At 53.6% G+C, this 61,603-nt stretch overlaps 1 protein-coding gene across 1 annotated transcript; it reads left to right on the top strand.

The window, feature by feature from the left end:
* The first annotated feature begins 20,214 nt into the window (after nt 1-20,214).
* LOC142701481 (polyhomeotic-like protein 2) lies at nt 20,215-55,790 on the top strand. The gene is made up of 8 exons (XM_075848143.1): nt 20,215-20,398; nt 31,503-31,637; nt 31,719-31,784; nt 32,134-32,271; nt 34,351-34,440; nt 34,532-34,724; nt 54,211-54,491; nt 55,449-55,790. Exons 1-8 carry the CDS (start codon nt 20,297-20,299, stop codon nt 55,611-55,613), a joined length of 1,170 nt encoding a protein of 389 aa, XP_075704258.1. The 5' UTR covers nt 20,215-20,296; the 3' UTR covers nt 55,614-55,790.
* Nucleotides 55,791-61,603: the final 5,813 nt, after the last annotated feature.

Below are 61,603 nucleotides of genomic sequence, written 5' to 3'. Positions count from 1 at the left end.
CAGGAGAGACACTGCTGATCATAAGAGCTTACACTCTACAGGAGAGACACTGCTGACCATAAGAGCTTACACTCTACAGGAGAGAGGACACTGCTGACCATAAGAGCTTACACTCTACAGGAGAGACACTGCTGACCATAAGAGCTTACACTCTACAGGAGAGACACTGCTGACCATAAGAGCTTACACTCTACAGGAGAGAGGACCCCGCTGACCATAAGAGCTTACACTCTACAGGAGAGAGGACCCCGCTGACCATAAGAGCTTACACTCTACAGGAGAGACACTGCTGACCATAAGAGCTTACACTCTACAGGAGAGACACTGCTGACCATAAGAGCTTACACTCTACAGGAGAGAGGACACTGCTGACCATAAGAGCTTACACTCTACAGGAGAGAGGAAACTGCTGACCATAAGAGCTTACACTCTACAGGAGAGACACTGCTGATCATAAGAGCTTACACTCTATAGGAGAGAGGACCCTGCTGACCATAAGAGCTTACACTCTACAGGAGAGAAGACACTGCTGACCATAAGAGCTTACACTCTACAGGAGAGAGGACACTGCTGATCATAGGAGCTTACACTCTACAGGAGAGAGGACACTGCTGACCATAAGAGCTTACACTCTACAGGAGAGACACTGCTGACCATAAGAGCTTACACTCTACAGGAGAGAGGACACTGCTGATCATAAGAGCTTACACTCTACAGGAGAGAGGACACCGCTGACCATAAGAGCTTACACTCTACAGGAGAGAGACACTGCTGACCATAAGAGCTTACACTCTACAGGAGAGACACTGCTGATCATAAGAGCTTACACTCTACAGGAGAGACACTGCTGACCATAAGAGCTTACACTCTACAGGAGAGACACTGCTGAGCATAAGAGCTTACACTCTACAGGAGAGACACTGCTGACCATAAGAGCTTACACTCTACAGGAGAGACACTGCTGACCATAAGAGCTTACACTCTACAGGAGAGACACTGCTGACCATAAGAGCTTACACTCTACAGGAGAGACACTGCTGACCATAAGAGCTTACACTCTACAGGAGAGACACTGCTGACCATAAGAGCTTACACTCTACAGGAGAGACACTGCTGATCATAAGAGCTTACACTCTACAGGAGAGACACTGCTGACCATAAGAGCTTACACTCTACAGGAGAGACACTGCTGACCATAAGAGCTTACACTCTACAGGAGAGACACTGCTGACCATAAGAGCTTACACTCTACAGGAGAGAGGACACTGCTGACCATAAGAGCTTACACTCTACAGGAGAGACACTGCTGACCATGCTTACACTCTACAGGAGAGACACTGCTGACCATAAGAGCTTACACTCTACAGGAGAGACACTGCTGAGCATAAGAGCTTACACTCTACAGGAGAGAGGACACTGCTGACCATAAGAGCTTACACTCTACAGGAGAGACACTGCTGACCATAAGAGCTTACACTCTACAGGAGAGACACTGCTGAGCATAAGAGCTTACACTCTACAGGAGAGAGGACACCGCTGACCATAAGAGCTTACACTCTACAGGAGAGAGGACACCGCTGACCATAAGAGCTTACACTCTACAGGAGAGAGGACCCTGCTGACCATAAGAGCTTACACTCTACAGGAGAGACACTGCTGACCATAAGAGCTTACACTCTACAGGAGAGAGACACTGCTGACCATAAGAGCTTACACTCTACAGGAGAGAGGACCCCGCTGACCATAAGAGCTTACACTCTACAGGAGAGAGACACTGCTGACCATAAGAGCTTACACTCTACAGGAGACAGGACCCTGCTGATCATAAGAGCTTACACTCTACAGGAGAGACACTGCTGACCATAAGAGCTTACACTCTACAGGAGAGAGGACACTGCTGACCATAAGAGCTTACACTCTACAGGAGAGACACTGCTGACCATAAGAGCTTACACTCTACAGGAGAGAGGACACTGCTGACCATAAGAGCTTACACTCTACAGGAGACAGGACCCTGCTGATCATAAGAGCTTACACTCTACGGGAGAGAGGACCCTGCTGATCATAAGAGCTTACACTCTACAGGAGAGACACTGCTGACCATAAGAGCTTACACTCTACAGGAGAGACACCGCTGACCATAAGAGCTTACACTCTACAGGAGAGACACTGCTGACCATAAGAGCTTACACTCTACAGGAGAGACACTGCTGACCATAAGAGCTTACACTCTACAGGAGAGACACTGCTGATCATAAGAGCTTACACTCTACAGGAGAGAGGACCCTGCTGACCATAAGAGCTTACACTCTACAGGAGAGAGGAAACTGCTGACCATAAGAGCTTACACTCTACAGGAGAGACACTGCTGACCATAAGAGCTTACACTCTACAGGAGAGACACTGCTGACCATAAGAGCTTACACTCTACAGGAGAGACACTGCTGACCATAAGAGCTTACACTCTACAGGAGACAGGACCCTGCTGATCATAAGAGCTTACACTCTACAGGAGAGACACTGCTGACCATAAGAGCTTACACTCTACAGGAGAGAGGACACTGCTGACCATAAGAGCTTACACTCTACAGGAGAGACACTGCTGACCATAAGAGCTTACACTCTACAGGAGAGAGGACACTGCTGACCATAAGAGCTTACACTCTACAGGAGAGAGGACACTGCTGACCATAAGAGCTTACACTCTACAGGAGAGACACTGCTGACCATAAGAGCTTACACTCTACAGGAGAGACACTGCTGACCATAAGAGCTTACACTCTACAGGAGAGAGGACACCGCTGACCATAAGAGCTTACACTCTACAGGAGAGAGGACACTGCTGACCATAAGAGCTTACACTCTACAGGAGAGACACTGCTGACCATAAGAGCTTACACTCTACAGGAGAGACACTGCTGACCATAAGAGCTTACACTCTACAGGAGAGAGGACCCTGCTGACCATAAGAGCTTACACTCTACAGGAGAGACACCGCTGACCATAAGAGCTTACACTCTACAGGAGAGACACTGCTGACCATAAGAGCTTACACTCTACAGGAGAGACACTGCTGACCATAAGAGCTTACACTCTACAGGAGAGACCCTGCTGACCATAAGAGCTTACACTCTACAGGAGAGACCCTGCTGACCATAAGAGCTTACACTCTACAGGAGAGAGGACACTGCTGACCATAAGAGCTTACACTCTACAGGAGAGAGGACACTGCTGACCATAGGAGCTTACACTCTACAGGAGAGACACTGCTGATCATAAGAGCTTACACTCTACAGGAGAGAGGACCCCGCTGACCATAAGAGCTTACACTCTACAGGAGAGACACTGCTGATCATAAGAGCTTACACTCTACAGGAGAGACACTGCTGACCATAAGAGCTTACACTCTACAGGAGAGAGGACACTGCTGATCATAAGAGCTTACACTCTATAGGAGAGAGGACCCTGCTGACCATAAGAGCTTACACTCTACAGGAGAGAGGACACTGCTGACCATAAGAGCTTACACTCTACAGGAGAGACACTGCTGATCATAAGAGCTTACACTCTACAGGAGATACACTGCTGACCATAAGAGCTTATACTCTACAGGAGAGAGGACCCTGCTGACCATAAGAGCTTACACTCTACAGGAGAGAGGACCCTGCTGACCATAAGAGCTTACACTCTACAGGAGAGACACTGCTGACCATAAGAGCTTACACTCTACAGGAGAGACACTGCTGACCATAAGAGCTTACACTCTACAGGAGAGAGGAAACTGCTGACCATAAGAGCTTACACTCTACAGGAGAGACACTGCTGAGCATAAGAGCTTACACTCTACAGGAGAGAGGACACCGCTGACCATAAGAGCTTACACTCTACAGGAGAGAGGACCCTGCTGACCATAAGAGCTTACACTCTACAGGAGAGAGACACTGCTGACCATAAGAGCTTACACTCTACAGGAGAGAGGACACCGCTGACCATAAGAGCTTACACTCTACAGGAGAGAGACACTGCTGACCATAAGAGCTTACACTCTACAGGAGACAGGACCCTGCTGATCATAAGAGCTTACACTCTACAGGAGAGACACTGCTGACCATAAGAGCTTACACTCTACAGGAGAGAGGACACTGCTGACCATAAGAGCTTACACTCTACAGGAGAGACACTGCTGACCATAAGAGCTTACACTCTACAGGAGAGAGGACACTGCTGACCATAAGAGCTTACACTCTACAGGAGACAGGACCCTGCTGATCATAAGAGCTTACACTCTACAGGAGAGACACTGCTGACCATAAGAGCTTACACTATACAGGAGAGACACTGCTGACCATAAGAGCTTACACTCTACAGGAGAGAGGACACTGCTGACCATAAGAGCTTACACTCTACAGGAGAGAGGACACTGCTGACCATAAGAGCTTACACTCTACAGGAGAGAGACACTGCTGACCATAAGAGCTTACACTCTACAGGAGAGACACTGCTGACCATAAGAGCTTACACTCTACAGGAGAGAGGACACTGCTGACCATAAGAGCTTACACTCTACAGGAGAGAGGACCCTGCTGATCATAAGAGCTTACACTCTACAGGAGAGACACTGCTAACCATAAGAGCTTACACTCTACAGGAGAGAGGACACTGCTGACCATAAGAGCTTACACTCTACAGGAGAGACACTGCTGACCATAAGAGCTTACACTCTACAGGAGAGACACTGCTGACCATAAGAGCTTACACTCTACAGGAGAGAGGACCCTGCTGACCATAAGAGCTTACACTCTACAGGAGAGACACCGCTGACCATAAGAGCTTACACTCTACAGGAGAGACACTGCTGACCATAAGAGCTTACACTCTACAGGAGAGACACTGCTGACCATAAGAGCTTACACTCTACAGGAGAGACCCTGCTGACCATAAGAGCTTACACTCTACAGGAGAGACCCTGCTGACCATAAGAGCTTACACTCTACAGGAGAGAGGACACTGCTGACCATAAGAGCTTACACTCTACAGGAGAGAGGACACTGCTGACCATAAGAGCTTACACTCTACAGGAGAGAGGACCCCGCTGACCATAAGAGCTTACACTCTACAGGAGAGAGGACCCCGCTGATCATAAGAGCTTACACTCTACAGGAGAGAGGACACTGCTGACCATAAGAGCTTACACTCTACAGGAGAGAGGACCCCGCTGACCATAAGAGCTTACACTCTACAGGAGAGACACTGCTGACCATAAGAGCTTACACTCTACAGGAGAGAGGACACTGCTGACCATAAGAGCTTACACTCTACAGGAGAGACACTGCTGACCATAAGAGCTTACACTCTACAGGAGAGACACTGCTGATCATAAGAGCTTACACTCTACAGGAGAGAGGACCCCGCTGACCATAAGAGCTTACACTCTACAGGAGAGACACTGCTGATCATAAGAGCTTACACTCTACAGGAGAGACACTGCTGACCATAAGAGCTTACACTCTACAGGAGAGAGGAAACTGCTGACCATAAGAGCTTACACTCTACAGGAGAGACACTGCTGACCATAAGAGCTTACACTCTACAGGAGAGACACTGCTGACCATAAGAGCTTACACTCTACAGGAGAGAGGACACTGCTGACCATAAGAGCTTACACTCTACAGGAGAGACACTGCTGATCATAAGAGCTTACACTCTACAGGAGAGACACTGCTGACCATAAGAGCTTACACTCTACAGGAGAGAGGAAACTGCTGACCATAAGAGCTTACACTCTACAGGAGAGACACTGCTGACCATAAGAGCTTACACTCTACAGGAGAGACACCGCTGATCATAAGAGCTTACACTCTACAGGAGAGAGGACACTGCTGACCATAAGAGCTTACACTCTACAGGAGAGACACTGCTGACCATAAGAGCTTACACTCTACAGGAGAGACACTGCTGACCATAAGAGCTTACACTCTACAGGAGAGAGGACACTGCTGATCATAAGAGCTTACACTCTACAGGAGAGAGGACACTGCTGACCATAAGAGCTTACACTCTACAGGAGAGACACTGCTGATCATAAGAGCTTACACTCTACAGGAGAGACACCGCTGACCATAAGAGCTTACACTCTACAGGAGAGACACTGCTGACCATAAGAGCTTACACTCTACAGGAGAGACACCGCTGACCATAAGAGCTTACACTCTACAGGAGAGACACTGCTGACCATAAGAGCTTACACTCTACAGGAGAGAGGACACTGCTGACCATAAGAGCTTACACTCTACAGGAGAGAGGACACCGCTGACCATAAGAGCTTACACTCTACAGGAGAGAGGACACTGCTGACCATAAGAGCTTACACTCTACAGGAGAGACACTGCTGACCATAAGAGCTTACACTCTACAGGAGAGAGGACACTGACCATAAGAGCTTACACTCTACAGGAGAGAGGACACTGCTGACCATAAGAGCTTACACTCTACAGGAGAGAGGACACTGCTGACCATAAGAGCTTACACTCTACAGGAGAGAGGACACTGCTGACCATAAGAGCTTACACTCTACAGGAGAGACACTGCTGACCATAAGAGCTTACACTCTACAGGAGAGAGGACACTGCTGACCATAAGAGCTTACACTCTACAGGAGAGAGGACACTGCTGACCATAAGAGCTTACACTCTACAGGAGAGACACTGCTGACCATAAGAGCTTACACTCTACAGGAGAGAGGACCCTGCTGACCATAAGAGCTTACACTCTACAGGAGAGAGGACCCTGCTGACCATAAGAGCTTACACTCTACAGGAGAGACCCTGCTGACCATAAGAGCTTACACTCTACAGGAGAGACACTGCTGACCATAAGAGCTTACACTCTACAGGAGAGACACTGCTGACCATAAGAGCTTACACTCTACAGGAGAGAGGACACTGCTGATCATAGGAGCTTACACTCTACAGGAGAGAGGACACTGCTGACCATAAGAGCTTACACTCTACAGGAGAGACACTGCTGACCATAAGAGCTTACACTCTACAGGAGAGAGGACACCGCTGACCATAAGAGCTTACACTCTACAGGAGAGACACTGCTGATCATAAGAGCTTACACTCTACAGGAGAGACACTGCTGACCATAAGAGCTTACACTCTACAGGAGAGAGGACACTGCTGATCATAGGAGCTTACACTCTACAGGAGAGAGGACACTGCTGACCATAAGAGCTTACACTCTACAGGAGAGACACTGCTGACCATAAGAGCTTACACTCTACAGGAGAGAGGACACTGCTGACCATAAGAGCTTACACTCTACAGGAGAGACACTGCTGATCATAAGAGCTTACACTCTACAGGAGAGACACTGCTGATCATAAGAGCTTACACTCTACAGGAGAGAGGACACTGCTGACCATAAGAGCTTACACTCTACAGGAGAGACACTGCTGATCATAAGAGCTTACACTCTACAGGAGAGAGGACACTGCTGACCATAAGAGCTTACACTCTACAGGAGAGAGGACACTGCTGACCATAAGAGCTTACACTCTACAGGAGAGAGGACACTGCTAACCATAAGAGCTTACACTCTACAGGAGAGACACTGCTAACCATAAGAGCTTACACTCTACAGGAGAGACACCGCTGACCATAAGAGCTTACACTCTACAGGAGAGACACTGCTGACCATAAGAGCTTACACTCTACAGGAGAGAGGACACTGCTGACCATAAGAGCTTACACTCTACAGGAGAGACACTGCTGACCATAAGAGCTTACACTCTACAGGAGAGAGGACACCGCTGACCATAAGAGCTTACACTCTACAGGAGAGAGGACACTGCTGACCATAAGAGCTTACACTCTACAGGAGAGACACTGCTGACCATAAGAGCTTACACTCTACAGGAGAGAGGACACTGACCATAAGAGCTTACACTCTACAGGAGAGAGGACACTGCTGACCATAAGAGCTTACACTCTACAGGAGAGAGGACACTGCTGACCATAAGAGCTTACACTCTACAGGAGAGAGGACACTGCTGACCATAAGAGCTTACACTCTACAGGAGAGACACTGCTGACCATAAGAGCTTACACTCTACAGGAGAGAGGACACTGCTGACCATAAGAGCTTACACTCTACAGGAGAGAGGACACTGCTGACCATAAGAGCTTACACTCTACAGGAGAGACACTGCTGACCATAAGAGCTTACACTCTACAGGAGAGACACTGCTGACCATAAGAGCTTACACTCTACAGGAGAGAGGACACTGCTGATCATAGGAGCTTACACTCTACAGGAGAGAGGACACTGCTGACCATAAGAGCTTACACTCTACAGGAGAGACACTGCTGACCATAAGAGCTTACACTCTACAGGAGAGAGGACACTGCTGACCATAAGAGCTTACACTCTACAGGAGAGAGGACACTGCTGACCATAAGAGCTTACACTCTACAGGAGAGACACTGCTGATCATAAGAGCTTACACTCTACAGGAGAGACACTGCTGATCATAAGAGCTTACACTCTACAGGAGAGAGGACACTGCTGACCATAAGAGCTTACACTCTACAGGAGAGAGGACACTGCTGACCATAAGAGCTTACACTCTACAGGAGAGACACTGCTGATCATAAGAGCTTACACTCTACAGGAGAGACACTGCTGACCATAAGAGCTTACACTCTACAGGAGAGACACTGCTGACCATAAGAGCTTACACTCTACAGGAGAGACACTGCTGACCATAAGAGCTTACACTCTACAGGAGAGACACTGCTGACCATAAGAGCTTACACTCTACAGGAGAGACACTGCTGACCATAAGAGCTTACACTCTACAGGAGAGACACTGCTGACCATAAGAGCTTACACTCTACAGGAGAGACACTGCTGACCATAAGAGCTTACACTCTACAGGAGAGACACTGCTGACCATAAGAGCTTACACTCTACAGGAGAGAGGACACCGCTGACCATAAGAGCTTACACTCTACAGGAGAGAGGACCCCGCTGACCATAAGAGCTTACACTCTACAGGAGAGAGGACCCCGCTGACCATAAGAGCTTACACTCTACAGGAGAGACACTGCTGATCATAAGAGCTTACACTCTACAGGAGAGACACTGCTGACCATAAGAGCTTACACTCTACAGGAGAGAGGACCCTGCTGACCATAAGAGCTTACACTCTACAGGAGAGACACCGCTGACCATAAGAGCTTACACTCTACAGGAGAGACACTGCTGACCATAAGAGCTTACACTCTACAGGAGAGAGGACACTGCTGACCATAAGAGCTTACACTCTACAGGAGAGAGACACTGCTGACCATAAGAGCTTACACTCTACAGGAGAGAGGACACTGCTGACCATAAGAGCTTACACTCTACAGGAGAGACACTGCTGACCATAAGAGCTTACACTCTACAGGAGAGACACTGCTGACCATAAGAGCTTACACTCTACAGGAGAGACACTGCTGACCATAAGAGCTTACACTCTACAGGAGAGACACTGCTGACCATAAGAGCTTACACTCTACAGGAGAGACACTGCTGACCATAAGAGCTTACACTCTACAGGAGAGAGGACACTGCTGACCATAAGAGCTTACACTCTACAGGAGAGACACTGCTGATCATAAGAGCTTACACTCTACAGGAGAGACACTGCTGACCATAAGAGCTTACACTCTACAGGAGAGACACTGCTGATCATAAGAGTTACACTCTACAGGAGAGAGGACACTGCTGACCATAAGAGCTTACACTCTACAGGAGAGAGGACCCCGCTGACCATAAGAGCTTACACTCTACAGGAGAGACACTGCTGACCATAAGAGCTTACACTCTACAGGAGAGACTCTGCTGATCATAAGAGCTTACACTCTACAGGAGAGACACTGCTGACCATAAGAGCTTACACTCTACAGGAGAGACACTGCTGACCATAAGAGCTTACACTCTACAGGAGAGAGGACACTGCTGACCATAAGAGCTTACACTCTACAGGAGAGAGGACACTGCTGACCATAAGAGCTTACACTCTACAGGAGAGAGGACCCTGCTGACCATAAGAGCTTACACTCTACAGGAGAGACACTGCTGACCATAAGAGCTTACACTCTACAGGAGAGAGGACACTGCTGACCATAAGAGCTTACACTCTACAGGAGAGACACTGCTGACCATAAGAGCTTACACTCTACAGGAGAGAGGACACTGCTGACCATAAGAGCTTACACTCTACAGGAGAGACACTGCTGACCATAAGAGCTTACACTCTACAGGAGAGAGACACTGCTGACCATAAGAGCTTACACTCTACAGGAGAGAGGACACTGCTGACCATAAGAGCTTACACTCTACAGGAGAGACACTGCTGACCATAAGAGCTTACACTCTACAGGAGAGACACTGCTGACCATAAGAGCTAACACTCTACAGGAGAGAGGACACTGCTGACCATAAGAGCTTACACTCTACAGGAGAGACACTGCTGACCATAAGAGCTTACACTCTACAGGAGAGAGGACACTGCTGACCATAAGAGCTTACACTCTATAGGAGAGACACTGCTGATCATAAGAGATTACACTCTACAGGAGAGAGGACACTGCTGACCATAAGAGCTTACACTCTACAGGAGAGACACTGCTGATCATAAGAGCTTACACTCTACAGGAGAGACACTGCTGACCATAAGAGCTTACACTCTACAGGAGAGACACTGCTGACCATAAGAGCTTACACTCTACAGGAGAGGACCCCGCTGACCATAAGAGCTTACACTCTACAGGAGAGACACTGCTGACCATAAGAGCTTACACTCTACAGGAGAGACACTGCTGACCATAAGAGCTTACACTCTACAGGAGAGACACTGCTGACCATAAGAGCTTACACTCTACAGGAGAGAGACACTGCTGACCATAAGAGCTTACACTCTACAGGAGAGAGACACTGCTGACCATAAGAGCTTACACTCTACAGAAGAGAGGACACTGCTGACCATAAGAGCTTACACTCTACAGGAGAGAGGACACTGCTGATCATAAGAGCTTACACTCTACAGGAGAGAGGACCCTGCTGACCATAAGAGCTTACACTCTACAGAAGAGAGGACACTGCTGACCATAAGAGCTTACACTCTACAGGAGAGACACTGCTGACCATAAGAGCTTACACTCTACAGGAGAGACACTGCTGACCATAAGAGCTTACACTCTACAGGAGAGACACTGCTGACCATAAGAGCTTACACTCTACAGGAGAGACACTGCTGACCATAAGAGCTTACACTCTACAGGAGAGACACTGCTGACCATAAGAGCTTACACTCTACAGGAGAGACACTGCTGACCATAAGAGCTTACACTCTACAGGAGAGAAGACCCTGCTGACCATAAGAGCTTACACTCTACAGGAGAGAGGACACCGCTGACCATAAGAGCTTACACTCTACAGGAGAGAGGACACTGCTGACCATAAGAGCTTACACTCTACAGGAGAGACACTGCTGACCATAAGAGCTTACACTCTACAGGAGAGACACTGCTGACCATAAGAGCTTACACTCTACAGGAGAGACACTGCTGACCATAAGAGCTTACACTCTACAGGAGAGACACTGCTGACCATAAGAGCTTACACTCTACAGGAGAGACACTGCTGACCATAAGAGCTTACACTCTACAGGAGAGACACTGCTGACCATAAGAGCTTACACTCTACAGGAGAGAAGACCCTGCTGACCATAAGAGCTTACACTCTACAGGAGAGAGGACACTGCTGATCATAAGAGCTTACACTCTACAGGAGAGACACTGCTGACCATAAGAGCTTACACTCTACAGGAGAGAGGAAACTGCTGACCATAAGAGCTTACACTCTACAGGAGAGAGGACACTGCTGACCATAAGAGCCTACACTCTACAGGAGAGACCCTGCTGACCATAAGAGCTTACACTCTACAGGAGAGAGGACACTGCTGACCATAAGAGCTTACACTCTACAGGAGAGACACTGCTGACCATAAGAGCTTACACTCTACAGGAGAGAGGACACTGCTGACCATAAGAGCTTACACTCTACAGGAGAGACACTGCTGACCACAAGAGCTTACACTCTACAGGAGAGAGGACCCTGCTGACCATAAGAGCTTACACTCTACAGAAGAGACACTGCTGATCATAAGAGCTTACACTCTACAGGAGAGACACTGCTGACCATAAGAGCTTACACTCTACAGGAGAGAGGACCCCGCTGACCATAAGAGCTTACACTCTACAGGAGAGACACTGCTGACCATAAGAGCTTACACTCTACAGGAGAGACACTGCTGACCATAAGAGCTTACACTCTACAGGAGAGACACTGCTGACCATAAGAGCTTACACTCTACAGGAGAGACACTGCTGATCATAAGAGCTTACACTCTACAGGAGAGGACACTGCTGACCATAAGAGCTTACACTCTACAGGAGAGACACTGCTGATCATAAGAGCTTACACTCTACAGGAGAGACACTGCTGATCATAAGAGCTTACACTCTACAGGAGAGACACTGCTGACCATAAGAGCTTACACTCTACAGGAGAGACACTGCTGATCATAAGAGCTTACACTCTACAGGAGAGACACTGCTGACCATAAGAGCTTACACTCTACAGGAGAGAGGACCCCGCTGACCATAAGAGCTTACACTCTACAGGAGAGAGGACCCTGCTGACCATAAGAGCTTACACTCTACAGGAGAGAGGACCCTGCTGACCATAAGAGCTTACACTCTACAGGAGAGACACTGCTGACCATAAGAGCTTACACTCTACAGGAGAGACACTGCTGACCATAAGAGCTTACACTCTACAGGAGAGACACTGCTGATCATAAGAGCTTACACTCTACAGGAGAGAGGACACTGCTGACCATAAGAGCTTACACTCTACAGGAGAGACACTGCTGACCATAAGAGCTTACACTCTACAGGAGAGAGGACCCTGCTGACCATAAGAGCTTACACTCTACAGGAGAGAGACACTGCTGACCATAAGAGCTTACACTCTACAGGAGAGACACTGCTGACCATAAGAGCTTACACTCTACAGGAGAGAGGACCCTGCTGACCATAAGAGCTTACACTCTACAGGAGAGACACTGCTGACCATAAGAGCTTACACTCTACAGGAGAGAGGACACTGCTGACCATAAGAGCTTACACTCTACAGGAGAGAGGACACCGCTGACCATAAGAGCTTACACTCTACAGGAGAGACACTGCTGACCATAAGAGCTTACACTCTACAGGAGAGACACTGCTGACCATAAGAGCTTACACTCTACAGGAGAGACACTGCTGATCATAAGAGCTTACACTCTACAGGAGAGAGGACACTGCTGACCATAAGAGCTTACACTCTACAGGAGAGAGGACACTGCTGACCATAAGAGCTTACACTCTACAGGAGAGACACTGCTGACCATAAGAGCTTACACTCTACAGGAGAGAGGACCCTGCTGATCATAAGAGCTTACACTCTACAGGAGAGACACCGCTGACCATAAGAGCTTACACTCTACAGGAGAGAGGACACTGCTGATCATAAGAGCTTACACTCTACAGGAGAGACACTGCTGACCATAAGAGCTTACACTCTACAGGAGAGACACTGCTGACCATAAGAGCTTACACTCTACAGGAGAGACACTGCTGACCATAAGAGCTTACACTCTACAGGAGAGAGGACACTGCTGACCATAAGAGCTTACACTCTACAGGAGAGAGGACACTGCTGACCATAAGAGCCTACACTCTACAGGAGAGACACTGCTGACCATAAGAGCTTACACTCTACAGGAGAGAGGACACTGCTGATCATAAGAGCTTACATTCTACAGGAGAGACACTGCTGACCATAAGAGCTTACACTCTACAGGAGAGAGGACACTGCTAACCATAAGAGCTTACACTCTACAGGAGAGAGGACACTGCTGACCATAAGAGCTTACACTCTACAGGAGAGACACTGCTGATCATAAGAGCTTACACTCTACAGGAGAGAGGACACTGCTAACCATAAGAGCTTACACTCTACAGGAGAGACACTGCTAACCATAAGAGCTTACACTCTACAGGAGAGACACTGCTGACCATAAGAGCTTACACTCTACAGGAGAGACACTGCTGACCATAAGAGCTTACACTCTACAGGAGAGAGGACACTGCTGACCATAAGAGCTTACACTCTACAGGAGAGACACTGCTGACCATAAGAGCTTACACTCTACAGGAGAGAGGACACTGCTGACCATAAGAGCTTACACTCTACAGGAGAGAGGACACTGCTGATCATAAGAGCTTACACTCTACAGGAGAGACACTGCTGACCATAAGAGCTTACACTCTACAGGAGAGACACTGCTGACCATAAGAGCTTACACTCTACAGGAGAGAGGACACTGCTGACCATAAGAGCTTACACTCTACAGGAGAGAGGACACCGCTGACCATAAGAGCTTACACTCTACAGGAGAGACACTGCTGACCATAAGAGCTTACATTCTACAGGAGAGACACTGCTGACCATAAGAGCTTACACTCTACAGGAGAGAGGACACTGCTAACCATAAGAGCTTACACTCTACAGGAGAGAGGACACTGCTGACCATAAGAGCTTACACTCTACAGGAGAGACACTGCTGATCATAAGAGCTTACACTCTACAGGAGAGAGGACACTGCTAACCATAAGAGCTTACACTCTACAGGAGAGACACTGCTAACCATAAGAGCTTACACTCTACAGGAGAGACACTGCTGACCATAAGAGCTTACACTCTACAGGAGAGAGGACACTGCTGACCATAAGAGCTTACACTCTACAGGAGAGAGGACACTGCTGACCATAAGAGCTTACACTCTACAGGAGAGAGGACACTGCTGACCATAAGAGCTTACACTCTACAGGAGAGACACTGCTGACCATAAGAGCTTACACTCTACAGGAGAGAGGACACTGCTGACCATAAGAGCTTACACTCTACAGGAGAGACACTGCTGACCATAAGAGCTTACACTCTACAGGAGAGAGGACACTGCTGACCATAAGAGCTTACACTCTACAGGAGAGAGGACCCTGCTGATCATAAGAGCTTACACTCTACAGGAGAGAGGACACTGCTGATCATAAGAGCTTACACTCTACAGGAGAGACACCGCTGACCATAAGAGCTTACACTCTACAGGAGAGACACTGCTGACCATAAGAGCTTACACTCTACAGGAGAGACACTGCTGACCATAAGAGCTTACACTCTACAGGAGAGACACTGCTGACCATAAGAGCTTACACTCTACAGGAGAGAGGACACTGCTGACCATAAGAGCTTACACTCTACAGGAGAGAGGACACTGCTGACCATAAGAGCTTACACTCTACAGGAGAGACACTGCTGACCATAAGAGCTTACACTCTACAGGAGAGAGGACACTGCTGACCATAAGAGCTTACACTCTACAGGAGAGAGGACACTGCTGACCATAAGAGCTTACACTCTACAGGAGAGAGGACACTGCTGACCATAAGAGCTTACACTCTACAGGAGAGAGGACACTGCTGATCATAAGAGCTTACACTCTACAGGAGAGAGGACACTGCTGATCATAAGAGCTTACACTCTACAGGAGAGACACTGCTGACCATAAGAGCTTACACTCTACAGGAGAGACACTGCTGACCATAAGAGCTTACACTCTACAGGAGAGACACTGCTGATCATAAGAGCTTACACTCTACAGGAGAGACACTGCTGACCATAAGAGCTTACACTCTACAGGAGAGGACACTGCTGACCATAAGAGCTTACACTCTACAGGAGAGGACACTGCTGACCATAAGAGCTTACACTCTACAGGAGAGACACTGCTGACCATAAGAGCTTACACTCTACAGGAGAGAGGACACTGCTGACCATAAGAGCTTACACTCTACAGGAGAGAGGACACTGCTGACCATAAGAGCTTACACTCTACAGGAGAGACACCGCTGATCATAAGAGCTTACACTCTATAGGAGAGAGGACACTGCTGACCATAAGAGCTTACACTCTACAGGAGAGACACCGCTGATCATAAGAGCTTACACTCTATAGGAGAGAGGACACTGCTGACCATAAGAGCTTACACTCTACAGGAGAGAGGACACTGCTGACCATAAGAGCTTACACTCTACAGGAGAGAGGACGCTGCTGACCATAAGAGCTTACACTCTACAGGAGAGAGGACACTGCTGACCATAAGAGCTTACACTCTACAGGAGAGACACTGCTGATCATAAGAGCTTACACTCTACAGGAGAGACACTGCTGATCATAAGAGCTTACACTCTACAGGAGAGACACTGCTGACCATAAGAGCTTACACTCTACAGGAGAGACACCGCTGATCATAAGAGCTTACACTCTACAGGAGAGACACTGCTGACCATAAGAGCTTACACTCTACAGGAGAGAGGACACTGCTGACCATAAGAGCTTACACTCTACAGGAGAGAGGACCCTGCTGACCATAAGAGCTTACGCTCTACAGGAGAGAGGACCCTGCTGACCATAAGAGCTTACACTCTACAGGAGAGAGGACACTGCTGACCATAAGAGCTTACACTCTACAGGAGAGACACTGCTGACCATAAGAGCTTACACTCTACAGGAGAGAGGACACTGCTGACCATAAGAGCTTACACTCTACAGGAGAGAAACTGCTGATCATAAGAGCTTACACTCTACAGGAGAGAGGACACTGCTGACCATAAGAGCTTACACTCTACAGGAGAGACACTGCTGATCATAAGAGCTTACACTCTACAGGAGAGAGGACACTGCTGACCATAAGAGCTTACACTCTACAGGAGAGAAACTGCTGACCATAAGAGCTTACACTCTACAGGAGAGACACTGCTGACCATAAGAGCTTACACTCTACAGGAGAGAGGACACCGCTGATCATAAGAGCTTACACTCTACAGGAGAGACACTGCTGACCATAAGAGCTTACACTCTACAGGAGAGAGGACACTGCTGATCATAAGAGCTTACACTCTACAGGAGAGAGGACACTGCTGACCATAAGAGCTTACACTCTACAGGAGAGACACTGCTGATCATAAGAGCTTACACTCTACAGGAGAGACACCGCTGACCATAAGAGCTTACACTCTACAGGAGAGACACTGCTGACCATAAGAGCTTACACTCTACAGGAGAGAGGAAACTGCTGACCATAAGAGCTTACACTCTACAGGAGAGACACTGCTGACCATAAGAGCTTACACTCTACAGGAGACAGGACCCTGCTGACCATAAGAGCTTACACTCTACAGGAGAGAGGACACTGCTGACCATAAGAGCTTACACTCTACAGGAGAGACACTGCTGACCATAAGAGCTTACACTCTACAGGAGAGACACTGCTGACCATAAGAGCTTACACTCTACAGGAGACAGGACCCTGCTGACCATAAGAGCTTACACTCTACAGGAGAGAGGACACTGCTGACCATAAGAGCTTACACTCTACAGGAGAGACACTGCTGACCATAAGAGCTTACACTCTACAGGAGAGAGGACACTGCTGACCATAAGAGCTTACACTCTACAGGAGAGACACTGCTAACCATAAGAGCTTACACTCTACAGGAGAGACACTGCTGACCATAAGAGCTTACACTCTACAGGAGAGACACTGCTGACCATAAGAGCTTACACTCTACAGGAGAGAGGACACTGCTGATCATAAGAGCTTACACTCTACAGGAGAGAGGACACCGCTGACCATAAGAGCTTACACTCTACAGGAGAGACACTGCTGACCATAAGAGCTTACACTCTACAGGAGAGACACTGCTGACCATAAGAGCTTACACTCTACAGGAGAGACACTGCTGACCATAAGAGCTTACACTCTACAGGAGAGACACTGCTGACCATAAGAGCTTACACTCTACAGGAGAGACACTGCTGATCATAAGAGCTTACACTCTACAGGAGAGACACTGCTGACCATAAGAGCTTACACTCTACAGGAGAGACACTGCTGACCATAAGAGCTTACACTCTACAGGAGAGACACTGCTGACCATAAGAGCTTACACTCTACAGAAGAGAGGACACTGCTGACCATAAGAGCTTACACTCTACAGAAGAGAGGACACCGCTGACCATAAGAGCTTACACTCTACAGGAGAGAGGACACTGCTGACCATAAGAGCTTACACTCTACAGGAGGGAGGACACTGCTGACCATAAGAGCTTACACTCTACAGGAGAGAGGACACTGCTGACCATAAGAGCTTACACTCTACAGGAGAGACACTGCTGACCATAAGAGCTTACACTCTACAGGAGAGACACTGCTGACCATAAGAGCTTACACTCTACAGGAGAGACACTGCTGACCATAAGAGCTTACACTCTACGGGAGACAGGACCCTGCTGACCATAAGAGCTTACACTCTACGGGAGAGACACTGCTAACCATAAGAGCTTACACTCTACAGGAGAGACACTGCTGACCATAAGAGCTTACACTCTACAGGAGAGACACTGCTGACCATAAGAGCTTACACTCTACGGGAGACAGGACCCTGCTGACCATAAGAGCTTACACTCTACGGGAGAGAGGACACTGCTGACCATAAGAGCTTACACTCTACAGGAGAGAGGACACTGCTGATCATAAGAGCTTACACTCTACAGGAGAGAGGACACTGCTGACCATAAGAGCTTACACTCTACAGGAGAGACACTGCTGACCATAAGAGCTTACACACTACAGGAGAGACACTGCTGACCATAAGAGCTTACACTCTACAGGAGAGAGGACACTGCTGATCATAAGAGCTTACACTCTACAGGAGAGAGGACACTGCTGACCATAAGAGCTTACACTCTACAGGAGAGACACTGCTGACCATAAGAGCTTACACTCTACAGGAGAGAGGACACTGCTGACCATAAGAGCTTACACTCTACAGGAGAGACACTGCTGACCATAAGAGCTTACACTCTACAGGAGAGACACTGCTGACCATAAGAGCTTACACTCTACAGGAGAGACACTGCTGACCATAAGAGCTTACACTCTACAGGAGAGACACTGCTGACCATAAGAGCTTACACTCTACAGGAGAGACACTGCTGACCATAAGAGCTTACACTCTACAGGAGAGACACTGCTGATCATAAGAGCTTACACTCTACAGGAGAGACACTGCTGACCATAAGAGCTTACACTCTACAGGAGAGACACTGCTGACCATAAGAGCTTACACTCTACAGGAAAGACACTGCTGACCATAAGAGCTTACACTCTACAGGAGAGAGGACACTGCTGACCATAAGAGCTTACACTCTACAGGAGAGACACTGCTGACCATAAGAGCTTACACTCTACAGGAGAGACACTGCTGACCATAAGAGCTTACACTCTACAGGAGAGAGGACACTGCTGACCATAAGAGCTTACACTCTACAGGAGAGAGGACACTGCTGACCATAAGAGTTTACACTCTACAGGAGAGAGGACACTGCTGACCATAAGAGCTTACACTCTACAGGAGAGACACTGCTGACCATAAGAGCTTACACTCTACAGGAGAGAGGACACTGCTGACCATAAGAGCTTACACTCTACAGGAGAGAGGACCCTGCTGATCATAAGAGCTTACACTCTACAGGAGAGAGGACACTGCTGATCATAAGAGCTTACACTCTACAGGAGAGACACTGCTGACCATAAGAGCTTACACTCTACAGGAGAGACACTGCTGACCATAAGAGCTTACACTCTACAGGAGAGACACTGCTGACCATAAGAGCTTACACTGACGATCTCTCTCTCGCGGGCCGGTGACGATCTCTCTCTCGCGGGCCGGTGACTGTCTCTCTCTCTCGCGGGCCGGTGACTGTCTCTCTCGCGGTCGGTGACGCTCTCTATCTCGCGGGCCGGTGACGCTCTCTATCTCGCGGTCGGTGACTCTCTCTCTCGCGGGCCGGTGACTGTCTCTCTCTCTCGCGGTCGGTGACGCTCTCTATCTCGCGGTCGGTGACTCTCTCTCTCGCGGGCCGGTGATGCTCGCTCTCTCTCTCTCTCTCTCTCTCGCGGGTCGGTTGTGGGGTGCACTGATCCTTGGGGTCCTCCATCTCGCCCATCTCCTGTACTGATTGTGTTTCCGCAGTTGACATCGTTGAAGTTCCTGTTTTTTACTCTTACACGAGGATGGAGAATGAGACCCCGAATTCCCCCGCATCCAGCAGCAGCCGCCCGGGGAACCCCCAGGGATCGCTGTACAGTGGGATCCCGGACCGACAGACTGTTCAGGTACCAAAGAGACAGACAGAGCCCAGCAGAGAGACCCTCAGTGTCCTCCAGAAGCCTCCGCCTATTGGGGGGATACACGGGATCAGTATCTATATAAGAGCAGCAGTCACACCCGGGACCTGCCCGCGCCGTCTGGTGACTGCCGAGTCGCTGCCCGCGCCGTCTGGTGACTGCCGAGTCGCTGCCCGCACCGTCTGGTGACTGCCGAGTCGCTGCCCGCGCCGTCTGGTGACTGCCGAGTAGCTGCGCGCGCCGTCTGGTGACTGCCGAGTCGCTGCCCGCGCCGTCTGGTGACTGCCGAGTCGCTGCCCGCGCCGTCTGGTGACTGCCGAGTCGCTGCCCGCGCCGTCTGGTGACTGCCGAGTCGCTGCCCGCGCCGTCTGGTGACTGCCGAGTAGCTGCCCGCGCCGTCTGGTGACTGCCGAGTCGCTGCCCGCGCCGTCAGGTCACGCTATAAAAAAAGAGAAAAACAAAGAGCGCTTCGTGCATGAACCTGTAGGAATTGAGGGAAGAAGGAGGTGGTCGTTGTGCCGAGCTGATCGTCATCCATGTAGGTCTCCCCTCTTTGCTTTACACCCTCGAAATCCATTTTTAATCTTTCCGATTATACTTTGAATAAATCTGAAATTTCCCTTCTTGAAAAAGGTTTTTTCTTTTTGTCCGACTTCTGGAATGGAAGGGTTAATCTATTTATTGATCGACATCGTTTTACTGGAAAACTTCAAAGGCGTTTCCAATGAATATCCTAGAAGTCGGATGAAGAAAACCCGTGTGGATCCAAACACCGACCCGCGGAATGAAATACCGCCCATACAAACCTAAGAGCCCCATCCAAACACTGACCCGCAGAATGAAATACCGGCCCCTACAAACCTAAGAGCCCCATCCAAACACCGACCCGCAGAATGAAATACCGGCCCCTACAAACCTAAGAGCCCCATCCAAACACTGACCCGCAGAATGAAATACCGGCCCCTACAAACCTAAGAGCCCCATCCAAACACTGATCCGCAGAATGAAATACCGGCCCCTACAAACCTAAGAGCCCCATCCAAACACTGACCCGCAGAATGAAATACCGGCCCCTACAAACCTAAGAGCCCCATCCAAACACCGACCCGCGGAATGAAATACCGCCCATACAAACCTAAGAGCCCCATCCAAACACTGACCCGCAGAATGAAATACCGGCCCCTACAAACCTAAGAGCCCCATCCAAACACCGACCCGCAGAATGAAATACCGGCCCCTACAAACCTAAGAGCCCCATCCAAACACCGACCCGCAGAATGAAATACCGGCCCCTACAAACCTAAGAGCCCCATCCAAACACTGATCCGCAGAATGAAATACCGGCCCCTACAAACCTAAGAGCCCCATCCAAACACTGACCCGCAGAATGAAATACCGGCCCCTACAAACCTAAGAGCCCCATCCAAACACTGACCCGCAGAATGAAATACCGGCCCCTACAAACCTAAGAGCCCCATCCAAACACTGACCCGCAGAATGAAATACCGGCCCCTACAAACCTAAGAGCCCCATCTAAACACTGACCCGCACAATGAAATACCGGCCCCTACAAACCTAAGAGCCCCATCCAAACACTGACCCGCAGAATGAAATACCGGCCCCTACAAACCTAAGAGCCCCATCCAAACACCGACCCGCAGAATGAAATACCGGCCCCTACAAACCTAAGAGCCCCATCTAAACACTGACCCGCACAATGAAATACCGGCCCCTACAAACCTACAAACCCATCCAAATACTGACCCGCAGAATGAAATACCGGCCCCTACAAACCTAAGAGCCCCATCCAAACACCGACCCGCAGAATGAAATACCGGCCCCTACAAACCTAAGAGCCCCATCTAAACACTGACCCGCACAATGAAATACCGGCCCCTACAAACCTACAAACCCATCCAAATACTGACCCGCAGAATGAAATACCGGCCCCTACAAACCTAAGAGCCCCATCCAAACACCGACCCGCAGAATGAAATACCGGCCCCTACAAACCTAAGAGCCCCATCCAAACACTGACCCGCAGAATGAAATACCGGCCCCTACAAACCTAAGAGCCCCATCCAAACACTGACCCGCAGAATGAAATACCGGCCCCTACAAACCTAAGAGCCCCATCCAAACACCGACCCGCAGAATGAAATACCGGCCCCTACAAACCTAAGAGCCCCATCTAAACACTGACCCGCACAATGAAATACCGGCCCCTACAAACCTACAAACCCATCCAAATACTGACCCGCAGAATGAAATACCGGCCCCTACAAACCTAAGAGCCCCATCCAAACACCGACCCGCAGAATGAAATACCGGCCCCTACAAACCTAAGAGCCCCATCCAAACACTGACCCGCAGAATGAAATACCGGCCCCTACAAACCTGAGAGCCCCATCCAAATACTGACCCGCAGAATGAAATACCGGCCCCTACAAACCTAAGAGCCCCATCCAAACACTGACCTGCAGAATGAAATACCGGCCCCTACAAACCTAAGAGCCCCATCCAAACACCGACCCGCAGAATGAAATACCGGCCCCTACAAACCTAAGAGCCCCATCCAAACACCGACCCGCAGAATGAAATACCGGCCCCTACAAACCTAAGAGCCCCATCCAAACACCGACCCGCAGAATGAAATACCGGCCCCTACAAACCTAAGAGCCCCATCTAAACACTGACCCGCACAATGAAATACCGGCCCCTACAAACCTAAGAGCCCCATCCAAACACCGACCCGCAGAATGAAATACCGGCCCCTACAAACCTAAGAGCCCCATCCAAACACTGATCCGCAGAATGAAATACCGGCCCCTACAAACCTAAGAGCCCCATCCAAACACTGACCCGCAGAATGAAATACCGGCCCCTACAAACCTAAGAGCCCCATCCAAACACCGACCCGCAGAATGAAATACCGGCCCCTACAAACCTAAGAGCCCCATCTAAACACGGACCCGCACAATGAAATACCGGCCCCTACAAACCTACAAACCCATCCAAATACTGACCCGCAGAATGAAATACCGGCCCCTACAAACCTAAGAGCCCCATCCAAACACCGACCCGCAGAATGAAATACCGGCCCCTACAAACCTAAGAGCCCCATCCAAACACTGACCCGCAGAATGAAATACCGGCCCCTACAAACCTGAGAGCCCCATCCAAATACTGACCCGCAGAATGAAATACCGGCCCCTACAAACCTAAGAGCCCCATCCAAACACTGACCTGCAGAATGAAATACCGGCCCCTACAAACCTAAGAGCCCCATCCAAACACCGACCCGCAGAATGAAATACCGGCCCCTACAAACCTAAGAGCCCCATCCAAACACTGACCCGCAGAATGAAATACCGGCCCCTACAAACCTAAGAGCCCCATCCAAACACTGACCCGCAGAATGAAATACCGGCCCCTACAAACCTAAGAGCCCCATCCAAACACCGACCCGCAGAATGAAATACCGGCCCCTACAAACCTAAGAGCCCCATCCAAACACTGACCCGCAGAATGAAATACCGGCCCCTACAAACCTAAGAGCCCCATCTAAACACTGACCCGCACAATGAAATACCGGCCCCTACAAACCTAAGAGCCCCATCCAAACACTGACCCGCAGAATGAAATACCGGCCCCTACAAACCTAAGAGCCCCATCCAAACACCGACCCGCAGAATGAAATACCGGCCCCTACAAACCTAAGAGCCCCATCTAAACACTGACCCGCACAATGAAATACCGGCCCCTACAAACCTACAAACCCATCCAAATACTGACCCGCAGAATGAAATACCGGCCCCTACAAACCTAAGAGCCCCATCCAAACACCGACCCGCAGAATGAAATACCGGCCCCTACAAACCTAAGAGCCCCATCCAAACACTGACCCGCAGAATGAAATACCGGCCCCTACAAACCTAAGAGCCCCATCCAAACACCGACCCGCAGAATGAAATACCGGCCCCTACAAACCTAAGAGCCCCATCTAAACACTGACCCGCACAATGAAATACCGGCCCCTACAAACCTACAAACCCATCCAAATACTGACCCGCAGAATGAAATACCGGCCCCTACAAACCTAAGAGCCCCATCCAAACACCGACCCGCAGAATGAAATACCGGCCCCTACAAACCTAAGAGCCCCATCCAAACACTGACCCGCAGAATGAAATACCGGCCCCTACAAACCTGAGAGCCCCATCCAAATACTGACCCGCAGAATGAAATACCGGCCCCTACAAACCTAAGAGCCCCATCCAAACACCGACCTGCAGAATGAAATACCGGCCCCTACAAACCTAAGAGCCCCATCCAAACACCGACCCGCAGAATGAAATACCGGCCCCTACAAACCTAAGAGCCCCATCCAAACACTGACCCGCAGAATGAAATACCGGCCCCTACAAACCTAAGAGCCCCATTCAAACACTGACCCGCAGAATGAAATACCGGCCCCTACAAACCTAAGAGCCCCATCCAAACACTGACCCGCAGAATGAAATACCGGCCCCTACAAACCTAAGAGCCCCATCCAAACACCTACCCGCAGAATGAAATACCGGCCCCTACAAACCCATCCAAATACTGACCCGCAGAATGAAATACCGGCCCCTACAAACCTAAGAGCCCCATCCAAACACCGACCCGCAGAATGAAATACCGGCCCCTACAAACCTAAGAGCCCCATCCAAACACTGATCCGCAGAATGAAATACCGGCCCCTACAAACCTAAGAGCCCCATCCAAACACTGACCCGCACAATGAAATACCGGCCCCTACAAACCCATCCAAATACTGACCCGCAGAATGAAATACCGGCCCCTACAAACCTAAGAGCCCCATCCAAACACCGACCCGCAGAATGAAATACCGGCCCCTACAAACCTAAGAGCCCCATCCAAACACTGATCCGCAGAATGAAATACCGGCCCCTACAAACCTGAGAGCCCCATCCAAATGTCATCCTTTAGCCCATCAGGGCAGTTTTATGAATCCTCTCCATCATCCAGTAGGCAGAGATCTGGTAAATCTCCGGTCCCACAATTTTCCGCATAAAAATAATCTGTCTATTCGTGAAAAACGTGCCCTAAAAGATCGATCGTTATAAGACCTGCTGACACGGGCGGAGGTGCAGCCATTCTGGAGACTATTCTAATGAAGCACTGAAAATTCTGTCGGATACAAATGACTATATTCGTCTGGACCAGAATCCAAGTGAAGAGATTAACGAGTGTTTAACGTGATTGATGGATGAGGCTTTCATAGACCAAATCTTAAATAAAAATGAAAGAAATTCTCACACCTAAGAATATTAATTTACCACTTAAGACTCCAAAAATCCTCCGGGATAGTCACCCATCATCTCTGGGATAGTCACCCATCATCTCCGGGATAGTCACCCATCATCTCCGGGATAGTCACCCATCATCTCCGGGATAGTCACCCATCATCTCCGGGATAGTCACCCATCATCTCCGGGATAGTCACCCATCATCTCTGGGATAGTCACCCATCATCTCTGGGATAGTCACCCATCATCTCTGGGATAGTCACCCATCATCTCCGGGATAGTCACCCATCATCTCCGGGATAGTCACCCATCATCTCCGGGATAGTCACCCATCATCTCCGGGATAGTCACCCATCATCTCCGGGATAGTCACCCATCATCTCCGGGATAGTCACCCATCATCTCCGGGATAGTCACCCATCATCTCCGGGATAGTCACCCATCATCTCCGGGATAGTCACCCATCATCTCCGGGATAGTCACCCATCATCTCCGGGATAGTCACCCATCATCTCCGGGATAGTCACCCATCATCTCCGGGATAGTCACCCATCATCTCCGGGATAGTCACCCATCATCTCCGGGATAGTCACCCATCATCTCCGGGATAGTCACCCATCATCTCCGGGATAGTCACCCATCATCTCCGGGATAGTCACCCACTTGTAATCTGTCCCATTATTAGGATCTAGTAATCCAAACATATGTGGTAACGCGACCTCGTTTTCTCAAAGATTCGACCCAACTTATTAGTGACCTTCGTTTAATTTCTTCAAAAAAATAATCCACTTCTGATGACTTTAGATGTAAGTGCATTTCATTATACAGCAACATTGAGCGCTCTGGGTCTGAAAAACCGCAGAAATATTCTGGAAATCGAGATCGACCTTTACAAATGACATTTTATTGTGACCGCGTGGAATTTATTCTCAAGAACAATGTTTTTTTTCTTTTGACCAGAAAATATACCATCAAGTAAAGGGCACTGCGATGGGGACTACGGTGGCTCCTCACTACCCCAATATTTTCATGGGGGCTTTTGAGGAAGAATTTATATGGAAACATCCTTGGGCCGTGAAGCCCATTCTGTTATAAAAGATATAGAGACGACCGGTCTTTTGTATGGGATGGCAACGTGACGAGCGCCACTCACTTAATGAGAACCTTTGGGGGATGAATTTCACATTCAATATACAAGACAAATTGATTACCTCGATCTGACAATCGTCTCATCAGGAGATCGTTTTAGGACACGCACTCATTTAAAAAAAGTAGACGCCAATAACGACTTACATTAATAGCGGTCACCATCCAAAATGGCTGAAAAATATCCCTTCTAGTCAATACAAGAGAATCAGAAAAAACAGTCAAATATTGTAGAAACGTTTATAAGACAAAGGCGACCCAAACACCCCCTTATCTGACCCTATAAAGTCTATCACATCGTCCCAAGAGGATTGTCTAACACAACACGATATTAGCGATCCGAAAACTAGGAAAGAATCTCGAGCGTGCGAACACGACAAAAACATTCCACTTTATCACCCCGTATAATAAATACATCTTATAAAGAGATAGGAGACACTTAGAGAACAGCGGCGCCTGCTGCAAAAATGTTACCTTCAAAACCAACAATCACATTCAAAAGGGCTAGAACTATTCCAGATATCCGAGCCCCGGCACATACATTTATCTGTGATAAAGGGCCACTCCGGGCGTGAGCTGAAACCGCGCCATTTGTTGCCTTTAACATTGAAACCGTTGGGTCTTAACTAAATAAATGAGATCGCCTGACCCTATAAAGAAGTCCGAATAGTAAAATAATAAACAGCATTGTGTGAGTGTACACTTGTAGGAGGATCGCTGTGCGGACACTCACACTCAGCGGGCGTCCGGTGCGCGCAGCCTCTCTAGCCTGGTCTTCTTCCCCTTCTCCCTTCTCCCTCCTCCCTCCTCCCTCCTCCCTTCTCCCTTCTCCCTTCTCCCTTCTCCCTCCTCCCTCCTCCCTCCTCCCTTCTCCCTTCTCCCTCCTCCCTCCTCCCTTCTCCCTCCTCCCTTCTCCCTCCTCCCTTCTCCCTCCTCCCTTCTCCCTCCTCCCTCCTCCCTCCTCCCTCCTCCCTCCTCCCTTCTCCCTCCTCCCTTCTCCCTCCTCCCTCCTCCCTCCTCCCTCCTCCCTCCTCCCTCCTCCCTCCTCCCCTCCCTCCTCCTCCCCCCTCCTCCTCCATCTCCTCCTCCATCTCCTCCTCCTCCCCCCTCCTCCTCCATCATAGATAGATAGAGAGATATTCTTCGTCCACGTCTCATCTTTTTGATGGTCTTTTATATTATTGTAAAGATAATGTGTTTTTAAGTGTTTGACGCTCCAAATATTTCCTCCGTGACCGGCCCTTTCATTGCGACCTATAACCCGGCGGTCATTGCGACCTATAACCCGGCGGTCATTGCGACCTATAACCCGGCGGTCATTGCGACCTACAACCCGGCGGTCATTGCGACCTATAACCCAGCGGTCATTGCGACCTATAACCCGGCGGTCATTGCGACCTATAACCCGGCGGTCATTGCGACCTATAACCCGGCGGTCATTGCGACCTATAACCCGGCGGTCATTGCGACCTACAACCCGGCGGTCATTGCGACCTATAACCCGGCGGTCATTGCGACCTACAACCCGGCGGTCATTGCGACCTATAACCCAGCGGTCATTGCGACCTATAACCCGGCGGTCATTGCGACCTATAACCCGGCGGTCATTGCGACCTACAACCCGGCGGTCATTGCGACCTATAACCCGGCGGTCATTGCGACCTACAACCCGGCGGTCATTGCGACCTATAACCCAGCGGTCATTGCGACCTATAACCCGGCGGTCATTGCGACCTATAACCCGGCGGTCATTGCGACCTATAACCCGGCGGTCATTGCGACCTATAACCCGGCGGTCATTGTGACCTATAACCCGGCGGTCATTGTGACTACTGACCTGAGACATTGGCTCGGGACCTGCGGAGATCATCTCGGTCTCATTTACTGGACCTGACGAAGGGGCCGGGACGGCCGAGAAACCCATTCAGTGCTGTTGTTTTATGTACAATAAAAAGCTCTTTTCAAACACAGCGGCGCCCTTGGATATTCCGTCCTTTTTACCCCTTATCCTCTGGACCGGCCCGTCAGGTGACTGCCGAGTAGCTGCCCGCGCCGTCCGGTGACTACCGAGTAGCTGCCCGCGCCGTCCGGTGACTGCCGAGTAGCTGCCCACGCCATCAGGTGACTGCTGAGTAGCTGCCCACGCCGTCAGGTGACTGCTGAGTAGCTGCCCGCGCCGTCAGGTGACTGCCGTGTAGCTGCCCGCGCCGTCCGGTGACTGCCGAGTAGCTGCCCGTGCCGTCCGGTGACTGCCGAGTTGCTGCCCGCGCCGTCAGGTGACTGCCGAGTAGCTGCCCGTGCCGTCCGGTGACTGCCGAGTAGCTGCCCGTGCCGTCCGGTGACTGCCGAGTAGCTGCCCGTGCCGTCCGGTGACTGCCGAGTAGCTGCCCACGCCATCAGGTGACTGCCGAGTCGCTGCCCGCGCCGTCAGGTGACTTCTGAGTCGCTGCCCGCGCCGTCAGGTGACTTCTGAGTCGCTGCCCGCGCCGTCAGGTGACTGCTGAGTCGCTGCCCGCGCCGTCAGGTGACTGCCGTGTAGCTGCCCGCGCCGTCCGGTGACTGCCGAGTAGCTGCCCGTGCCGTCCGGTGTCTGCCGAGTTGCTGCCCGCGCCGTCCGGTGACTGCCGAGTAGCTGCCCGCGCCGTCCGGTGACTGCCGAGTAGCTGCCCGCGCCGTCAGGTGACTGCTGAGTAGCTGCCCGCGCCGTCAGGTGACTGCCATGAATTGCTGTGGAATGATGGAGAATGGGGCGACAGTGATGGATCCACCCCTCCCCCTCTATACGAGACCTTCCTGATAAGTTGACCTCCTCACCCCTCTTAACCTCTGACCTTTTTCTACTCCCTGAAGATTGTGTTCCCCCAACTGCTTGTGTGCCTGGCTGGGGGATGGGCTCTATACAGGTAATCCTTGTATGTATTATATAGTATACGGGTGAGGGACCGGCACCGCTGACCGGAGGAGGCCCCCCCCCCAACATCACAAGGCCCGACCTGCTGACGAACTCCCCCCCCCCCCCCCCCAACATCACAAAGCCCGACCTGCTGACGAACTCCCCCCCCCCCCCCCCCCAACATCACAAAGCCCGACCTGCTGACGAACTCCCCCCCCCCCCCAACATCACAAGGCCCGACCTGCTGACGAACTCCCCCCCCCCCCCCCCAACATCACAAGGCCCGACCTGCTGACGAACTCCCCCCCCCCCCCCCCCCCAACATCACAAGGCCCGACCTGCTGACGAACTCCCCCCCCCCCCCCCCAACATCACAAGGCCCGACCTGCTGACCTGATAAACACCGGGACATTCAGGCCAATATATACAACTATTGGGTGATGGAATGATCCCATTCACTGACCGCAAGCAGAGATCCTCCAAATGGTGAGGAGATGAAACACACGGGCTCACATTTATCATACAGCGGGCGTCCGTAATACATTTGGGGCGGTTTCTATGTCCCCAGTGTATTTCTAATGGAAGTTTATCAATTACCTCCACGATGGCGCCTAATCTGCTGCGCGACGTCCGGATTAACCATGTGTGCCCCGCGTAGCAGTGTGTTCAAGTGGGCGTGGCTGGGTGATATGGGCGTGGCTGGGTGATGGGGCGTGGCTGGGTGATATGGGCGTGGCTGGGTGATGGGGGCGTGGCTGGGTGATGGGGCGTGGCTGGGTGATATGGGCGTGGATGGGTGATATGGGCGTGGATGGGTGATATGGGCGTGGCTGGGTGATGGGGGCGTGGCTGGGTGATGGGGGCGTGGCTGGGTGATGGGGGCGTGGATGGGTGATATGGGCGAGGCTGGGTGATATGGGTGTGGCTGGGTGATGGGGCGTGGCTGGGTGATATGGGCGTGGCTGGGTGATATGGGCGTGGCTGGGTGATATGGGCGTGGCTGGTGATATGGGCGTGGATGGGTGATATGGGCGTGGCTGGGTGATATGGGCGTGGATGGGTGATATGGGCGTGGCTGGGTGATATGGGCGTGGCTGGGTGATATGGGCGTGGCTGGGTGTGGCTGGGTGTGGCTGGGTGATGGGGCGTGGCTGGGTGATGGGGCGTGGCTGGGTGATATGGGCGTGGCTGGGTGATATGGGCGTGGCTGGGTGATATGGGCGTGGATGGGTGATATGGGCGTGGCTGGGTGATATGGGCGTGGCTGGGTGATGGGCCAGGATTCAGACACTTTAGTGGCCTCACCTCACAGGCCCCATGTAATGTCGGGGGGGGGGGCACACAGTCAGTAAAGTCTCACACCTTCCATTATACAGTGATTATAAGACTGGGCACCGGCCTGTCCTCAGCTGCTGTATATAATAAGGTGTGTAGTATATCTGATGGGGGAGGGGCTGTGATGTCACTGCTGTATATAATAAGGTGTGTAGTATATCTGATGGGGGAGGGGCTGTGATGTCACTGCTGTATATAATAAGGTGTGTAGTATATCTGATGGGGGAGGGGCTGTGATGTCACTACTGTATATAATGGGGGAGGGGCTGTGATGTCACTGCTGTATATAATGGGGGAGGGGCTGTGATGTCACTGCTGTATATAATGGGGGAGGGGCTGTGATGTCACTGCTGTATATAATAAGCTCTCATGTCCTCCTCTGTATCTCTGGTTCTGACCCGATCAGGTGATCCAGCAGGCTCTGAGCCGTCAGCCCAGCACCGCCGCCCAGTACCTGCAGCAGATGTACGCGGCTCAGCAGCAGCACCTAATGCTCCAAACCGCAGCGCTACAACAGCAGAGCCTGACCGCAGCCCAGCAGGTGGGAGCCTCATCCTCCGGAGATGTTGGGGGGAGTCTCCCTCATGAGTCCACATATAACTAATCTCCGTTGTATTTTTAGGCCAACCTGGCAGCCAGCAGAGCGCCCCCCGGCAGCGTCGCCTCGCAGCAGAGCCCGTCCCCGACGGTGAGTCTCCCAGGTGTGTCCCAGTCACCCTCCTGATGTGCCCGACTGCGGAGAGGAGGATGGGTTGCATGTATCGGGGTACACTGTGGGGGGTTGGGCTGCATGTATTGGGGTACACTATGTTGGGCTGTATGTATCGGGGTACACTATGTTGGGGGTTAGGCTGCATGTATCGGGGTACACTATGTTGGGCTGCATGTATCGGGGTACACTATGTTGGGGTGGGCTGCATGTAACGGGGTACACTATGGGGGGGTTGGGCTGCATGTGTTGGGGTGGGCTGCCTGCATGTATCGGGGTGCACTATGTTGGGGTACTGTATAGAGCGGCTTCTTCCTTTCCCCCCCAGATGGTCCAGCGTCCACAGACGATCAGCGCGCCGTCCTCCACATCTTCAGCTGTCGCTCCGCAGGCCGTGCTCTTGGGAAATGCTGCGTCTCCAGCCCTGAGCACCAACCAGGCACAGATGTATCTGCGGGCACAGATGGTGGGTCGCTCTGCAGTCCTGGGGGGTGGAGTAGAGCCCCGACCTGTGCGTCCGCGGCCCAGAGCCCCGACCTGTGCGTCCGCGGCCCAGAGCCCCGACCTGTGCGTCCGCGGCCCAGAGCCCCGACCTGTGCGTCCGCGGCCCAGAGCCCCGACCTGTGCGTCCGCGGCCCAGAGCCCCGACCTGTGTGGTCCCGATCCCCGACCTGTGCGTCCGCGGCCCAGAGCCCCGACCTGTGCGTCCGCGGCCCAGAGCCCCGACCTGTGCGTCCGCGGCCCAGAGCCCCGACCTGTGCGTCCGCGGCCCAGAGCCCCGACCTGTGCGGCCCAGAGCCCCGACCTGTGCGGCCCAGAGCCCCGACCAGTGCGGCCCAGAGCCCCGACCTGTGCGGCCCAGAGCCCCGACCTGTGCGGCCCAGAGCCCCGACCTGTGCGTCCGCGGCCCAGAGCCCCGACCTGTGCGTCCGCGGCCCAGAGCCCCGACCTGTGCGTCCGCGGCCCAAAGCCCCGACCTGTGCGTCCGCGGCCCAGAGCCCCGACCTGTACGGTCCCGAGCCCCGACCTGTGCGTCCGCGGCCCAGAGCCCCGACCTGTGCGTCCGCGGCCCAGAGCCCCGACCTGTGCGTCCGCGGCCCAGAGCCCCGACCTGTGCGTCCGCGGCCCAGAGCCGCGACCTGTGCGTCCGCGGCCCAGAGCCCCGACCTGTGCGGCCCGAGCCCCGACCTGTGCGGCCCCGAGCCCCGACCTGTGCGGCCCCGACCTGTGCGGCCCCCGACCTCCGACCTGTGCGGCCCCGAGCCCCGACCTGTGCGACCACGAGCCCCGACCTGTGCGCCCGCGGCCCAGAGCCCCGACCTGTGCGCCCGCGGCCCAGAGCCCCGACCTGTGCGCCCGCGGCCCAGAGCCCCGACCTGTGCGTCCGCGGCCCAGAGCCCCGACCTGTGCGTCCGCGGCCCAGAGCCCCGACCTGTGCGTCCGCGGCCCAGAGCCCCGACCTGTGCGTCCGCGGCCCAGAGCCCCGACCTGTGCGTCCGCGGCCCAGAGCCCCGACCTGTGCGTCCGCGGCCCAAAGCCCCGACCTGTGCGTCCGCGGCCCAGAGCCCCGACCTGTACGGTCCCGAGCCCCGACCTGTGCGTCCGCGGCCCAGAGCCCCGACCTGTGCGTCCGCGGCCCAGAGCCCCGACCTGTGCGTCCGCGGCCCAGAGCCCCGACCTGTGCGTCCGCGGCCCAGAGCCGCGACCTGTGCGTCCGCGGCCCCGAGCCCCGACCTGTGCGGCCCCGAGCCCCGACCTGTGCGGCCCCGAGCCCCGACCTGTGCGGCCCCGACCTGTGCGGCCCCGACCTCCGACCTGTGCGGCCCCGACCTGTGCGACCACGAGCCCCGACCTGTGCGCCCGCGGCCCAGAGCCCCGACCTGTGCGCCCGCGGCCCAGAGCCCCGACCTGTGCGCCCGCGGCCCAGAGCCCCGACCTGTGCGTCCGCGGCCCAGAGCCCCGACCTGTGCGTCCGCGGCCCATAGCCCCGACCTGTGCGTCCGCGGCCCAGAGCCCCGACCTGTGCGTCCGCGGCCCAGAGCCCCGACCTGTGCGTCCGCGGCCCAGAGCCCCGACCTGTGCGTCCGCGGCCCAGAGCCCCGACCTGTGCGTCCGCGGCCCAGAGCCCCGACCTGTGCGTCCGCGGCCCAGAGCCCCGACCTGTGCGTCCGCGGCCCAGAGCCCCGACCTGTGCGTCCACGGCCCCCTCTTCTGGCTGTAACGTACAGAGGAGATTAGCGAGCGCTGTCACATGTCAGTAAGGTCAGGGGTCATACATACGTCGCGGCTGTGATCTGTGACCACCGCTTACTACAGGGGTCTGAGTGCCACCTCCTGCCCACCCCCTTATCAGGTGACACGAGAGGGTGGGGGAGGGTGAATCGTGGTAATAAAACGTGGCTTTTCATTCGGGGAATAATGACAGAACCAACGATACGGATCTCCGGCGCGGAGGAGCTCCAGACCTGCCGCCATCTTATCTCTATGGAGACGACATCACGGACATTACACGGTGGTTGACCTGTCGCCATGTTCTTCCTTTCAGCTGATCTTTACCCCGACCTCCACTGTGAGCAGCGTCCCCCCGGAGGTCAGTCCTGGAGCCACCACTCAGTCGCCGACTATCAGCACTCAGGTGAGTGAGCAGGTGGAGTGTGATGTGTCTTCCCGGAGACCCGGCCCGCTCTGCTCATCCTCGTGAAATCTCCTGCCATCTTTTTTTCCAGGTACAAAATCTCGCTGTGCGAGGAGGAAGCATCGGCCAATCACAGCTCCACAGTCTGAAAACCGCCACAGCCACCGCCAACCCCCATCCGCTGACCAACCGCGAAATCTCCGAAAACCACAGGAAAGCCGAATACCAGGGACCAGCAAGCAAAACCCTGATCCCGGTGACCGTGCACCCCATCATTGCTCCAGGTGAGGCTTTGCACCCCCATATACAGTACACGACCCGTCACCCCCATATACACTACACGACCCGTCACGCTGCTAGTGACCCTGTACCCCCATATACACTACACGACCCGTCACGCTGCTAGTGACCCTGTACCCCCATATACACTACACGACCCGTCACCCTGCTAGTGACCCTGTACCCCCATATATACTACACGACCCGTCACCCTGCTAGTGACCCTGCACCCCCATATACAGCACACGACCCGTCACCCTGCTAGTGACCCTGTACCCCCATATACACTACACGACCCGTCACTCTGCTAGTGACCCTGTACCCCCATATACAGCACACGACCTGTCACCCTGCTAGTGACCCTGTACCCCCATATACACTACACGACCCGTCACTCTGCTAGTGACCCTGTACCCCCATATACAGCACACGACCTGTCACCCTGCTAGTGACCCTGTACCCCCATATACAGTACACGACCCGTCACCCTGCTAGTGACCCTGTACCCCCATATACACTACACGACCCGTCACCCTGCTAGTGACCCTGTACCCCCATATACAGTACACGACCCGTCACCCTGCTAGTGACCCTGTACCCCCATATACACTACACGACCCGTCACGCTGCTAATGACCCGTCACCCCCATATACACTACACGACCCGTCACCCTGCTAGTGACCCTGTACCCCCATATACACTACACGACCCGTCACCCTGCTAGTGACCCTGTACCCCCATATATACTACACGACCCGTCACACTGCTAGTGACCCTGTACCCCCATATACACTACACGACCCGTCACGCTGCTAGTGGCCCTGTACCCCCATATACACTACACGACCCGTCACCCTGCTAGTGACCCTGTACCCCCATATACAGTACACGAACCGTCACCCTGCTAGTGACCCTGTACCCCCATATACACTACACGACCCGTCACCCTGCTAGTGACCCTGTACCCCCATATACAGTACACGACCCGTCACCCTGCTAGTGACCCTGTACCCCCATATACACTACACGACCCGTCACCCTGCTAGTGACCCTGTACCCCCATATACACTACACGACCCGTCACGCTGCTAGTGACCCTGTACCCCCATATACAGCACACGACCCGTCACGCTGCTAGTGACCCTGCACCCCCATATACAGTACACGACCCGTCACGCTGCTAGTGACCCTGTACCCCCATATACAGCACACGACCCGTCACGCTGCTAGTGACCCTGCACCCCCATATACAGTACACGACCCGTCACCCTGCTAGTGACCCTGTACCCCCATATACACTACACGACCCGTCACGCTGCTAGTGACCCTGTACCCCCATATACACTACACGACCCGTCACCCTGCTAGTGGCCCTGCACCCCCATATACAGCACACGACCCGTCACACTGCTAGTGACCCTGTACCCCCATATACAGTACACGACCCGTCACGCTGCTAGTGACCCTGTACCCCCATATACACTACACGACCCGTCACGCTGCTAGTGACCCTGTACCCCCATATACACTACACGACCCGTCACGCTGCTAGTGACCCTGCACCCCCATATACAGTACACGACCCGTCACCCTGCTAGTGACCCTGTACCCCCATATACACTACACGACCCGTCACCCTGCTAGTGACCCTGTACCCCCATATATACTACACGACCCGTCACGCTGCTAGTGACCCTGTACCCCCATATACACTACATGACCCGTCACCCTGCTAGTGACCCTGTACCCCCATATACAGTACACGACCCGTCACCCTGCTAGTGACCCTGTACCCCCATATACAGTACACGACCCGTCACCCTGCTAGTGACCCTGTACCCCCATATACAGTACACGACCCGTCACCCTGCTAGTGACCCTGTACCCCCATATACACTACACGACCCGTCACCCTGCTAGTGACCCTGTACCCCCATATACACTACACGACCCGTCACCCTGCTAGTGACCCTGTACCCCCATATACACTACACGACCCGTCACGCTGCTAGTGACCCTGTACCCCCATATACACTACACGACCCGTCACCCTGCTAGTGACCCTGTACCCCCATATACACTACACGACCCGTCACCCTGCTAGTGACCCTGTACCCCCATATACACTACACGACCCGTCACCCTGCTAGTGACCCTGTACCCCCATATACACTACACGACCCGTCACGCTGCTAGTGACCCTGCACCCCCATATACAGTACACGACCTGTCACCCTGCTAGTGACCCTGTACCCCCATATACAGTACACAACCCGTCACCCTGCTAGTGACCCTGTACCCCCATATACATTACACGACCCGTCACACTGCTAGTGACCCTGTACCCCCATATATACTACACGACCCGTCACCCTGCTAGTGACCCTGTACCCCTATATACACTACACGACCCGTCACCCTGCTAGTGACCCTGTACCCCCATATACACTACACGACCCGTCACGCTGCTAGTGGCCCTGTACCCCCATATACAGTACACGACCCGTCACCCTGCTAGTGACCCTGTACCCCCATATACAGTACACGACCCGTCACCCTGCTAGTGACCCTGTACCCCCATATACAGTACACGACCCGTCACCCTGCTAGTGACCCTGTACCCCCATATACACTACACGACCCGTCACGCTGCTAGTGACCCTGTACCCCCATATATACTACACGACCCGTCACCCTGCTAGTGACCCTGCACCCCCATATACACGACCCGTCACGCTGCTAGTGACCCTGTACCCCCATATACACTACACAACCAGTCACCCTGCTAGTGACCCTGTACCCCCATATACACTACACGACCCGTCACCCTGCTAGTGACCCTGCACCCCCATATACACTACACGACCCGTCACGCTGCTAGTGACCCTGTACCCCCATATACACTACACGACCCGTCACCCTGCTAGTGACCCTGTACCCCCATATACAGCACACGACCCGTCTCCCTGCTAGTGGCCCTGTACCCCCATATACACTACACGACCCGTCACCCTGCTAGTGACCCTGTACCCCCATATACAGTACACGACCCGTCACCCTGCTAGTGACCCTGTACCCCCATATACACTACACGACCCGTCACCCTGCTAGTGACCCTGTACCCCCATATACAGTACACGACCCGTCACGCTGCTAGTGACCCTGCACCCCCATATACACTACACGACCCGTCACCCTGCTAGTGACCCTGTACCCCCATATACAGTACACGACCCGTCACCCTGCTAGTGACCCTGTACCCCCATATACAGTACACGACCCGTCACCCTGCTAGTGACCCTGTACCCCCATATACACTACACGACCCGTCACGCTGCTAGTGACCCTGTACCCCCATATATACTACACGACCCGTCACCCTGCTAGTGACCCTGCACCCCCATATACACGACCCGTCACGCTGCTAGTGACCCTGTACCCCCATATACACTACACAACCAGTCACCCTGCTAGTGACCCGTCACCCCCATATACAGCACACGACCCGTCACCCTGCTAGTGACCCTGTACCCCCATATACACTACACGACCCGTCACCCTGCTAGTGACCCTGTACCCCCATATACACGACCCGTCACGCTGCTAGTGACCCTGTACCCCCATATACAGTACACGACCCGTCACGCTGCTAGTGACCCGTCACCCCCATATACAGTACACGACCCGTCACGCTGCTAGTGACCCTGTACCCCCATATACACTACACGACCCGTCACCCTGCTAGTGACCCTGTACCCCCATATACAGCACACGACCCGTCACCCTGCTAGTGGCCCTGTACCCCCATATACACTACACGACCCGTCACCCTGCTAGTGACCCTGCACCCCCATATACAGTACACGACCCGTCACCCTGCTAGTGACCCTGCACCCCCATATACACTACACGACCCGTCACGCTGCTAGTGACCCTGTACCCCCATATACACTACACGACCCGTCACCCTGCTAGTGACCCTGTACCCCCATATACAGCACACGACCCGTCACCCTGCTAGTGGCCCTGTACCCCCATATACACTACACGACCCGTCACCCTGCTAGTGACCCTGTACCCCCATATACAGTACACGACCCGTCACCCTGCTAGTGACCCTGTACCCCCATATACAGCACACGACCCGTCACGCTGCTAGTGACCCTGTACCCCCATATATACTACACGACCCGTCACCCTGCTAGTGACCCTGTACCCCCATATACAGTACACGACCCGTCACGCTGCTAGTGACCCTGCACCCCCATATACACTACACGACCCGTCACCCTGCTAGTGACCCTGCACCCCCATATACAGTACACGACCCGTCACGCTGCTAATGACCCGTCACCCCCATATACACTACACGACCCGTCACCCTGCTAGTGACCCTGTACCCCCATATACAGCACACGACCCGTCACCCTGCTAGTGACCCTGCACCCCCATATACACTACACGACCCGTCACGCTGCTAGTGACCCTGCACCCCCATATATACACGACCCGTCACCCTGCTAGTGACCCTGTACCCCCATATACACTACACGACCCGTCACGCTGCTAGTGACCCTGTACCCCCATATACAGTACACGACCCGTCACCCTGCTAGTGACCCTGTACCCCCATATACAGTACACGACCCGTCACCCTGCTAGTGACCCTGCACCCCCATATACACTACACGACCCGTCACGCTGCTAATGACCCGTCACCCCCATATACAGTACACGACCCGTCACCCTGCTAGTGACCCTGTACCCCCATATACACTACACGACCCGTCACGCTGCTAGTGACCCTGTACCCCCATATACACTACACGACCCGTCACGCTGCTAGTGACCCGTCACCCCCATATACACTACACGACCCGTCACGCTGCTAGTGACCCTGTACCCCCATATACACTACACGACCCGTCACCCTGCTAGTGACCCTGTACCCCCATATACACTACACGACCCGTCACCCTGCTAGTGACCCTGTACCCCCATATACAGTACACGACCCGTCACGCTGCTAGTGACCCTGTACCCCCATATACACTACACGACCCGTCACCCTGCTAGTGACCCTGTACCCCCATATATACTACACGACCCGTCACGCTGCTAGTGACCCTGTACCCCCATATATACTACACGACCCGTCACGCTGCTAGTGACCCTGCACCCCCATATACACTACACGACCCGTCACCCTGCTAGTGACCCTGCACCCCCATATACAGTACACGACCCGTCACCCTGCTAGTGACCCTGTACCCCCATATACACTACACGACCCGTTACCCTGCTAGTGACCCTGTACCCCCATATACAGCACACGACCCGTCACGCTGCTAGTGACCCTGTACCCCCATATACACTACACGACCCGTCACCCTGCTAGTGACCCTGTACCCCCATATACAGTACACGACCCGTCACGCTGCTAGTGGCCCTGTACCCCCATATATACTACACGACCAGTCACACTGCTAGTGACCCTGTACCCCCATATACAGTACACGACCCGTCACGCTGCTAGTGACCCTGTACCCCCATATACACTACACGACCCGTCACCCTGCTAGTGACCCTGTACCCCCATATACAGTACACGACCCGTCACCCTGCTAGTGACCCTGTACCCCCATATACACTACACGACCCGTCACCCTGCTAGTGACCCTGCACCCCCATATATACAGTACACGACCCGTCACCCTGCTAGTGACCCTGTACCCCCATATACACTACACGACCCGTCACGCTGCTAGTGACCCTGCACCCCCATATACACTACACGACCCGTCACCCTGCTAGTGACCCTGCACCCCCATATACACTACACGACCCGTCACGCTGCTAGTGACCCTGTACCCCCATATACACTACACGACCCGTCACCCTGCTAGTGACCCTGCACCCCCATATACAGCACACGACCTGTCACCCTGCTAGTGACCCTGCACCCCCATATACAATACACGACTCGTCACCCTGCTAGTGACCCTGTACCCCCATATACACTACACGACCCGTCACCCTGCTAGTGACCCTGTACCCCCATATACACTACACGACCCGTCACCCTGCTAGTGACCCTGTACCCCCATATACACTACACGACCCGTCACCCTGCTAGTGACCCTGTACCCCCATATACAGTACACGACCCGTCACCCTGCTAGTGACCCTGTACCCCCATATACACTACACGACCCGTCACCCTGCTAGTGACCCTGTACCCCCATATACACTACACGACCCGTCACGCTGCTAGTGACCCTGTACCCCCATATACACTACACGACCCGTCACCCTGCTAGTGACCCTGCACCCCCATATATACAGTACACGACCCGTCACCCTGCTAGTGACCCTGTACCCCCATATACAGTACACGACCCGTCACCCTGCTAGTGACCCTGTACCCCCATATACACTACACGACCCGTCACGCTGCTAGTGACCCTGTACCCCCATATACACTACACGACCCGTCACCCTGCTAGTGACCCTGTACCCCCATATACACTACACGACCCGTCACCCTGCTAGTGACCCTGTACCCCCATATACAGTACACGACCCGTCACCCTGCTAGTGACCCTGTACCCCCATATATACTACACGACCCGTCACCCTGCTAGTGACCCTGCACCCCCATATACACTACACGACCCGTCACCCTGCTAGTGACCCTGTACCCCCATATACACTACACGACCCGTCACCCTGCTAGTGACCCTGTACCCCCATATACACTACACGACCCGTCACGCTGCTAGTGACCCTGTACCCCCATATACACTACACGACCCGTCACGCTGCTAGTGACCCTGTACCCCCATATACAGTACACGACCCGTCACCCTGCTAGTGACCCTGTACCCCCATATACACTACACGACCCGTCACCCTGCTAGTGACCCTGTACCCCCATATACACTACACGACCCGTCACCCTGCTAGTGACCCTGTACCCCCATATACACTACACGACCCGTCACGCTGCTAGTGACCCTGTACCCCCATATACACTACACGACCCGTCACGCTGCTAGTGACCCTGTACCCCCATATACAGTACACGACCCGTCACCCTGCTAGTGACCCTGTACCCCCATATATACTACACGACCCGTCACCCTGCTAGTGACCCTGTACCCCCATATACACTACACGACCCGTCACCCTGCTAGTGACCCTGTACCCCCATATACACTACACGACCCGTCACCCTGCTAGTGACCCTGTACCCCCATATATACTACACGACCCGTCACGCTGCTAGTGACCCTGCACCCCCATATACAGTACACGACCCGTCACCCTGCTAGTGACCCTGCACCCCCATATACACTACACGACCCGTCACCCTGCTAGTGACCCTGTACCCCCATATACACTACACGACCCGTCACCCTGCTAGTGACCCTGTACCCCCATATACACTACACGACCCGTCACGCTGCTAGTGACCCTGTACCCCCATATACAGCACACGACCCGTCACCCTGCTAGTGACCCTGCACCCCCATATACAGTACACGACCCGTCACCCTGCTAGTGACCCTGTACCCCCATATACACTACACGACCCGTCACCCTGCTAGTGACCCTGTACCCCCATATACACTACACGACCCGTCACGCTGCTAGTGACCCTGTACCCCCATATACAGTACACGACCCGTCACCCTGCTAGTGACCCTGTACCCCCATATACACTACACGACCCGTCACCCTGCTAGTGACCCTGTACCCCCATATATACTACACGACCCGTCACCCTGCTAGTGGCCCTGCACCCCCATATATACTACACGACCCGTCACCCTGCTAGTGACCCTGTACCCCCATATACACTACACGACCCGTCACCCTGCTAGTGACCCTGTACCCCCATATACACTACACGACCCGTCACCCTGCTAGTGACCCTGTACCCCCATATACACTACACGACCCGTCACGCTGCTAGTGACCCTGTACCCCCATATACACTACACGACCCGTCACCCTGCTAGTGACCCTGTACCCCCATATATACTACACGACCCGTCACCCTGCTAGTGACCCTGCACCCCCATATACACTACACGACCCGTCACCCTGCTAGTGGCCCTGCACCCCCATATACACTACACGACCCGTCACGCTGCTAGTGACCCTGTACCCCCATATACACTACACGACCCGTCACGCTGCTAGTGACCCTGTACCCCCATATACACTACACGACCCGTCACCCTGCTAGTGGCCCTGCACCCCCATATACACTACACGACCCGTCACGCTGCTAGTGACCCTGTACCCCCATATACACTACACGACCCGTCACCCTGCTAGTGACCCTGTACCCCCATATACACTACACGACCCGTCACTCTGCTAGTGACCCTGTACCCCCATATACAGTACACGACCCGTCACCCTGCTAGTGACCCTGTACCCCCAAATACAGTACACGACCCGTCACCCTGCTAGTGACCCTGTACCCCCATATACAGTACACGACCCGTCACCCTGCTAGTGGCCCTGTACCCCCATATACACTACACGACCCGTCACCCTGCTAGTGACCCTGTACCCCCATATACACTACACGACCCGTCACCCTGCTAGTGACCCTGTACCCCCATATACACTACACGACCCGTCACGCTGCTAGTGACCCTGTACCCCCATATACACTACACGACCCGTCACGCTGCTAGTGACCCTGTACCCCCATATACACTACACGACCCGTCACCCTGCTAGTGACCCTGCACCCCCATATACACTACACGACCCGTTACCCTGCTAGTGACCCTGTACCCCCATATACACTACACGACCCGTCACGCTGCTAGTGACCCTGTACCCCCATATACACTACACGACCCGTCACCCTGCTAGTGACCCTGTACCCCCATATACACTACACGACCCGTCACCCTGCTAGTGACCCTGCACCCCCATATACACTACACGACCCGTCACGCTGCTAGTGACCCTGTACCCCCATATACAGCACACGACCCGTCACGCTGCTAGTGACCCTGTACCCCCATATACACTACACGACCCGTCACACTGCTAGTGACCCTGTACCCCCATATACACTACACGACCCGTCACGCTGCTAGTGACCCTGTACCCCCATATACACTACACGACCCGTCACGCTGCTAGTGACCCTGTACCCCCATATACACTACACGACCCGTCACCCTGCTAGTGACCCTGTACCCCCATATACACTACACGACCCGTCACGCTGCTAGTGACCCTGTACCCCCATATACACTACACGACCCGTCACGCTGCTAGTGACCCTGTACCCCCATATACACTACACGACCCGTCACGCTGCTAGTGACCCTGTACCCCCATATACACTACACGACCCGTCACGCTGCTAGTGACCCTGTACCCCCATATACACTACACGACCCGTCACCCTGCTAGTGACCCTGTACCCCCATATACACTACACGACCCGTCACCCTGCTAGTGGCCCTGCACCCCCATATACACTACACGACCCGTCACGCTGCTAGTGACCCTGTACCCCCATATACACTACACGACCCGTCACCCTGCTAGTGACCCTGTACCCCCATATACACTACACGACCCGTCACTCTGCTAGTGACCCTGTACCCCCATATACAGTACACGACCCGTCACCCTGCTAGTGACCCTGTACCCCCATATACAGTACACGACCCGTCACCCTGCTAGTGACCCTGTACCCCCATATACAGTACACGACCCGTCACCCTGCTAGTGGCCCTGTACCCCCATATACACTACACGACCCGTCACCCTGCTAGTGACCCTGTACCCCCATATACACTACACGACCCGTCACCCTGCTAGTGACCCTGTACCCCCATATACACTACACGACCCGTCACGCTGCTAGTGACCCTGTACCCCCATATACACTACACGACCCGTCACCCTGCTAGTGACCCTGCACCCCCATATACACTACACGACCCGTTACCCTGCTAGTGACCCTGTACCCCCATATACACTACACGACCCGTCACGCTGCTAGTGACCCTGTACCCCCATATACACTACACGACCCGTCACCCTGCTAGTGACCCTGTACCCCCATATACACTACACGACCCGTCACCCTGCTAGTGACCCTGCACCCCCATATACACTACACGACCCGTCACGCTGCTAGTGACCCTGTACCCCCATATACAGCACACGACCCGTCACGCTGCTAGTGACCCTGTACCCCCATATACACTACACGACCCGTCACGCTGCTAGTGACCCTGCACCCCCATATACAGCACACGACCCGTCACGCTGCTAGTGACCCTGTACCCCCATATACACTACACGACCCGTCACGCTGCTAGTGACCCTGTACCCCCATATACACTACACGACCCGTCACCCTGCTAGTGACCCTGTACCCCCATATACACTACACGACCCGTCACGCTGCTAGTGACCCTGTACCCCCATATATACTACACGACCCGTCACCCTGCTAGTGACCCTGTACCCCCATATACACTACACGACCCGTCACCCTGCTAGTGACCCTGCACCCCCATATACACTACACGACCCGTCACGCTGCTAGTGACCCTGTACCCCCATATACAGCACACGACCCGTCACGCTGCTAGTGACCCTGTACCCCCATATACACTACACGACCCGTCACGCTGCTAGTGACCCTGTACCCCATATACAGTACACGACCCGTCACGCTGCTAGTGGCCCTGTACCCCCATATACAGTACACGACCCGTCACCCTGCTAGTGACCCTGTACCCCCATATACAGTACACGACCCGTCACCCTGCTAGTGACCCTGTACCCCCATATACACTACACGACCCGTCACCCTGCTAGTGACCCTGTACCCCATATACAGTACACGACCCGTCACCCTGCTAGTGACCCTGTACCCCCATATACAGTACACGACCCGTCACCCTGCTAGTGACCCTGTACCCCCATATACACTACACGACCCGTCACCCTGCTAGTGACCCTGTACCCCCATATACACTACACGACCCGTCACCCTGCTACTGACCCTGTACCCCCATATACAGCACACGACCCGTCACCCTGCTAGTGACCCTGTACCCCCATATACAGTACACGACCCGTCACGCTGCTAGTGGCCCTGTACCCCCATATATACTACACGACCAGTCACACTGCTAGTGACCCTGTACCCCCATATACAGTACACGACCCGTCACCCTGCTAGTGACCCTGTACCCCCATATACAGTACACGACCCGTCACGCTGCTAGTGACCCTGTACCCCCATATACACTACACGACCCGTCACGCTGCTAGTGACCCTGTACCCCCATATACACTACACGACCCGTCACCCTGCTAGTGACCCTGTACCCCCATATACACTACACGACCCGTCACGCTGCTAGTGACCCTGTACCCCCATATACAGTACACGACCCGTCACGCTGCTAATGACCCGTCACCCCCATATACAGTACACGACCCGTCACCCTGCTAGTGACCCTGTACCCCCATATACACTACACGACCCGTCACGCTGCTAGTGACCCTGTACCCCCATATACACTACACGACCCGTCACCCTGCTAGTGACCCTGTACCCCCATATACAGTACACGACCCGTCACCCTGCTAGTGACCCTGTACCCCTATATACAGTACACGACCCGTCACCCTGCTAGTGACCCTGTACCCCCATATACACTACACGACCCGTCACGCTGCTAGTGACCCTGTACCCCCATATACACTACACGACCCGTCACCCTGCTAGTGACCCTGTACCCCCATATACACTACACGACCCGTCACGCTGCTAGTGACCCTGTACCCCATATACAGTACACGACCCGTCACGCTGCTAGTGACCCTGCACCCCCATATACAGTACACGACCCGTCACCCTGCTAGTGACCCTGTACCCCCATATACACTACACGACCCGTCACGCTGCTAGTGACCCTGTACCCCCATATACAGCACACGACCCGTCACGCTGCTAGTGACCCTGCACCCCCATATACAGTACACGACCCGTCACCCTGCTAGTGACCCTGTACCCCCATATACACTACACGACCCGTCACACTGCTAGTGACCCTGTACCCCCATATACACTACACGACCCGTCACGCTGCTAGTGACCCTGTACCCCCATATACAGCACACGACCCGTCACGCTGCTAGTGACCCTGCACCCCCATATACAGTACACGACCCGTCACCCTGCTAGTGACCCTGTACCCCCATATACACTACACGACCCGTCACACTGCTAGTGACCCTGTACCCCCATATACAGCACACGACCCGTCACCCTGCTAGTGACCCTGTACCCCCATATACAGCACACGACCCGTCACCCTGCTAGTGACCCTGCACCCCCATATACACTACACGACCCGTCACGCTGCTAATGACCCGTCACCCCCATATACAGCACACGACCCGTCACCCTGCTAGTGACCCTGTACCCCCATATACACTACACGACCCGTCACGCTGCTAGTGACCCTGTACCCCCATATACACTACACGACCCGTCACGCTGCTAGTGACCCTGTACCCCCATATACACTACACGACCCGTCACCCTGCTAGTGACCCTGTACCCCCATATACACTACACGACCCGTCACCCTGCTAGTGACCCTGTACCCCCATATACAGTACACGACCCGTCACCCTGCTAGTGACCCTGTACCCCCATATACAGTACACGCCCCGTCACCCTGCTAGTGACCCTGTACCCCCATATACACTACACGACCCGTCACGCTGCTAGTGACCCTGTACCCCCATATACACTACACGACCCGTCACCCTGCTAGTGGCCCTGCACCCCCATATATACTACACGACCCGTCACCCTGCTAGTGACCCTGTACCCCCATATACACTACACGACCCGTCACCCTGCTAGTGACCCTGTACCCCCATATACACTACACGACCCGTCACGCTGCTAGTGACCCTGTACCCCCATATACACTACACGACCCGTCACCCTGCTAGTGACCCTGTACCCCCATATACACTACACGACCCGTCACGCTGCTAGTGACCCTGTACCCCCATATATACTACACGACCCGTCACCCTGCTAGTGACCCTGTACCCCCATATACACTACACGACCGTCACGCTGCTAGTGACCCTGTACCCCCATATACACTACACGACCCGTCACCCTGCTAGTGACCCTGTACCCCCATATACAGCACACGACCTGTCACCCTGCTAGTGACCCTGTACCCCCATATATACTACACAACCCGTCACGCTGCTAGTGACCCTGTACCCCCATATACACTACACGACCCGTCACGCTGCTAGTGACCCTGTACCCCCATATACACTACACGACCCGTCACGCTGCTAGTGACCCTGTACCCCCATATACACTACACGACCCGTCACGCTGCTAGTGACCCTGTACCCCCATATACACTACACGACCCGTCACCCTGCTAGTGACCCTGTACCCCCATATACACTACACGACCCGTCACCCTGCTAGTGACCCTGTACCCCCATATACAGTACACGACCCGTCACCCTGCTAGTGACCCTGTACCCCCATATACAGTACACGACCCGTCACCCTGCTAGTGACCCTGTACCCCCATATACAGTACACGACCCGTCACCCTGCTAGTGACCCTGTACCCCCATATACACTACACGACCCGTCACCCTGCTAGTGACCCTGTACCCCCATATACACTACACGACCCGTCACGCTGCTAGTGACCCTGTACCCCCATATACACTACACGACCCGTCACGCTGCTAGTGACCCTGTACCCCCATATACACTACACGACCCGTCACGCTGCTAGTGACCCTGTACCCCCATATACACTACACGACCCGTCACCCTGCTAGTGACCCTGTACCCCCATATACAGTACACGACCCGTCACCCTGCTAGTGACCCTGTACCCCCATATACAGTACACGACCCGTCACCCTGCTAGTGACCCTGTACCCCCATATACAGTACACGACCCGTCACCCTGCTAGTGACCCTGTACCCCCATATACACTACACGACCCGTCACCCTGCTAGTGACCCTGTACCCCCATATACACTACACGACCCGTCACGCTGCTAGTGACCCTGTACCCCCATATACACTACACGACCCGTCACGCTGCTAGTGACCCTGTACCCCCATATACACTACACGACCCGTCACGCTGCTAGTGACCCTGTACCCCCATATACACTACACGACCCGTCACTCTGCTAGTGACCCTGTACCCCCATATACAGTACACGACCCGTCACCCTGCTAGTGACCCTGTACCCCCATATACACTACACGACCCGTCACCCTGCTAGTGACCCTGTACCCCCATATACACTACACGACCCGTCACCCTGCTAGTGACCCTGTACCCCCATATACAGTACACGACCCGTCACCCTGCTAGTGACCCTGTACCCCCATATACAGTACACGACCCGTCACCCTGCTAGTGACCCTGTACCCCCATATACAGTACACGACCCGTCACGCTGCTAGTGACCCTGTACCCCTATATACACTACACGACCCGTCACCCTGCTAGTGACCCTGTACCCCCATATACAGTACACGACCCGTCACGCTGCTAGTGACCCTGTACCCCTATATACACTACACGACCCGTCACCCTGCTAGTGACCCTGTACCCCCATATACACTACACGACCCGTCACCCTGCTAGTGGCCCTGTACCCCCATATACAGCACACGACCCGTCACCCTGCTAGTGACCCTGTACCCCCATATATACTACACGACCCGTCACCCTGCTAGTGACCCTGTACCCCTATATACACTACACGACCCGTCACCCTGCTAGTGACCCTGTACCCCCATATACAGTACACGACCCGTCACCCTGCTAGTGACCCTGTATAGGGGTCACCCTCTGTTACTGGACTGTATGGGGTGAGACGGACTGTAAAGGGGTCAGCGCTGCTGATGAGGGGGCAGACAGTGGGCGAGGGAACGTCATCTTGGCTTTGTGGTGACCCCCTGACTTTGGTTTTGTGGTGACCCCCTGACTTTGATTTTGTGGTGACCCCCTGACTTTGGTTTTGTGGTGACCCCCTGACTTTGGTTTCGTGGTGACCCCCTGACTTTGGTTTCGTGGTGACCCCCTGACTTTGGTTTCGTGGTGACCCCCTGACTTTGGTTTCGTGGTGACCCCCTGACTTTGGTTTCGTGGTGACCCCCTGACTTTGGTTTCGTGGTGACCCCCTGACTTTGGTTTCGTGGTGACCCCCTGACTTTGGTTTCGTGGTGACCCCCTGACTTTGGTTTCGTGGTGACCCCCTGACTTTGGTTTCGTGGTGACCCCCTGACTTTGGTTTTGTGGTGACCCCCTGACTTTGGTTTCGTGGTGACCCCCTGACTTTGGTTTCGTGGTGACCCCCTGACTTTGGTTTTGTGGTGACTGTTTCAGGCACAGACTCGGCTCTTTTGTTCCAGAGTTTTAAATGAAAGCAAAGATTCTTAATACTCTGCAAATCTGCGGCTGCCCCGGTGACAATGCCGGCCCGGTCTGCCCCTGCCTGTCCTGTCTGCCCCTGCCTGTCCTGTCTGCCCTGCCTGTCCTGTCTGCCCCTGCCTGTCCTGTGTGCCCCTGTCTGCCCCTGCCTGTCCTGTCTGCCCCTGCCTGTCCTGTCTGCCCCTGCCTGTCCTGTCTGCCCCTGCCTGTCCTGTCTGCCCCTGTCTGCCCTGCCTGTCCTGTCTGCCCCTGCCTGTCCTGTCTGCCCCTGTCTGCCCTGCCTGTCCTGTCTGCCCCTGCCTGTCCTGTCTGCCCCTGTCTGCCCTGCCTGTCCTGTCTGCCCCTGCCTGTCCTGTGTGCCCCTGTCTGCCCCTGCCTGTCCTGTCTGCCCCTGCCTGTCCTGTCTGCCCCTGCCTGTCCTGTCTGCCCCTGCCTGTCCTGTCTGCCCCTGTCTGCCCTGCCTGTCCTGTCTGCCCCTGCCTGTCCTGTCTGCCCCTGTCTGCCCCTGTCTGCCCCTGCCTGTCCTGTCTGCCCTGCCTGTCCTGTCTGCCCCTGTCTGCCCTGCCTGCCCCTGTCTGCCCCTGCCTGTCCTGTCTGCCCCTGCCTGTCCTGTCTGCCCCTGCCTGTCCTGTCTGCCCCTGTCTGCCCTGCCTGTCCTGTCTGCCCCTGCCTGTCCTGTCTGTCCTGTCTGCCCCTGTCTGCCCCTGTCTGCCCCTGCCTGTCCTGTCTGTCCTGTCTGCCCCTGCCTGTCCTGTCTGCCCTGCCTGTCCTGTCTGCCCCTGTCTGCCCCTGTCTGCCCTGCATGCGTCTCTTCCCAGCTGCGGGGTAACGTGGTCGCCTCGTGGATCAGTGATATGGATGATGTCATTGTGTTCTGCTGATAATCCAATCCTCATCAGCCGCCTGCACAATAGTCAGGGGGGAATATCAGGATGCAGGAGCAGGCAGTATAGATAGATGGGAGTGGTCAGTATAGACAATAGTAGTCAGTATATATATTAGCAGTCTGTATAGGTAAGAGTGGGCAGTATAGATAGTGGTCAGTGTAAATAGGAGCGGGCAGTATAGGTAGTGATCAGTATCGATAGGAGCGGGCAGTATAGGTAGTGATCAGTATCGATAGGAGCGGGCAGTATAGGTAGTGATCAGTATAGATTGTGGTCAGTATCGATAGAAGTAGTCAATATAGACAGAAGTGGGCAGTATAGCTAGCGGTCAACATAGATCATGGGCAGTATAGATAGGAGCAGACAGTATAGATAGGAGCAGTCAGTATAGATCATGATCCGTATCTGGGCAGTATAGCTAGTGGTAAATATAGATAGCGTTCAATATAGATAGGAGTGTCAGTCAAGATAATAGTGGGCAGTATAGATATTAGTGGTCTGTATAGATAGGAGTGGACAGCATATATAGCGGTCAGTATAGATAGGAGCGCCAGTATAGATAGGTGCCCTCAGTATAAATTGCGGTCAGTATAGCTAACAGTGGTCAGTATAGGTAGGAGTGGGCAGTATAGATAGAAGCGGGCAGTATAGATAGCGATGAACATAGATAGGAGCGGCCAGTATAGATCATGGTCAGCATAGATAGGAGCGGGCAGTATAGCTAGCGGTTAATATAGATAGTGGTCAATATAGATAGGAGCCGGAAGTATAGATAGGTGGGGGCAGTGTAGAGAGGCGCGGGCAGTGTAGAGAGGCGCGGGCAGTGTAGAGAGGCGCGGGCAGTATAGAGAGGCGCGGGCACTATAGAGAGGCGCGTGCGGGCAGTATAGATAGGTGCATGCGGGCAGCATAGAGAGGCGCGGGCAGCATAGAGAGGAGCGGGCAGTATAGAGAGGCGCGGGCAGTATAGGGAGGCGCGGGCAGTGTAGAGAGGCGCGGGCAGTATAGAGAGGCGCGGGCAGTATAGAGAGGCGTGGGCACTATAGAGAGGCGCATGCGGGCAGTATAGATAGGTGCGTGCGGGCAGTGTAGAGAGGCGCGGGCAGCATAGAGAGGCGCGGGCAGCATAGAGAGGCGCGGGCAGTATAGAGAGGTGCGGGCAGTGTACAGAGGTGCGGGCAGTGTACAGAGGTGCGGGCAGTGTACAGAGGTGCGGGCAGTGTATAGAGGCGCGGGCATTGTAGAGGGGAGCGGGCATTGTAGAGGGGAGCGGGCAGTGTAGACAGGAGGGGAGCGGGCAGTGTAGATGGGAGCGGGCAGTATAGATGGGAGCGGGCAGTATAGTTCGGAGCGGGCAGTGTAGATGGGAGCGGGCAGTGTAGACAGGAGGGAAGCGGGCAGTGTAGATGGGAGCGGGCAGTGTAGATGGGAGCGGGCAGTGTAGATGGGAGCGGGCAGTGTAGATGAGAGCGGGCAGTGTAGATGAGAGCGGGCAGTATAGACAGGAGGGGAGCGGGCAGTGTAGAGGGGAGCGGGCAGTATAGATGGGAGCGGGCAGTGTAGACAGGAGGGGAGCGGGCAGTGTAGATGGGAGCGGGCAGTATAGATGGAAGCGGGCAGTATAGAGGGGAGCGGGCAGTGTAGATGGGAGCGGGCAGTGTAGATGAGAGCGGGCAGTATAGACAGGAGGGGAGCGGGCAGTATAGATGGGAGCGGGCAGTATAGAGGGGAGCGGGCAGTATAGACAGGAGGGTAGCGGGCAGTGTAGATGGGAGCGGGCAGTATAGATGGGAGCGGGCAGTGTAGAGGGGAGCGGGCAGTATAGAGGGGAGCGGGCAGTGTAGATGGGAGCGGGCAGTGTAGATGGGAGCGGGCAGTATAGATGGGAGCGGGCAGTATAGATGGGAGCGGGCAGTATAGAGGGGAGCGGGCAGTATAGACAGGAGGGTAGCGGGCAGTGTAGATGGGAGCGGGCAGTATAGATGGGAGCGGGCAGTGTAGATGGGAGCGGGCAGTATAGAGGGGAGCGGGCAGTGTAGATGGGAGCGGGCAGTATAGATGGGAGCGGGCAGTATAGAGGGGAGCGGGCAGTATAGACAGGAGGGTAGCGGGCAGTGTAGATGGGAGCGGGCAGTGTAGATGGGAGCGGGCAGTGTAGATGGGAGCGGGCAGTATAGAGGGGAGCGGGCAGTATAGAGGGGAGCGGGCAATGTAGATGGGAGCGGGCAGTATAGATGGGAGCGGGCAGTGTAGATGGGAGCGGGCAGTATAGAGGGGAGCGGGCAGTGTAGAGGGGAGCGGGCAGTGTAGATGGGAGCGGGCAGTATAGAGGGGAGCGGGCAGTATAGAGGGGAGCGGGCAGTATAGAGGGGAGCGGGCAGTATAGAGGGGAGCGGGCAGTATAGATGGGAGCGGGCAGTATAGAGGGGAGCGGGCAGTGTAGAGGGGAGCGGGCAGTGTAGAGGGGAGCGGGCAGTATAGAGGGGAGCGGGCAGTATAGAGGGGAGCGGGCAGTATAGATGGGAGCGGGCAGTATAGATGGGAGCGGGCAGTATAGATGGGAGCGGGCAGTATAGAGGGGAGCGGGCAGTATAGAGGGGAGCGGGCAGTGTAGAGGGGAGCGGGCAGTGTAGAGGGGAGCGGGCAGTATAGAGGGGAGCGGGCAGTATAGATGGGAGCGGGCAGTATAGAGGGGAGCGGGCAGTATAGATGGGAGCGGGCAGTATAGATGGGAGCGGGCAGTATAGAGGGGAGCGGGCAGTATAGAGGGGAGCGGGCAGTGTAGAGGGGAGCGGGCAGTGTAGAGGGGAGCGGGCAGTGTAGAGGGGAGCGGGCAGTATAGATGGGAGCGGGCAGTATAGAGGGGAGCGGGCAGTATAGATGGGAGCGGGCAGTATAGATGGGAGCGGGCAGTATAGAGGGGAGCGGGCAGTATAGAGGGGAGCGGGCAGTATAGATGGGAGCGGGCAGTATAGAGGGGAGCGGGCAGTATAGATGGGAGCGGGCAGTATAGACAGCAGGCACGTTTGCCGTGTTGCTGCCACTAGCAGGACCTGACTGTCCCTTTTCTCTTTGCAGTCTGCTCCCCGCAGCTCATACATCCACAGAGGTCGCTGCAGATTCAGCCTCGCCCGGCGCTGACTCTCAGCCACCCGTGTGTCACCTCTCCACCAATCACATCACAGGCAGCGCTGGCACCTCCATTCACATGTGCTGAGACCAACGGGCACAGACACAGCCCCGCCACGCAGGTTCCCCAGCAATGCCCCGGCCTCCCAGGACAAGAAGTGACCGCACAGCGCAGGCTTCTCCCGGCCAGCTCCACGGTGATCCTGCAGAGTCCGGCTGCTCCTGGCGCGGTGAGTAAACCTGCAGACAGGGCGCCGGGGGTAGAGGTGGAAATAAAGGGTACCCGCCTGTGCCTGCTGGCAAGACCTCCGCTTAAAGGGCCGGTCTCCTGAAAACTTCTGCAACTTTCTAATAGTTACTTTAATTTCTCATAATTTTCCAGATTTCTGCTTGCTGTCAGTGAATCTATTTTTTTTTCTTTATATACAGAAGCGGGGACGCCACCCTGACCTAGTCCTGCTCACACAGCTGAGGGTTTGTTACAATGTATCAATGTAGACCATCCTCTGCAATGTAAACACAGCAGCAAATTTCTCTCCTGTCCTGAACTCCAGACTCCGAGCTCTTACCTGCACTGGAACCATCTAACAAACCCTCAGCGGTGAGCAGTAATAGTTCTATACAGGTTTTCTGCCTCTGGGTGTAATGTTCTCTTCACTGACAGGAAGCAGAGGTCTTGAGTAGATGAAACGCACAAGGCCAGATGTACGTAGCCTGGAGTTTCGTGTCAGGAGCCGGTAGTAGTAACGTGTCCGTCATTGGTCAGTCATTTAGCTGCATCTTGTGCGGTTCGTGCGCCGGCGCGTGGCAAAAAAAGTGAAAAAAGCTGCAACTTTATCCTCCAAGCGCCGCGCGCCTCGATATGACACGAAAGGGGCGCAAATCGCTTTATAAACGAGGTCCAAGGTCTATTAGAAGCAGCAGAGCGGGCCCTTGTGCCCTGAGGAAGCTTCGGGTACATGGGACTGGCCCTTTAACGCCCAGGACCCCTCGGCTTCCAGTATAACCCAGGACCGGCCTCGCTGTCCGAGGGCGATCACGAGATGGCGGACCGTGTAGCGGAGGAGATTGCCCGGATCCAGTCTGTAGTGGGATGTGTCAGCATGTGACCTGCGGGGGGCGCTGTGTTATACGGTTACGTGGCCCCCTCTTTGACACGTCTGGATGGGATTTGCTTTGTCTTGCAGACGCCTCCGGCAGCCGAGATCCCCTATAAACGCTGCTCATCGATCAGTCCTCTGGTGAAGGGGCAGCCCCCGGTACGTGTCGCTGCGGTGTCCTCCACCCAGACTGCGGTGTCCATGACGAGAGCCTCAGACCATTACCGAGCACACGGTGAGTCCCGCTCATAGTCCACGTCCTCCTGTCACTCATACCGGATATAAAGGGGTCCTCCGCCTACATAAACCTGAAAGGAAGTGTCCGGTAGGAGGAAGGAGATGATTATTTTTTTAGTATCGGCGCCCCTCCTGTCCATGTGCTTGGCATTCATGTGAATGGGACTGGGCTGTAATACCAGACACGGCCATGGACAGGGGGGGGCGCTGTGTCTGGAACAAAATCATCCTTTCCTTCCAGCCTGAGCAGGGGACTTGCATGGAATGGCTGCAGCCCGGCTGCTCCTGCTTGACAGTCTGGTTGCTAGGGATACATTGCCATAACAACAGTGCTTCCAATTCCCCCTAGCAACCAGTCTGTCAGCTCAGGCACAATTAGTAGTGATCGGAGAACGGGAGGGCGGCTCAACCCGTCGGTGATACATCAAGTCGTGGTCCAGGGTCTGAACCGCTCGATCCAGATGTGGCCAGTGATTCTCCAGCCCTGTACTCCGCTCTGCTACTGTAACGCCAGCTTCACCTGTGACTGCAGCGAACCACAGTCCAGGAAGCTGAGATACAAGGAGCTGTTTGCAGGGTCTTGTCTGTGGGAGCTCTGATCAGTCATGATGGTTGGGGCAGAGCGGTGTCATAGAAGGTTCAGTGTGAACGGCGGCGCAGTAAGAAGCGGGAGCAGGTGGACGGCGCACGCACATCACCCCCCCGCACTTAAGAAGTGGCCACAGAACGCGCTCATGAAATAATAATCAGACACGGGGGACGCGGCCGCCCCGACAGTTATAATGAAGCTCCCATGTTATGGATGAGATGATGCGGGGGCCAATGTGCTGCCACCCATCCCCCACCCATATGGCCAGCGCCCCCGGGGTGAGAATCAGACACTCATCCAGCTCCTTGTCCACGAGGCCCCGCGCTGAACTCCGGTGTAGGGTAGAAGATACGGCCGCTGTGCGTGATCCGCGGCTCCAGCTTCGCTGCCCTGTGTGTTGGCGGCTGCTGATTGGACCACATGCTTTATACTGCAGCTGTTTCATTAGGTGACGGCTATAACCCGCGGCTCCAGCTTCGCTGCCCTGTGTGTTGGCGGCTGCGGTAATCTGAGCTTTGTGACTGACAATTATCACATGACTTCTCTGCGATGGCTCCTGAAGACGTGTCCACCAGGCATGACAAGGGGCCACACGCCGGACACTTTGGGCTCCACTGTTTGGGACCATTCTCCTGTCGTTTTCATGTCTGTCTGACAGATGGAGCAGAATGTATTGTCCACCTTGCACTTCTTTTCTATGATTGACCTGCCTGGTTGGTCTCCTCCTCCTGTCAGTTGCTCTGTTTGGCTGCAGAGGTTTCTGTTGAGTTTTGTTTGTGTTTGATCAGTGTGACCCTGTTTCGGGAGTGTGTACAAGGTGACCCCGTTTTGGGTGTGTGTACAAGGTGACCCCGCTTTGGGTGTGTGTACAAGGTGACCCCGTTTTGGGTGTGTGTACAAGGTGACCCCGCTTTGGGTGTGTGTTTTGTTTGATCAGTGTGACCCCGTTTCAGGTGTGTGTTTTGTTTGATCAGTGTGACCCCGTTTCAGGTGTGTGTTTTGTTTGATCAGTGTGACCCCGTTTCGGGTGTATGTTTTGTTTGATCAGTGTGACCCCGTTTCAGGTGTGTGTTTTGTTTGATCAGTGTGACACCGTTTCGGGTGTGTGTACAAGGTGACCCCGTTTCAGGAGTGTGTACATTGTGACCCCGTTTTGGGTGTGTGTACAAGGTGACCCCGCTTTGGGTGTGTGTTTTGTTTGATCAGTGTGACCCCGTTTCGGGTGTGTGTTTTGTTTGATCAGTGTGACACCGTTTCGGGTGAGTGTACAAGGTGACCCCGTTTCAGGAGTGTGTACAAGGTGACCCCGTTTCAGGAGTGTGTACAAGGTGACCCCGTTTCGGGTGTGTGTACAAGGTGACCCCGTTTCAGGAGTGTGTACAAGGTGACCCTGTTTTGGGTGTGTGTACAAGGTGACCCCCGCTTTGGGTGTGTGTTTTGTTTGATCAGTGTGACCCCGTTTCCTGTGTGTTTTGTTTGATCAGTGTGACCCCGTTTCGGGTGTGTGTTTTTGTTTGATCAGTGTGACCCCGTTTCGGGTGTGTGTTTTGTTTGATCAGTGTGACACCGTTTCGGGTGTGTGTACAAGGTGACCCCGTTTCAGGAGTGTGTTTTGTTTGATCAGTGTGACACCGTTTCGGGTGTGTGTACAAGGTGACCCCGTTTCAGGAGTGTGTACATTGTGACCCCGTTTTGGGAGTGTGTACAGGGTGACCCCGTTTCAGGAGTGTGTACATTGTGACCCCGTTTTGGGTGTGTGTACAAGGTGACCCCGCTTTGGGTGTGTGTTTTGTTTGATCAGTGTGACCCCGTTTCGGGTGTGTGTTTTGTTTGATCAGTGTGACACCGTTTCGGGTGTGTGTACAAGGTGACCCCGTTTCAGGAGTGTGTACAAGGTGACCCCGTTTCAGGAGTGTGTACAAGGTGACCCCGTTTCGGGTGTGTGTACAAGGTGACCCCGTTTCAGGAGTGTGTACAGGTGACCCGTTTTGGGTGTGTGTACAAGGTGACCCCGTTTTGGGAGTGTGTACATTGTGACCCCGTTTTGGGAGTGTGTACAGGGTGACCCCGTTTCAGGAGTGTGTACATTGTGACCCCGTTTTGGGTGTGTGTACAAGGTGACCCCGCTTTGGGTGTGTGTTTTGTTTGATCAGTGTGACCCCGTTTCGGGTGTGTGTTTTGTTTGATCAGTGTGACCCCGTTTCGGGTGTGTGTTTTGTTTGATCAGTGTGACACCGTTTCGGGTGTGTGTACAAGGTGACCCCGTTTCAGGAGTGTGTTTGTTTGATCAGTGTGACACCGTTTCGGGTGTGTGTACAAGGTGACCCCGTTTCAGGAGTGTGTACATTGTGACCCCGTTTTTGGGAGTGTGTACAGGGTGACCCCGTTTCAGAAGTGTGTACATTGTGACCCCGTTTTGGGTGTGTGTACAAGGTGACCCCGCTTTGGGTGTGTGTTTTGTTTGATCAGTGTGACCCCGTTTCAGGTGTGTGTTTTGTTTGATCAGTGTGACACCGTTTCGGGTGTGTGTTTTGTTTGATCACTGTGACCCCGTTTCAGGTGTGTGTTTTGTTTGATCAGTGTGACACCGTTTCGGGTGTGTGTTTTGTTTGATCACTGTGACCCCGTTTCAGGTGTGTGTTTTGTTTGATCAGTGTGACACCGTTTCGGGTGTGTGTACAAGGTGACCCCGTTTCAGGAGTGTGTACATTGTGACCCCGTTTTGGGTGTGTGTACAAGGTGACCCCGCTTTGGGTGTGTGTTTTGTTTGATCAGTGTGACCCCGTTTCCTGTGTGTTTTGTTTGATCAGTGTGACCCCGTTTCGGGTGTGTGTTTTGTTTGATCAGTGTGACCCCGTTTCAGGTGTGTGTTTTGTTTGATCAGTGTGACACCGTTTCGGGTGTGTGTTTTTGTTTGATCAGTGTGACACAGTTTCGGGTGTGTGTACAAGGTGACCCCGTTTCAGGAGTGTGTTTTGTTTGATCAGTGTGACCCCCGTTTTGGGTGTGTTTTGTTTGAACAGTGTCACCCCGTTTCGGGCGTGTGTTTTGTTTGATCAGTGTCACCCCGTTTTTGGTGTGTTTTGTTTGATCAGTGTGACCCCGTTTCTGGTGTGTTTTGTTTGATCAGTGTGACCTCGTTTCCGGCGTGTGTTTTGTTTGATCAGTGTGACCCCGTTTTGGGTGTGTTTTGTTTGATCAGTGTGACACCGTTTCGGGTGTGTGTACAAGGTGACCCCGTTTTGGGAGTGTGTACAGGGTGACCCCGTTTCAGGAGTGTGTACATTGTGACCCCGTTTTGGGTGTGTGTACCAGGTGACCCCGCTTTGGGTGTGTGTTTTGTTTGATCAGTGTGACCCCGTTTTGGGTGTGTGTTTTATTTGATCAGTGTGACCCCGTTTCGGGTGTGTGTTTTGTTTGATCAGTGTCACCCCGTTTTTGGTGTGTTTTGTTTCATCAGTGTCACCCCGTTTCGGGCGTGTGTATTGTTTCATCAGTGTGACCCCGTTTCAGGGGTGTTTTGTTTCATCAGTGTGACCCCGTTTCAGGGGTGTTTTGTTTCATCAGTGTAACCCCGTTTCGGGTGTGTTTTGTTTGATCAGTGTGACCCCGTTTCTAGTGTGTTTTGTTTGATCAGTGTGACCTCGTTTCGGGCGTGTGTTTTGTTTGATCAGTGTGACCCCGTTTCTGGTGTGTTTTGTTTGATCAGTGTGACCTCGTTTCGGGCGTGTGTTTTGTTTGATCAGTGTGACCCCGTTTCGGGCGTGTGTTTTGTTTGATCAGTGTGACCCCGTTTCGGGCGTGTGTTTTGTTTGATCAGTGTGACCCCGTTTCGGGCGTGTGTTTTGTTTGATCAGTGTGACCCCGTTTCGGGCGTGTGTTTTGTTTGATCAGTGTGACCCCGTTTCGGGCGTGTGTTTTGTTTGATCAGTGTGACCCCGTTTCGGGCGTGTGTTTTGTTAGATCAGTGTGACCCCGTTTCGGGCGTGTGTTTTGTTTGATCAGTGTGACCCCGTTTCGGGCGTGTGTTTTGTTTGATCAGTGTGACCCCGTTTTGGGTGTGTTTTGTTTGATTAGTGTGACCCTGTTTCGGGTGTGTGTGTGTTTTGTTTGATCAGTGTGACCCCGTTTCGGGTGTGTGTTTTGTTTGATCAGTGTGACCCCGTTTTGGGTGTGTGTGTTTTGTTTGATCGGTGTGACCCCGTTTCTGGTGTGTTTTGTTTGATCAGTGTGACCCCGTTTCGGGTGTGTGTTTTGTCTGATCAGTGTGACCCCGTTTCGGGTGTGTGTTTTGTTTGATCAGTGTGACCCCGTTTCGGGTGTGTGCACAGGGTGACCCGCTGTGTTTTGTTTGATCAGTGTGACCCTGTTTTGGGTGTGTTTTGTTTGATCAGTGTGACCCCGTTTCGGGTGTGTTTTGTTTGATCAGTGTGACCCCGTTTCGGGTGTGTGCACAGGGTGACCCGCTGTGTTTTGTTTGATCAGTGTGACCCTGTTTTGGGTGTGTGTGTGTTTTGTTTGATCAGTGTGACCCCGTTTCGGGCGTGTGTTTTGTTTGATCAGTGTGACCCCGTTTCGGGTGTGTTTTGTTTGATCGGTGTGACCCCGTTTCGGGTGTGTTTTGTTTGATCGGTGTGACCCCGTTTCGGGTGTGTTTTGTTTGATCGGTGTGACCCCGTTTCGGGCGTGTGTTTTGTTTGATCAGTGTGACCCCGTTTCGGGCGTGTGTTTTGTTTGATCAGTGTGACCCCGTTTCTGGTGTGTTTTGTTTGATCGGTATGACCCCGTTTCGGGCGTGTGTTTTGTTTGATCGGTGTGACTCCGTTTCGGGCGTGTTTTGTTTGATCAGTGTGACCCGTTTCGGGCGTGTGTTTTGTTTGATCAGTGTGACCCAGTTTCGGGTGTGTTTTGTTTGATCAGTGTGACCCCGTTTCGGGCGTGTGTTTTGTTTGATCAGTGTGACCCAGTTTCGGGTGTGTTTTGTTTGATCGGTGTGACCCCGTTTCGGGCGGGTGTTTTGTTTGATCAGTGTGACCCAGTTTCGGGTGTGTTTTTGTTTGATCGGTGTGACCCCGTTTCGGGCGTGTGTTTTGTTTGATCAGTGTGACCCCGTTTCGGGCGTGTGTTTTGTTTGATCAGTGTGACCCCGTTTCGGGTGTGTGTTTTGTTTGATCAGTGTGACCCTGTTTCGGGCGTGTGTTTTGTTTGATCAGTGTGACCCCGTTTCGGGTGTGTGTTTTGTTTGATCAGTGTGACCCTGTTTCGGGTGTGTGTGTTTTGTTTGATCAGTGTGACCCTGTTTCGGGCGTGTGTACAGACAGCTGTGTGGTTGGAGTGCTGCTCTCGGGCAGACAGCTGGCACTCTTGTTTAGCAGCTGCTGTTGGATCCCCCCTCCTCCCACTTATTTCCCTTTCT

The sequence above is a fragment of the Rhinoderma darwinii genome, unplaced genomic scaffold (assembly GCF_050947455.1).
Source record: "Rhinoderma darwinii isolate aRhiDar2 unplaced genomic scaffold, aRhiDar2.hap1 Scaffold_2064, whole genome shotgun sequence".
Taxonomy (NCBI): Eukaryota; Metazoa; Chordata; class Amphibia; order Anura; family Rhinodermatidae; genus Rhinoderma; species Rhinoderma darwinii.
This window is presented reverse-complemented; position numbering and strand designations above follow the sequence as displayed.

Excerpts from the sequence above, each read along its gene's own strand:
- LOC142701481 (XM_075848143.1), top strand. The coding sequence starts at position 20,297 with ATGGAGAATGAGACCCCGAATTCCCCCGCATCCAGCAGCAGCCGCCCG. Across the intron at positions 31,638-31,718 it reads GCCTGACCGCAGCCCAGCAG|GCCAACCTGGCAGCCAGCAG; the intron begins GTGGGAGCCTCA and ends TTGTATTTTTAG. Across the intron at positions 54,492-55,448 it reads GTCCGGCTGCTCCTGGCGCG|ACGCCTCCGGCAGCCGAGAT; the intron begins GTGAGTAAACCT and ends TTTGTCTTGCAG.